This window comes from Chinchilla lanigera, unplaced genomic scaffold (genome assembly GCF_000276665.1).
Source record: "Chinchilla lanigera isolate Chin_1 unplaced genomic scaffold, ChiLan1.0 scaffold00052, whole genome shotgun sequence".
Classification (NCBI taxonomy): domain Eukaryota; kingdom Metazoa; phylum Chordata; class Mammalia; order Rodentia; family Chinchillidae; genus Chinchilla; species Chinchilla lanigera.
In genome coordinates this window covers 9643664-9715752 of record NW_004955453.1, presented here as the reverse complement: position 1 = coordinate 9715752, position 72089 = coordinate 9643664, and the positions used below count along the sequence as shown (strand labels likewise).

Here is a 72089-nt window from a genome sequence, read left to right as displayed (position 1 = left end):
CTGTGTTGGGGGAATGGAGAAAAGAAGGAAGGGAAAGGCAAAAGGAAAAAATATACATATAAAAGATAGTTACAATTGTTACACTATTACTTTCTCTTAGTTCACCGAAGAGATAGCTTTATGCTAATATTGTTTGGACAATTAAATGCTGATATCTTGTACTCTGAGTAACTAATTTAAAGATAACAATATGTGGGCTGGGGATTTAGCTCAGCGGCACAGCGCTTGCCTGGCAAGCGCAAGGTTGTGAGTTTGATTCCCAGTTCTGGGAAAAAAAAAAAAACAAACAATACATAATGTATTAATCATTGTTACCCCCCATAATGTTGTTTTGAAATTTTGTTTTTTGTTCTGTTTTGTCTTTTTTCTTAAAAATAAAAAAGTATATGCTTTCCACACTGGAAATAGTGGCATCCACCTGTGATCTCAGCAATCGTGAGGCTGATGCAGGAGGATTACATGCCTGTAAGGCCAGCCAGGGCTACATAATAATGAGTTCAAAGCCAGCCTGCTAGTGAGACCCTGTCTCACATAATAGTGACTTCCTAACCACCAACAACTTATAATTTCCACTACAAATAATACAGAGAGATTTCTTGATAAATTTGTGATAAGGGTATCCCATTGCTTAGAGTTCAGTCTCGGAAGTCATATTTAAAGAAGCATAATTCAAGACCTCATAGCAATTAAAAGGGAGGTACTAGTTTTTGGCAGGAACTCCAAACAGAACATCAAAGAGGATCAAAGCCGTAACTCGCCCGAAACATCTTCAAAAGCCCTTTCTTCTACTTCTCAAGTCTGCACAGGAAATCCTCACAAGTCAAATCTTCAGACTCTTTTCTTAGAGTCAGCTCAAGAACCCTTTCCCCAGGCCCTAGAATTTTTTATGTGGATCAACCTGGCTTTTTCCCAGGTAGCCTGAATTTTGCCTCTGTAGCCACTAGGGGACGTGGTGGGCCCCAGAGAGGAAGGGCCCAGCCTATGAAGGAATTTCTGTAGCAAATAAGGTCAGAGGAGGGATGTAAATACTGAGTCCTGGTAGGTTCTACCCCATCAATTAAAGACCCACTTCACTTCAAAACAGCGTTCTCTTGCTGCTTTTCAGATTAATTCAGAGTTTGAGTAGTCGCTATTTCTGACCTCACCAGCACAAGTTGTTGATTGGGTCAACACAAGTTTATTACAGAACAACCCAGAAAGCCCACTTCTGAAACTTATTTAGAAAATCTCAAAATGCCAGTAGCACCCACACATGGAGCAAAGTTTCTAAGGCGGAAAGGTAGAGCTGGTAAAATTGCCATACTGTCACCACATCATAAGAAAGTTAGTGCTTTGAACTTCCAAAATCGTGTTCTCATTGAAGCTAGAAAGAGATCTATGCTGCTAATTTAAAGCTATTAATAGTTTTCACTGCTAAACAGTACCAAGGATTATGACTCATAATAAAGATATCATTTCTCTGACATTAATAGCATTCTCAAAGTTGTAAAAAATAAAAAAAGAAAGCAAAGCATGCTTTTTGTTAAAAGGAGATGGAATACTTTGCATGGAATTTGGTATTTTCCTAACTTTCAGAAGCACTTCACAGCGCACTTTGTTTGATTTCACATAGTCATGTTAATTTTAAGTAATTTTTTTTAAAAAAATCACAGCTTCCCACTACACAACACCCAACACCACCAGGTGGGAAGACAGAGTGGGCCTCCTTGTCCCATCTCTGTGCTGCCCTTGCAGGTTAAAACTTGGTGTGTTATTAACAATGATAAACTGTTTCTAATAAAATGGTCACTACTGCCTCCAAGTGGTGGCAGAGTTTCAGTGTCTAAATTTCATTATTTTCAAGTCCTCTAAGCCAAATGGGAGAGAATTTGGAGACTGACGAAGTATATATCGTTTCAGGTTGAAGTACTGAATGTGAGCCTGTAATTGAAGAACGTGAAATGTGTATGGGGTGTTTGGTAAAACGTACAACAAACTCCTGAACGTACACAGTGATGGCTTTGTCCGTAACATCTGTGTTCCTCAGGCACGAGGAGGCCCCCAGTATCTCAGGTATTCCACCCAGGAAATGTCCTTGGCCACCGTATTCTGAGAGTGCTAGAAACACCAGGTCACCATGCACACGCCATTTGTCATTCATGAAACTCCCTGAGGAAAGAGAATCATTGTTTTATATCAGTCCTTCCCCACTGGAATTTGTCCTTCAAGTAATTCTGTTAGCAGAGTAGAAGCACAAATTAGTTGGTCAAAAATAAAGACTGGGAGAGTGGATTTGAGGGCCGATCCAAGCAAGAGAAGGTGTTAAGTCACTGCTCGCACAGCTGCGCACACCGAGAGAAGCCAGCAGAGTAGAGAGTTCACCTGGGTCAAACCCAGCAGCACAGTTACTATAGTATTGGGTTGTTTTTACATGAAATGATGATTTAAAGGTGCCTGCGAGTTAAGAGGTATATAAAAAGAATTCAGAGTCAAATGAAAGTTAAGAGTGAATCCATCAAGTAGTAGGAATGTAGGAGCAATAGTACCAAGTGTGAGTTCACAATTAAATAATGTACAGTTTAAAGACGGTGAAAAGGCCACCCATTCAACAGCCATTGGCAGGGCTCTATTTGTCCCTCTAGGTGTTGAGAAAAATATCCTCTGTCACATAATTTCAGAAGTAGAAGCAGTCTATGCACCTTGGGTACTTTAAGAACTGGTAGTGTTTAAGAGGATCTGCTCTCTGCTAAATGACAGCCCTGGTTTTCTTTTTTTTTCAGCCTATCAACAAACCCACCTGGCTTTCTCTCTCCTGATGGTGCCTGCAGAATCCACAGCTAAAACGCCAAACAAGGGCATCATCGCCTCAGTCAAGGTAGGTGTGCACGCTCTTTTTGAATCCGGGGATTTTGAGCTTTGGGTCTCTGCTTTACTTTCCCGATTTCCCTGGTTCTTCTCCTGAAATCTAAACCTTGCCAGCACTTCCTCTACCTCCTGTTTCTGCTTCTGCTTCTCCCTCTCCTCCTCTCTCCCTTCCTCCCTGCTCCTCTTCCTCCTCCTTCTCCTTCCTCTCTCTCCCTCTCCCCCCCCCACCAAGTATGCAGTTCCTACATATTTCTAGGGCTTCCCTGGGAGCTAAAGTTCCCAGCTTCCCAAAGAACTTCCAATTTAGGTGGGAGAAGAAGAACCAAAAGCATTGACAAGCACCAAGCGAACCCACACAGGGGGTGCTTTGGGGGTTCCGTCCTGCAATCCTAAGCCAGGGCGGTCAGATGGTCCTGAGACAGCCGAGGGAGGGCTGTCGTGTCTGCACTCCTGCCAGGGCTGCAGAACGGCAAACACTGGAGGGAAGGGTCAGAGGTGAGGCGGTGTTGGGGTTACGCCCTCTCCGAGGCTCAGCCGTTAGTGTTGTTTTCAGAGCTGGAAGCCCAGGATTGTTGTGATCATGTGAAAGAGGGCATGATTCTACAGAGCCCACTCCTGACACCGCCCCCAAGATCAGCAATTATACTTAACACAGCAGCGCCGCTCTGGGGGAGGAATACACGGCCACCCTGGGACGTGGATATCACCTCCTAGTGAACGCTAATGACTTTTTACCGAGAGTTTCGCTGGACCAGCTGAAGGAGTCCTATCACTCAGTCCTGTTCCTGCACGGGCTCCATAAGCCCTACCAGAGCAGGAAGTGGTCGTTTTAACACTCATCCTGGAATACCATCTCCAGCCTTATCACTGCTTAAAATACAGCTTCAGTTATCCGTTCAGATGCCCTCACTTGGTCTGGCTGCAATTCTTTTTAGAATGCCTGGCATCGCCTGTGTTTTAGGATCCTGACAAGTTTATCGACGTTATTGCTGCGAAACTTTGAATAAGGGCGACACTTCTTCTTATTAGCCAGTCACCACAAAAAGATCAAGTTTTGCCCTCCTGCAAACACCTACTGTTTCCATGCTCAGCAAGAAATATTTCCTTCAAAAGTGAAGGGCGCTAGAGATGAAACGCTCAGACAGAGATGAGATCAGGAATAATAAAGGAGAGGAAGAAACATAAACACAGCAACCTCTCAAAAAGTGTCCCCTCCCCCGCAGGCTGCCTTCAAGAGGCACTTTGTCATTACAGAGACACTACAGTGGTGCATCAGAAAGAAATGAATAAAAAACTGTATAGGGTATGAATGGCATTTAAAATCTACAATTTTCCTGTTTGCGGAGGGGGGGGGGAAGCTACTTTCTAAAACATTGAAAAAATTATGTTAGTCTAGAATCACTATGAAGTTTCTTCCCATCCAGCGGTTGGACAAGTTTCTTTGAAATAATGTTTACAAAATGCACAGCTCAATTCTGTAATAATCTTCTTATCCTTCACCCCCCACAAAATGTGCCAAGTCAAAAATAGGAGGTAGCCTGAGAAACCCAGAAAACATCTTAATATTTACCTGAGAAATATCATCTCAAGCAGTTTGGAATCTCTAGCACCTCTTCCAACAGTTGCTCTACGGTTTTTGGTGAATTTGGCCCCAAAGCTATAAGGTCTAGTTCACCTGAGACCAATATGTATGGGCTGGAGACACCAGCTTTTCTAAGAGTTTGAGTTTTTTTGCCCGATTTAAATTAACATAGATTTTAATTTCACTTAGTAAAAATTCTTGCAGACACATATAGAGCAACAAAACAAAACAAAAAAAAAAGAGCTTATCAAAAGCGAACAATGGAAACGAATTTGTAATTAGATCAGGTACATTATATAATCAGCTCTCCGAATGAAAACATTTCCATTTCTCACCACAAGGAGGCGGTAGGAGCCTACTCATGTCAGACAGACGCACACAACACCCTGAATTTGAATACTCATTAAAAAGGTGCAAATGTGTGTAGCAGTAGAGTGGCACCTTTTCTCTGGGCCGGCCAAGATTTTTTTTCAATGAAACTGAATTAATTGGATGAGTGTTTTCTGAATGCTACTCTCCAAAAAGCCCACAGATTCTCCAATTTGATGTACATTCTAGGATGATTGTAACACGTGATTTAGGCTTCTCGAACACGACAGACCCTTGATTTGGGTAGATCCAATAAGACACAATTTGAAGGCTTTCTCAGATGGGAATTGCCCGGTACTGGCTTCTAACCTTGTGATGAATGACCACAAATGGGAACTGTTGTTGGAGAACGGAGATGCCCGGATATCAGCCTTGTCCCCGCCCTGTGTGCTGAAGAGACGACTCCAGGTGACTTGGTTCACACAAGACCTCTCCCTCACGTCTCCTCCACATGTCCCACAGTCTGAGCCTCAGAACGGGTGTTCTCTCCAACCTGCAAGTGGCTGTGACATTTAGAGGCTGGTTTTGGGACTGCCAGCGCCGTTCCCTCTGGGTGGGGTGTGTACCTGTGTCCCTTGGCATTTATCAACGCTCTCTCTCTAAGCTTGCTTTTTTGGTCCCAACATGTGTGCTGGCTGTGCCAGTGTCTTTTAAATGTTCATCTTATATAAGGTGATAAATTTGAATTTATAAGAATACATGCCGGCATGGCTGCATAGAGGATGTATGTTTCTCTGAATGAAATCTTGTCCGTAGGTCTTTTTCATTCATTTGTAACCTACTCTTTCCACCCAGAAGAGAACGCAGCCCGCTGCACCTCCTTTTCACCAAGCTCACTCTGCACCATCACCGTGTTCTGTCACCTGCTCCAGGCCACGAGCATCCAGCATCACCAACCGGGCTGTCTAGGTTGGTAATCTTAATTTAAAAATTAATACCTTCAACCAAATTACCTAATCTAGCCAGAGCAGCACCAAATCAGAGCCCTTGGGATTCAGTGTCTTAGGTATTTTTCTCTCACTGCTGGGACAAAATACCCGACTCCCAAAGTGAAAGGGGGAAAGGTTTATTCAGCTCACAGTTTGTAGAGGTTTCAGTCCATATTCGGTTGGCTCCAAGGCAGGGTGGTGTGGCGGACGAGTGTTGCAGAGGAAAAACGGTTCATGGCAGGCAAAAGTAGCAAAGCAACAAGGGGCAACCACAGCTCTTTCTATCCCTTGTATCTTATCCAGGCTACTTAGGGAGGGTAGCACTCACGCTCCTAATCCTAGTGCCCTTGAGCCTAGCACTGCATCACACACTCTAGATCCAGCCTCTGTTGAAAAAGCCCCACCTGAGGCTTTGGGGCGGGGCGTCTAGTCACAAGCCATGGCACTGAGATAGTGCCTGTCTGCATGCCCCGGGCAGTAGTTCTCCCAGGTGTATTAACTATTTCTTTCACTGGGGTGCTTGCTGACCCTGGAAAGTCTCACCTGCCAGGGTAACCAGGTCCTGGAGATACAAGGACTCAGGTCTGAGTGTGTCTTTCATCTGCCGGTCACTCACTCATCCAGAGCTCAGCTCAGCCACCTCCTCCCCGCCTGGCTCCACAGCTCCTTTTCAGAGAGAACTGAGGCAGTATTTACACTTGGAAAACTCAGTCACACACGTGAGCAACTTCTGTTGCCCACCGATCTCGGGACAGCCTTGTGGTTGCGTGTTTGCTGGCATATAGTTTAGTTAGCAATGAAAATTAGCGTACGTCGAGGTTTCCTGTCCTTCTGTCATAAAATCTGATAACCTCCGTATGTTGCTGCTTTCTTTCACTTAACTATGATTTTTATGATGAACGAAAAGAATACATTCACCTCGTTTTCTACCTGACTGACGTTGCCCCTTCTGATGTTCTGACTTGATCAACACTGGCACGAGCGCTCCCTATTACACGTTCCATCTTCTGGGCCTCCCTTCTGTGCTGGCTGGGGTGTCTGGAAACCCATTCCGCGTGCACTCATTTACCGACCAGGAATCTGGAGGAAGCGACGCTAGGGAAGGAAGAGCAACTCAACATCGAGCGTCTTCGAAGCCTACAGTGTGCATCACGATTTGTGAGCCAGCCACTGACTCCTCCGGCTTCTTTAAGCAAATACAGCTTTAATTCATGGAAAGCTCCTGCATGTTGCCAGCTGGATGGGATGAAGACAGATAATGCATTTTTAAAGTGAAGTTTTCATTGCTGCTGAATCTCTTGACCAATGCATTCACCCAAATTTCCTGCCAAGTGCATTGGGCAGAGTGGATGAAAAGCAAACTTGCCTAGTAACACATTGACATTCACTTTCAGAAGCCCTGATTGCACCTATTCCCAATTTGTCATTGTAGCTTAGAGATTCAGTTGAAATCCATTTTCTTCTGCCAAGTTCACCAAATCTTCCAATGAGCATTTATCAAGCAGTCCGATGTTTTTGAGTCATCAACACCCCAAATGGCCAGAAAAGTTCCACAATCTCCAGTTCTAACAGGAGCATAAATTATATATATTTGAATAAAAGCATCCAGTGGGGATAGTTTTGAAAGTGCTGTCCATTAACCAAAGTAAAGCATGCACTAGCTTGTCTATGTAAAAGCCCATCTTCTTTGACAAATCGCCAGCGCATTTAATGGGTACCCTTTAGCCACCCAACAGTTAGTGGGTTCTGTAACACCAGAGGAACCTCAAGCAACCATCCTTTGGTTCAGAAGGTCAAACTCATTTTACTCCCTGATGAAGACATCTTTTGAAGGCAAGCATGGCACAATACGCAGTCCAAAACTGAGTAATTTGGCAGAGGCAATTTCTTGCAATTTTTCCATCCTCATTTCTGTGAGCTTCACAACACTCCTTTCACTTGTGTTTGAAAAGAAAGACATTGCAGCACCCATTTGTAATCTTGTCATCGCACTGTCACTGAAAGCACCCGGCAGATACACCCAAATGACCTTCACCACGGCTCTAGGTGTTTGTCCTAACTCGAGGTAGCTATCGTGTCCAGTCGAAGCCACACGAATTCTTTCCCCAGAATTTGGCTCGCTCTCTCTCCCCCACCCCACAACGTAAATTGCTGTTTACAGGATTTTGGTTTCCAGGAGTCCAAAATGGAGGATTTTTCACCTTTCAGGAGAATGATTTGGGAGATTTTAAATTTCAGAGGTTTTCGTCTTTCAAGATTTCAACATTTAGAATTGATATTCAAGATGGTCATTTGGAGTTGTGCTCTGGACCAAAAAGTCCCAGTGCCTCTGATAAACTGAGCACTCACCATGGTCATTTTTAAAATTGTCTATGAGTATGTATTGGCGATGCATAGTGATTACAACCATCGTGGCGTATGGGTACACAACTGCATCTCAGTCCTTTGTCCTTCCCCTTCTCCTCTCGTTTCTCCGCCTCCCCCACCCACAGACCCATGCTACAATTCTGTCTCTTGTTTCCTATGATTACTGTAATCATCATCAACATCATCACCAGCAACAGCAGCAGCAGCAGCAGCAGCATCTTCTTCCTACCAAAAAACTGCACATCTCACACAGAGTGACCTAGATGCAGTCATCTTCTCATCTGAGTTCCAGGTCTATGGGCTTGGGCTTGGGCTTGGCCCCGTAATTTCCAAGTCCCATATCTAAGATGCTCAGAATCCTACACTGTCCCCATGGCAACACCTCTGTTGAGCATCAGGGACATTGATTCAGCTCCTGTCATGCTAAACAGAGCCCTGCTGCATGGCCCTTGGTGGTGAAGAGGGAGAGCTTGGACCAGTTCCTTCTCCCATTCAGCTCCCGTGATTTGATTCCACCCTGGCGGGCAAGCTCACTCCTTCCTTCTGCCTCAGCAGCCCCTCATCTGAATAATAAAATCACCTCCCAGAGGCCTGCACTCCTTTCTTCCTTCAAAGTCTCCTGGGACAGGCCCGAGACCCAGTCATTTCCAATTCACAAATTGTTCACTTGTAGCAAGTGACCTTGCCAGATGGTCGTATGCCTGTGACCAGGGTTTCGCCTTGGCTGTGGTTCACCACTAAGGTCTGGCACTGTGTCATTTACTGTGGTCCCTTCCTGGGCCCTCCCTCTCCTTTTCAGACTACTTGGAGCAAGAGAACTGGTTATAACCTCGTGTGCCAGCTGAGAGCACCAGTTTATTTCACTTTACAACTTCCTGTTTCCATCCAGCTCCATAGGCTTCCTGCAGAAGAAACCCCAGGAAACTTCACCAAAGGTGCAGGAGCTGCCTTCTTCACGTCTTTGGTCCCACAGAGGACAGAGATGTGCCTGCCTGCCGCATCACCGAGCAGGGCCCTGCATGTTCGGGTTGAGTGGTGGCATTCACTCCAATACCGCTTGCATCACCACTGAGTCGCTTTGTGCACTTAATCAAAGCTGCTCACAATGCAGCTATATGTGTACCTCCTTCCAAAATAATGAGACAAAGAACAAAAGAGAAAACCTCCTTTAGGGTGCCAGCTTCCATAGCCTTGTCAGACGAATCCTTTTTTGTGCACAAATTGCACACATTCACAGTCAGACGAGGCCCTCAGTGACACTGGACTCACCTGGACTTTCCTGAGTGCAAGAGCGGGCAGGGCTAGTGAGTAGCATCTACTGTAGAGTTGCTCACTAGTTACGTGTCTTTGGATTCTGACCCTGATGTGGTTTTCATTCCTGTGGTAGGTCTTCCTTTTTTCAGGGCAACATTTACAAAAAATTTATGCTTTTGTGCTCTTGCAGTGGGACAGCGTTTCTGTGGTGTCAGCAGTGCCTGTTAGAGCTTGCTGGTGTAGAGTGCAGCGAGCAAAGTAACTGAAACCTGGTCCTCTGGTGTATGCGGACGACTTTCTTTGAACATGGCAGAACTTGTGTCTGGGGAGAAAGCTGCACAAATTGCTTTAAATCCCTGAGATCACAAATCAAGCAAATCTTCCCAAATGTCTACCGTCATGACTCTTGGAAGCAGGGACTCCCAGATGCCTTCTTAGTTGGAAATCCCCTGTGCTCAGCCGTGCAAAGGCGTGGGGCCTTGGTGTTTTCTTGTAATTGTCTCTGTGGCTGGAAAGTCTTGACAGAAATTGCTCCGCTAGTTCTCCCGTGCAGCAGGTCTTTCTGGTTGATGAGGTCACTATTCAGGTGACAGAACCTACTAGATATGGTTCTTTTTTATACTAGATGGAAGGCCATCAAAAATTTCAGTCTCCTCCTGTTCAATGCAGGGGAAGCAGTTTGTATCCACCTGAATTCTCGCTTCCATGCCTTAACTGGTCAAGGCCAATGCAAGAAAAAGCACTGGGAAAGGCGACTATTTTGACAAAGGAGAATTAGACTGAAAAAATCTTACAGACTCTAACCACATGTGAGTCAATGATTGATAACTTAACTTGTAATTTGATATGAAAAAATATGGGGAGGAGGGGGGAAGAGCCAATACCACTTACATCTGGAGAGGCAATGAAGATAAAAATCAAACTTATGCAATGTGGGGGCAGTATTTATACTGCCTGTATCTATTATTAATTCCTAAGGTAGCATCAAGTGCAATATTTGGGGCATTAATTATAAAGCAGAAATGATTCCCTAGAAGTAGGAAAACCAGCCCTCAGAGAGTACTTATTGAAACCAGAAACATAACTACACACACACACACACACACACACACACACACACACACAGGGCCAACATGATCCAGAGAGCAGCAGAACATTTACGGGTGAAGTGCTAAGGGAAGGCAGTCCAAGGAGACCAAGTCTTTCATTCTTTCAGTTAACAGCCACCAGGCATCTACTCAGGTTCCCATATTGCTCTGGACTTGTGGACACAGTTGTAGAGGTGACACACAGGCCCAGCAAGGGAGGCGGGAGAGAGCTGAGCTCCACTAAAGGGGACTGAGAGACAAGGCAAAATTATAATAAAAGAAACCAGAGAAGGTCTTATCATTAAAAAGGCTCTTCTCCCCCACAAGAAGTTATGTTTCTTTTCCGAGTCTCACACCTGGGAACCTGAGCTCATTTGGAAAAGGAGCCTTTTCAGGTGTAATTAACCTGAGGACCTGGCAGTGAGCTCATCCTGGATCACACTTTGTATAGGCTCTAGGTCCAATGACAAATGTCCTTGTGAAAAACAGAGGGAAGATACAAAGAAGAGGAAAAGGTAAGGTAAAGAGGAGGTGAGGAACTCAAGAAGCCTGCAGGAACTGGAAGAGGCCAGGGAGGATTCTTTCCTTGGCCTTCTCTGGCACGGTGGCCCTATGCATACCTTCGCCCTGGCCATCTCGCCTCCAGAACCATGCAAGAAGAGCTTTCTGTTGTCTTAAGCCATGAAATCTGTGATCACCTGTTACAACCACCTAAGAAATTAATACAGGCTCTGAGAAAATGGAATAGACCAATGGAAGCCATGAGCTAGAAGATCTCACATTGGCAAAGGCTCATTGTGCACAAGAGAGGGATGACCAGGAGCCCCCAAACAAGGTTCCCCACAGGGAGCACACTGAGGGCCATCTTCCCTGATTGCCACTATGGTTTGGATCAGGAGCCCAGTTTTGTTGTCTGCTGGTGTTTCTTTTATTCCAATTAACAGTAACTCCTTTTCCTGTGGGAAGCCCTTCCTGGTTGTTTTGTGCTCCCTTCTAGTCCCCAAGTCTCATTCATACAAACGGACACAGAGCCATTGCCTCACCAAAGATATAACCCTATCACTGAAAGCCGTTGGTCCAAGGATGGGCATCTGACTCATGCAAGGCCAGTGGGAGTCTTCTCTTAAGATTTATTTCAGGAATCCTGAGAAATGACTCCTTCCCATTGGAGGGGTGAATTCATGGGATATAATCCCCAGATGTGGGCCCTGGACATGATATTTTTAGCTTCATGATCCAATAACTTTCTTTCCTCTTCCTGTATAAATAAGTTCTCAGTCTCTTACTTCTAAATAAAAGAGCTCTAGCCAATTAGAGGCTCTGTGCTGGTTATCCAGGGCAGATCTCATGTAGTGTAGACACTGTAAGATTTTTGTTGTCCACCCTGAACAAAAGTTGATGGGCGGATCTTCTCTGCAGGGATCCTGCCTCCTTTCATTGGGTTCCACGGGGGCTGTGACAGGTACAGGAGAAAGAAAACCCAAAAGGAAAAGAGTAACAGAATCGAAGCCAAGAGAACTTCAAAAAGATAGCAAATCCCCTAATGAATAGTTGCTAACATTTCTGTTTATTCCTTCGAAAATTCAGTTTCTCAACATGGCACCCCAATTTAGTACTCGGCCTTAACCCATATCAGTGACATCCACATCCACCTCAGCTGTTTGATACAAGAACAGAACTGATTCTGGGTAACTCAAGCTAAGAACCGATACACTGAAAGGCTAGAGTACTGAGCTCAGGGAGCACAAGAGACCAAGAGGAAGATGGGTGGGCAGATTCACAGCCCATCTCAGGCCACAAGCCCTACTGAATCTAAGGCCCCCGTCCTCGCACAGCCAAAGGCTGGACGTGCTCTTCCCTGGAGCCAGTGTTGTTCTGCCCTGAGGAAGGACTCCCGTCCCTGCCCATGAGGATTAAACTTCCCACTGAGAACCCTGTGTCAGGAGCCCAGGTCAGGAGACAGGGAAGGGGTTTTTGTCTTTCACACAGGGTCTCCCTCCCAACCAGAGCCCGTGGGGAAGAGTCCGAAACATAAGTCAATTTGCAACCATTTACTTGTCTGGTCTTGGGTTGAAGCTGAGGGAGTAAAGTCGGCAACTTCCTCTCATCATCTCGTGATGTAGATTGTGTCACAGTGGTGTGCACTAGTGACAGATGTGTGGTAGGGCTAAAAAAAAAAAAAAAAAAAAAAAAAAAAGCAAAGCAAAACAAAACAAAACAAAAAGCCCATGTTAACTACAAGAAAAACCTCCTGCTGAAAGTTAGTGCCACTTAACTTGCTTGCACAACCATTGCACAAATCAAGAGAACAATCTCAAAAATGAGACCAGAGTCCTGGGAGGGAGAGCTGAGAAGCAGCAGCTCAAATCCACAGCAGTCTGTGCTGCAGGAATTCAGATCGCCCTTGTGATGAAAGCACCAGTGTCCTTTCTCCTCCCGAGTCTGCTGGCTCTTGACTGAAGAGAGAACCCGATCCTCTGAAGCCCTCACAACTCCACACTGCTCACCTGAGCTGCACCCAGGCGTGCGCAGTCAGCCTGACTGCCTGAGGCCCCGCAGCCTGGACCGAGCACTGGGGTGGGCACCGAGGATGTGCTCTGTGGCATCTGGAAGCTGCCCAAGCCACAGAGGGCATTTCAGATGCAGCACAGCAGGGTGAGCAGTGGCAGGAATAAGCATGGCTTGTGTGCACTACAGAGGACAAGATGAGCAGGAGCTGCTGTGAGCTGTAAAAGGTCTGCAGGCAACAGCCAAACAAGGGAAAGGACTCAAGTGAGAACTGAGGGAAAAGCAGATGAAAAGAGCAGCTCTCTGAAAGAGACCCAGGAGTGAAAACAAAGACAGGAGCCTAATAGTTATGTCTGTCACAGTCTGAATGACGGTGTCCCCACTCCCACACACATGTTGAAGCCAAATCCCCCATGTGATGGTCCTTGGGGGTCAATTAGGTCATGGGGATGAGGACCTCATGGTAGCTTAGTGTCCTTATGACAAGAGAAACCAGAGAGCGAGCACTCTATCTCTCCTTCTGTCTCTCCCACGCTACTCCCCTCACCTTCTTTCCTCACTTTGTGAGGACAAAGCAAGGTGCTCACCTTCAAGCCAGGGAGAACATCTTCTTCTTCTTTATCATCATTATCTTCATCATCATCAGAACACGATGCCAGAACCCTTACATATTAGTCAGCTTTTCATCACTGGGACCAAATATCTGATATATGAAACTTAAAGGAAGGTGCTGGGTATGATGGTGCATGCTTATAATCCCAGCACTCAAGAAGATCACTCCAAGTTCTAGGACAGTCTGGGCTACATACTGAGTTTGAGACCACTGTGAACTTCATAGCGAGACCCTGTGTCAAAGAACAACAAAAACTTAGAGGAGGAAGGGGTCATTGTTTTACACACAGTTCAGAGGGTTCAGTCCATGATCCTTGGGCTCCCAAGCAAAAACATCATGGTGGAAGGGTTTGGTGAAGCAAAGCTGCTCTGCTCATGGTGACCAGGAAGTAGAGCACAGAGGAATAGTGTCAACAACATATGGATATTGTTATGGTTGATACATTGTGCCAACTGGGGGAGTCTAGAGGTTTGGCTAAGTGACTCAGCAGTTCTGCCTCCTGGGGTGAAAAGGACACACCCTTACCCTTCTGAGATGTTGTTTATTGTGTTAATTTGAGAAGTTTAGAAGGTTAACTATGCAACTCAGAAAAAGGGGTCCAGGGTGCTTACTTGTATTCATCCTGAGCCTGTGCAAGAGGCAGGCATGCAGAGGGTGTGGGTGTGGAGGACCACCCCCACCTCCCCAGAGCAGGTAGACTGCATAATAAAAGGAATTGAGGCAGGACTGGGTGGGGCTTCTTCAGAGGAGCTCCAGTCTTCGCCTTCAGCTTGGTCGTCTCCTGGCTTCTGGTACAGACTGTTGGGCTTCCGTCTGGACTCTTCAGCCTTCTGGTGTTGGCTCTCCGGCCTTCATCGTAGATTCTTCAGCATTCTGTCACAGATCCATCAGCCTTTTGATACGGACTTGCACGGACACTGCAGCGAGCTCCAGGCCCGGGGGTGGGCTCTTCAATCCCCAGTGTGCAGACACCCTCTGCATGCTTCCTCTCCAACTCTGTGGCTGACCATTGTAAGCCAAACTTGTAATTCCTTGTACATTTGTTATCTTGTATTATATCTGTTCCTCTAGTCAACCCTGACTGATACAGATTTATATATGGTACCCTCCAAAATCATGCCCCTGACTGGGCTCCATCTCCTAACCATGCACTCAACCAGGGATATCAAGTGGAGTAATCCACCAGTGAGTGTCATGCTTCCATGAGCCAATCACTGCTTCATTGTCTCTTAATCCAGTCTAGTTAACAAGTAAGATTAACTGGCACAAGTCCACCTCTTGTCAACTTGACTCCTAACCGTATCTCTTTAAACCAGATGTAACCTCCAAATAAACACAATAACAAGATAATAATTCTGCCTAACATCTGCAACCAAACATGCAACGATTGCTTCCCCAGTTTCAAAATCCTATCGTCATTTAAAAATCCCAGTCCAAAGTCTCTTCTAAGACTAATGACATCTTCACTATGAACTCATGTAAAATTCAAAAAGCGAACTATATATTCTCCATATACAATGATAATAGTACAGGGTAAACATTCCCATTCTAAAAGAAAGGAACAGAAGGGTAGAAAAGAACAGGACCAAAGCAAGACCAAACCCCAGAAGAACAAACATTAATTTCTATAGCTCCATGTTTGGTATTTGGAGCGGAAGTGGTGAGATGTGAGTTCCAGAGGGTTGGGCAGCCCGTCCTGTGGTAGGACCCCTCCCGAAGTTTCAGGCAGGAACTTTTTACAGTGTAGCGGTATCAGCCTGCTATGTAAGCATGTGCAGTTTGGATGTAACTCTGTAACATAAATCAGACCCAACCAAACCATAAAATGTTAGCATATCCCCATATAAGGGAGACAAAGTCGGAGCTCAGCCTTTGGATATGAACCCTCTGAGTCAGTGCTGACACAAAAAAAGCTGTTTCCTGAGAAAAAGTGCTTGGTGTCCTGTGTCTCTACAGGAAAATCCTGAGCCGTCCTACAGCCCCGCTGGCTGTATAGAGCCCACACACAGTCTCTCCCAGGCTGACCCCACTCACTGCCTGCTGCTTTCCTCTGCAGATGTGCTGCACTCTTGGCACTTCTGATTTCTTGCACCACAGCACAACGGTCTTCATTCTCACAGTTGCATAAACTGCCCTCTCAGGGACCCCTTTCCTGGCTTCCCAGTCTTCCTTGGAAGTCTGGGTGGAAGCCTCCCTGTCTCTACAACTCTTGCATTCTGTGTGCCAGTAAAACCTGCATCACTTGGATGATGCCGAGGTCTGCAGCCAGCTCAGGTAGTATCCAGGCCCTCTCAAGTCAGGGCCACCATGACCTTGGAGTGCCCGGACAACTGAGAATGGTGAAATGAAACAAGCAACTAATTCTCTAGGTAGCCCTTCTCAGCAGGACCCCTGGGGCTCTCTCCTCAGCCAAAGGCTCATAGTTTTGCACATGAAGCTTGCAATGGGTGGATTCTTACTGATTTCTTAGAGGCCCTCAAGGCAACTTTCTTCGTATCCTTGTACCAAGTACTTGGTTTCTTTTTAATGGAAAGCAGCAATCAGAAGCCTTGATGTGTCTTCAATAACCCAGGCGTTCTCTGGAAAAATAAGATTTTTTAGATGATGTATTTCAAAATAAAATTTAAACCCACTGTTTAGTAACATAAACCCTAATTTTGTGCCAAGAGAGTCATAAATGCCTTTTCTTTTCCTGTGATGTGCCACAGGGATTTTAAAGCTTGCTAACTGTGTGAATTCCTCAAGAAACTTCTCAAACCTCAGGGAAAGGCATAGTGGGAGTGGAGGGAGAGGGCCAGGGGGAGCAGTCACATTTTCTTCCAAGGGAGGTGGATTGAGTCAACTCAGAACAGCATCCTGAAGAAAAATTGGACACTAAGGAGATTGTTCTCTGAGAGCATCTCCTCCTTCTCATTCTCTCAGAGTTCAGTCGGGGGTGATTCCCTCCTTCTATAAGATGCAGCTGATGCCTCCCTTTGAGGCAAGGCAGCAAAGCAGGCTTTAAAACAGAGTGAGGCCCAAAAAGGATCAAAGTCACACACAGAAGGAAGGAAGGAAGTCAGAGGAAGAAAGGTAGCAAGGAAAAAGGAATGGAAAGAGAGAAGAAGGACTAAGGAGGAAAGGGAAGGGAAATACAACACACGGGTGACTGGAGAAAGACAGACAGCTCTGTTATCTCTGGCATTTCTATTTGTGGCACAGAAAGGCGATTTCAGTCATGGAAATGGGGAGGTGAGTCTGTGGCTTCTCCATTCTCTTCCTGTGTTTCTTTTCCCTATTGCCCAGAGGGATGAAAGGGAAGGGGATTTCCCACCCGTGCCTCTTCCGTGCATAATGACACTGGTACCACTCAGTGGGTTGTTGTAGGGGTGACAGAAATACCTAGACCTTCAAAAAGTCCCACTCCAAGCAGAGGGCAGAGGGGTCAGCTGGGGGGTGGCCAGCCTACCACTGCCTGTGTACAATGAGGTGGAATCATCTCCTTGTATTTTCTCCCCACCACCTCTGAATCTCACATCCTTTGCTCTACTTCCACTAAGGGACAAATATGTTTGTGAGTTTCCAGATGTTACTATTTCTGTTCAAGCTTAGCCGTGTTTAAACACTGCTTGCCAAAAAGTGTGAAATACTATGAATAAGGTTAAAAGTTGCCAAACAACTTCAGTGCAACTAATTTTTAATACACCTATAAAGAAAAGTAAAATATATTCTGATCATCAGGAAACTCAGGTTTAATAAGTGATCATGTTATTGTAGGGAGTACAGCATAATTATAGGCATAGCTGACTAATTTAATAAATTGTATCACATTAGTCCATAATTTATTCTGTTGCAGAAAGATCCACTGAACTCTAGGATACGTGTGATTACTTACTGTACTAAATCTTTTTGTTAGATGTAGAAATATAGAACAAATGGCACATAGGGAAAATCTTAGGTGGAGTTTTTATTGTTTCATTGATTTTACTAAAACTTGCTGCATAAAAAATGGAGTTCTCATGACATTTTAAAACTGAGTCTGGACAACCACTTGTATTAATGATGCAATATAATATAAATTAAAATACAATAATAATATCTGCTGCTCAATAATACCTGAATGCTTTCATATACATCATCTTGATTCTCTGAACAACCTTTGTTACAGTAGATAAAACAAAAGAAGATCACAGAGACTGACATGTTCAAGGTCACATAAATAGGACATTTAAAATTCAGGCCTCCCCCACCTGTCAAGTGGCATTTCCATGCCATCACGTTGTAAATTAGACTCACACTGAGAGTAGGTTACCATAGGTGACATCTTAAGAGTATATTATTTTACAAATCAATTTTGTAAGGTATTCATTTGAATTTCTAAATATTCTGTATGATTCCATGTATTTATATTCTCACCCACATATTATGTTAAAGGAATTTAGAAAATGTCAAAAACAGTGAGCAGGAAATTTTAAAGCTTCTCCCTGCTGTGCTTTTCAAGGTTGCAGAGTAACTAAGTGAAATAAAACTTTTTTTAAAAAACTCTTGTTATGGAAACCTCTATTGAAGTAAAGATTTTCAGTCTGTTTTTCTAAGCTCAAATATGAATCTGGGAGAAAGACATAAAGTGGAAATGAGAATATACTGATGTTCTAAGGACACAAAGAAATCTCTTTTTTGTCCATTTGTAGCTTTCTTCACTTCTACTCATTTTCTGGGCAGACCACACAAACCCAACCTACCATGCTTCCACAAGACCTGTTTTTAGGGCTCAGTTTAACTTTCTCCCCTCTGGGGGTAGTAAGCATCCAGGTCTTTGGAAGATCCAGCTAGGCGCTTGTGGCATAGTCAGTGGGAGAGCACTTGCCTAGAATGGTTTTCTCACCAACATTATAAAAAGCAAAACTCCAGTTAAATCAGCATTTATATCCTACATAATATCTATCCTGCTGTCCTGGAAAATGAAGGTCCTAGGGTCAAATAACTTTATAAGTTAACTAAAATACACAATCTCAAAAACAATTTTAAACTTACAGATACACCTAATGAAAAAAAAAAATCAGCATGTGCACAACTGAGAATTTATCTCTTGCTATTATAATTGCAATTCCTAATTTGCCTAGTCTTCAGCTGCAGGTTGGAAAGGCTTCTCATATTCTCAGTGGCAAATGCAGGCATTCACTGAGAGAAGTCCTTAGAGGAATAACTTGGGGCTTCAACACCTTTTTAAGAGTTGAGAGAGTTGATTTATCATTGTTATAAACCATAAACATCTCTTGTGCCGACAGTCACGGAGTGTATGTGTACCACATGCATGATGTTTTTTTCAGATGTAGGTGTTGAATAATTGTTTACTGAGTGACTGTATGAACGGATGAATGATGACTGCTTCAGAGGACACTGGGGATTCAGATATGGCCCAAAGAGCCAAAGTGCTGCTCTGGTGACCCTAGTGATCCAATCTTCCCACTGTGTTCAGTGGGATCTCAAATTCCCAATCATCCATTGCCTTCTTTGGCCTAGAGGAAGAGCCACTGGCCTCTTCCGTGTAGAGAGAACAAGACACCAAGGAACAGGAATCCCTTGGATTCTGCCCTTCATTCTTAACCCAGTTTTCTAGCTCCCAGCGTTCCCTCTCATTAAACGGGAATAAAATAAATTGTTTACCATTTGCAAAACACTGCATTTTTACTCATTCCAGCTGCAAACTTTAAAGGCAAAATCACAAGAGGGTATGGGGTGAACAGGGCCTACTTATAAAAGAGGTCACATAAAAATTTAAAAGTACTTACGACTAAATAGTTCATGCTATTAAGGAGATGAGCTATGCAAACCCAGTGAAAATTAAAACTAAATTGCATACACTAATCAGCAATGGGTAGCACATCCCATTCATTTGCATGCAATGCAATTATCCTGATAGGTGCTGAACTCCACACATCCCGCTGGGTTAGTGCATCTCCAGGGAAGGAGGTGTTGGGCTTTCTCTCTGTGCTTGGTTGTGTTCCTTTGGGTGGGGACAGCAAACGAATAATCACTGCAGCACCTGGACACTTTGAACATTTGAAAGGAAAACAATGCAGACCTGTGCAAAACAGCATTCAGATTTCTCAGAGGGATAGGACCCTTCGCGGTCAATGCCCCACTTCTAGAACATTCTATTTGATCTTGTGCTTTCAAAAACATTTGTTTTGTGCTTATATAAAGAATTCTTCTTCTTCTTTTTCTTCACCCTGGAGTGGCAGATGAAGGAGACATCTGGAGGTCATCTTCCTCGTACCAAATTCACTTTGACCAGCGAGTGACAAAGGGTGACCTTGTTCTTTTGGGACCCTTTTATTTTTTATGGCAGTCACCTCAAAGAAAGAGCCTGACACACTAGACGGTTGGCTGACACGCAAATCCTTTGGAAATCTGCTCCAAAAAGATGGTCTGGGTTCTGAGTTGATAACGGTGAACCCCGTGTCCACATTCATCTCAGCCTCAAGCATCTGAAAACTGTTTTCCTGGAGGATTTTCATTCTGGCCCCGAGTCCAAGTGGGAGAGAAGGGAGACGGTGCTGGGTGCTCGCGGCTGAGCTGCTGGCCTGGGCGGTCCAGCCAGGGCTTCTCCTCGGGACCCCAATGGAGCTGGCCTCCGGTGTCCCGCTGGGCTGAGGCAGCTCCAAAGAGCGCACCTTGAACTTCCTGGCTCGGCTTCTCCGGCTCCGGGGCTCCAGCGTTCTCTGTGCGGAGACTGAGGTCAGCCTGGGGCCCGGATGGGGCGAGTCAGCTTCCATGGTGCCGCTCAGAACAGAGAGCTCGCTGTTCCTGGAGCCAAGGCCTGGATTGGACTGGACCTGGGGAACACAAGAGGACAAAGGAGACGGTTTCCACAAAGTGCAAGAGCAAGATGTCCTCCTCACCTCTGCTGTGCTGTGCCCTGGACGGTCACTCAGCAAAACTGGCTGGATCGAACCTATCTCTGTCCCCGTCAAGGTTAACTTTTCCTTTCTCTTTTCCTTTGTTTTCTTTTTTCCTTTCTTAGTGGTTCTAGGGGTTGAACCACCGCCTACTCCCCTCTCCCCGCTTCTGGACAGAGTCTGACTAAGTCACTGAGTTGTCTAGGCTGGGCTCAAACTTGCAGTCCTTCTGCTTCAGCCTCTCAGAGTACTGGGACTGCAGGCGAGCACCTGGCTGGCTCCCTTACTTAGTTCACGCTGAGACAAGGGCAAGACTTTAAGGACAAATGGCCACTTTGCAAGACTGCATTTCTGACAGGTTAAATTGTTCACACAGTGCAAGGACTCTCCCAACATGTCGTTCAGGGAGCTCACTGGGCGCTGTAAATAATGCGTCACCAACCATGCAGGAGGAAGACAGCCACCAGGACACATGGTCTCAGTCAAGATAAGGACTGAACTGGGAGTGCAGTGTCTCGGTTGGTGGTCCTTCGTTTTGAGTATGCTAATAATGATATATCTCTTGGGCTAGTGCAAGACAGTGTGGACACTCCAGACAGGGCAATCATTTGGCTCTTTTTTAAAACAAATACTCCTGATATTCTTGGGGTACTGCTTATGTAGGGTATGGGTTAGAACTGTGTGGGAAACAAAGCAGGGCTGACTACGTGGAAGCTCTGGTGTTTTAATCCCTGAAAATCCCACTCTGGTTCCAATCTTACAGCCCCGGCTCAGCAAGCCCCCCGCTCCCTTGGGCAGCTGCCCTCTCTCCCCAGAGTGCAGTTCCTCTCAAAGCCGTCAGCCTCGGACTCTCGAGAACCTTGCATACAGCCCCTCACCCAGCACTCTCCCAGGGGGATTTCAGGAAAAGACAATTTCTCCATCTCATTAATGGTCCTTAGAAACTGGTATTCTGCATCCATCCCTGCCTGGCCCAGACCTCAATCAGATCCCAAGAAGAATGAACCCTAAATGCCTGCTGCTAGTGAAAGGAGCCACGCTGAAAAGGCTACATACTGTCTGCATCTAGCTCTCCGGCATCCCGTAAACGACGACTATGGAGGCAGTAGAAGGATCAGGAATTGACAGGGTTGGTGGAGGGCGAGATGCATGGGCAGAGCACAGGCCTTGGAGGGCAGTGAAAGTAGTCTGTGTGATACGGTAATGGCACAGGTGTCACCACACATTTGTCAAACACGCAGAACGTGCAACACCGAGTGAACCCTAATGTAAACCCTGGGCTGTGGGTGATAACGTCCTGTCGTGTAGGCTCCTTCCTTGTGACAGATGGGCCACTCTGGGGGAGACGCTGATAGCTGAGGAGTCAGTGTGTCTGCGGGGTTGGGGTGCAGAGGGACACGGGAACTCTACTCTCTGCTTAATTTTACTAAAAAGCTTCCACTTAAAGGGGAGAAACAAAGAATGTTACATATTTATCTCTCGAGGCAAGATGTCAGAAATCACCACGGTGAGAAGGAAGGTCTAAAGTGACTCCTGTCTGCACACAGAGAATATTTGCTGTGGAGATGACGTAGATGTGTGTTCGCTTCCAGTTTTCTCTCTGATGGAAATGGAGAGGCGGTCATTAACAAACTGCGAAAACAAAAACTGGACACTTCCGTTGCTTCCTTTGGATGTTGACAAATACTCCCTGTGCAGGGCCATATAGTAAATAGCTGAGGTTTCCTGGCAATATGGACCATCTCCCAGGCACTGGGTTCCACCACAAAGCAGCCGTAGGCAAGACATAAATAAACGGTGTGGCTGTGTTTCAATAAAACTCTATTTACGAATGCTGACACTGGAATCTCATCATTTTCACTTGTCATAATCTTTTTTCCAACCATTTGAAAATGGAAAGCTGTTTTTAGCTCCTGTGCCATAACTGGCTGGTCCTTGCTCTCTCTCGATCCATGATTCCCCTTCTCTCAACTCTCAGAATAAGAAATCCTTTATCCCAAACAGTATCTTAGCTGGAAGCTTAAGACGTGAAGCAGTTGCATTAGAGCTGGGCTGAAGCTTCCCCTGCCCCGGGGGCCTCCCTGGTTCTCCTCCTACCCTCCCACTGTGGCTGCCAAACCCTTAGCCGGGGCCTACATACCTCAGAAGAGTTCAAAAACTACTCTTCCAGCATCTCTACATCCTGCCCCTGGACCCCTCGGGTCCCTAGAGAGCTGCACACACCTGAGTCCCCCTCATCATATGCTTCCACAGATGGAGCCACCTGAGCACCGAGCCCCGCTGTGAGGCAGCAAGCCCCGGCCAGCTCACAAACTCAATCTGCAGGGGACCCTGGAGAAAGGATGCCTGCTGCACCTCAAGATGTGTCCACGGGCAAAGCAGCGGGAGAAATGTGCGTCCCCAAGCCTTGCTGCACAGTGGAATTAAGGGGTCAGTGCCCAGGTTGTGCCAGAGACATTCTGCACCCAGGCCAGGGTGCAGCCTGGGCATCGGGAAGGTTCACACCTCCCGAGGTGGTTCTAATGCATAGCAAAGTTTGGGATCCACCGGAGTGGACCCAGAAAGTTGTGTCTTACGGAGGTCACTCGTGGCCGTGTGAGTTGGCTGCTCATCACGTAGCGCTGACCTCTGCTCTCATTTCTGGAAATTCTTTTGCTACTTTCATCTTGCGCTCTCTCCCCACATCTGCCTTTGCTCTGGGTTTCTCCCTCCTTTTCTTTCCGTCCTTCCTCACGCCTTCCTTCCTCCTACCTTCCCTTCCTGTCTTGCCTGTTCATCTGTTAGTTTTTAGCGAAGAATAGCTTATTACATGTTGGCTGAGGGTTCTTTATCTAAAATGCTCAGGGCCAGAAGTACTTCACACTTTTTAATATTTCATAATATTTGCACACACATGAGACATCTTGAGCTGAGGCCAAAGTCTAACACAAAATGCGTTTATGTTCTATGTACAGGTAGCCTGAAGAGAATCTTACACATTTGTAATGTATCTGCATTTAACATGAGGTCAAGAGTGGAGTTTTCCACTTGTGGTGTCGTGGTGGTACCCGAAGATTCCAGATTTGGGAGCGTTTCAGATTTTTGGATTATAGATGCTCAACCTGTGTTACCAGATGTGACCCTAACATATGGTGAATGTTTCCATTTTTTAAAAATGTATATAATGAAAGACATCACCATTAATCCCCTCCCCAAATTACCTCCTCCCCAGCCTGGAATGCACTTATCCCATCATTCTGGCTACTTTCTGAAGCAGTTCCGAAGTTCTCTTTTGTGCCTTTAGTTGCACTGTCGTGTCTGCCTCCATGTCCTGAATTGATTCAAGACATTTGCCTTTCATTTCACTGTCACTTTGACTTTGGGGAAGAGCCAGAAGTCACACAGTACCGGATCTGGCGAATAAGGCAGATGAGGACATGTGGTCATGTTTTTATAAGCCTGCTTTCCACTGCATGGCACTTGGCAGTAACACTCACCATAGTTGTTATCACCCCTTATAAAGAAACTTATAAAAAGGACTTCCAGAACTGCTTCAGAAAGTGGTAAGAACAGAGGGAAAAGTGTATTCAAAGGTAGGGGAGTATTTTGAAGGGGATTAATGGCAACGGGTCTTTTTTTTTCAGTTGTAGAATGTTTTATTTAAAACTGTTCAAACTTTCACATACGGCAATGTGTCTTTCACCATAAGAAAATTTTTTAATTTAAGCATTCGCTATATAAGTTAATTGTACCTTGTAAGTGATAATTGCTCACTATAAAAAAAATTTAGTTGTTCAAATGTATAAGATAAACAATAAAGGCTCCCACTACACACACATCAACCTCATGTCACCCCAAAGTCTTACTCTTTAGTGATCATCTTGTTTATCTTTTCAAAGGTAGAGAGAGAAAAAAATACTGCCTACCATCTACAAGCTAGGATCATTTTTCCCTTGGAAAACAAACTCCTTCAGTCCTGCACAGGGCTCTGTGGCCATCTCTTCCTCCTGGAGAATCACCAGACACCTTTTTATTTCACCCAATGAAATCCTTTCCTTGCAGGCCAGGAGATGAGCACCATTTACAAGTAATTCTGGGCTGATACGAGACCACCTAGTCTGGAGAAAGAAATCCTTCAGTTTAACTCTGCAGCTTCTATTTCATATTCTGAAAACTTTTATCTGAAAGAGAAGACAAGCTCTGCCTGGCCACCTACATCAGCCTGAGCCCGGAAGGAACTGACCCTGAGCCGCACCTGTGCTGAGATATCTCCGGACAGACATGAAGAGCCCCCTGCAGCCTCTGAGCCAGCGGGCGGCCCTGAGCCAGCACAGTGTACCCTCCACCCAACTTCCATCCCTCCGTCCCACTAGGTCATGCCTCCCTTAAAATGCCCCGCCTCTGTCAAGTATGGTGGCAGGCTCCTATTGTCTCAGCTAAGTGGAAGGCTGAGGCAGGAGGATCACAAATATACAAAGTCAGCCTAGATGCCTTAGCGAGCACTCAGGCTACCAGCTCCCGGCTTTAGTTCTCCATCCCATGTGCTGTTCCGCACTGACACCATCCCTGCCTTCCCCTCCCTCTCCAGTCTCCTCCGGCCATGTGAACCCGATACTACAGCTTCAGCCATTGCCATGCCAATATCTCCAACTCACCACACTACTCCCTTTCTGTCAGAAATCCCTACAGAATCTCCCAGCTCTGGGTGGAGTGAGTGTGGGAGTCACTTACCCACGTGCTGTCAACCGGTACTCGGGATGCCATGGAATAAATAGCACACGAGCTCAGGAGTCAGTACCTCCACTGAAGGCATGGCGTCCAGCTCTACCCAGGCTGCTTCCCAATCTTGCGTTCTCCATCTGCACTCTCTGTTTCCCCAGCAAACCCTCTGCACTGTCCCGAAACCTTTAGCAGCATAAGGTTTCCCTCCCTCTTGCCCGGTGGTCTCACTCTCTGGCTCACGGAGGAAGTAAAAGCCACCATTCGACAGCAACGCTCTCAGTTTCCCACCCCGAACCCACCTGCAACTAACCGTGCACCCTCCTCTGCACAGGGACAGTGACGCGGCTCTACCTGTGCTACGAATTCCGCCACCTCCTGCCTTCTCCCTGACCACAACCTGTCAGATATTCATTTTCTCCCACTTTACTGACTTGTCCTGAATGTTTGACGTCTCCCTCTCTTCCTACCTCACCCTCCCTTTCTCTTCCAACCTCCCTCCTCTTCTCTTTTTCCACAGCAATTAAACTCCCTCAAATCTCCTTCCTCTCTGGCTTTCTTCCTCCTCCGAGCTAAGCTCCCCTATGTCCTCTACCCATGGTACTGATCTCCCTCCTACCACTCCATGAAGTCATTCTTACCAACACCACCTGTACTCAGCCTCTTGGAATTCATTTTTCTTGAATTTCTTGGTAGAATTTTACTCTGAATTCTTTGTCCTTGTAGTCTTCTCCTGGAGTTTCTAAGCCATCACACACTTTTGTATTTTTTCCTTCCTTTCCTTCCACCTTCTGAATGTCCAGTAATGGTGCCCCTTTCTCCTCCGGCTCTTTAATGGCATACTTCTCCAGAGCTGACTTGGGCCCTGGTCTCACTCTACACACCTCCCAGGGCAATCTCGGACATCTGTGCTTTCAATCTTCATCATAGTGATAAAGGCTCCTGAAGTGTAACTACAGCATGGATCTATGCATTGAACTTCACTCCTTCCTATGCAACTACTTGCCAGGTACCAGCCCCTCAGTGTCACCATACCCCAAATCATCTAGACCAGCAAGCTCATCTCCTTCCCACCAAAGCTGTCCTGCTTTCTCTTTTCTCTTAGAAGATGGCATATTGTAGGCCCCTTGTTACCCAGGTGAAAGCATCATCTGTGTATCCCATGCATGGCTGGTCACCCACACCTGTGGACTCAGCCTCCTAAAGGTCTTTCAGTTCTTCCTCTCCATTCACATGACTGTTGACCATGGCCTAGAAGAGGCCTCTTCTTGTCTGAATTAGCCTCTCTTGTCTGAATTACTGCAACAGCCATCTAAGTCCCTACAGACCTGTCTCCTACTACTGGCCATTCCCCACCCGCCATCACAGGATTTGATGACGTCACTGCCTCGCTTCAGTGGCCTCCTACTCTTCTCAGGATAAAAATCTCAGCCCTCTGTTTGCCCCACCTTGCCCCTAACAGTGTGTCCTTCCTAATCCAGTCTGATAATGCACCACTTTCTCCCCTTCCACCTCCATAGGGTGAAATTAAACTTCCTTCAATTCATGAACCATGACTCGCTCTTTCCCCATACCGGTGTGTGTGTACACATCGTTTCTCCTGTCTCGGACAGCCTCCTCTACTCATTTCTCCTAAGAACTCTGCTCATTGTCAACTCCAAGTCTCTGCATTGTTTCTTCTTGGAAGTCCTGTATTCTCAGTTTTATCAAAGTTGCATTAGGTGCCCCTGAAGTGTTACCCTGCTGCTGATAGCAGCTGTGAGAGTTTAGGTTGTTATGTAACATTTTCAGGTCTCGGTTTCCTTGTCTGTAAAAGGAGATAAGTGCCACCATCATAAGATCGTTGTGATTGTTATTAAAGAATAACAGCGCTTGGGGTGTGGTAATGCTACACGTGGATTGGCTCTGATCATCACTGTCACTCTTATTATTGTTTCTCATGCCAGCTACTTTCCATGTCTTAATGCTTTCCATACTGTTTTCTTCTTGGTTATTTATGCTTCTGTAACTTTTCCTAGACTTTGCCATCTGGAACAGCAGGAATTACATACATCTTCTCACTATACCTGTACTTTTTCACATTGCCTAATATGCTATCAGCAAGAATTAAACATCTGTTAAAGAAATAAGTAGAATTTAACAATTAACAAAATATGAATGTTTGCAATACAAAAAATAGGCCCCTGGTTATTATTTAGGTAGATAGACGTAGAGTCTCATTAAGAAGATTTGGGGCTGGAGAATGTGACTTAGTGATATAATGCATGTCAATCACGCACAGGCCCTGGGTTCAATCCTCAGCACCAAAAAGGAAAAATAATTCAAGTGAGTTTTGTTATTATGGCTGGACATTTCTTCATCAGCAAAGGGAACGCTGATTTTTTAAAAGAGAAGTCTAAGACCCTTAGACCATCTAGCAAAAATGGAGGGAAATAAAGCTCCTCCCACAAAGAAAAAAATGTTGAAATGCATTTACACTCTGATCATTTGGAGCGTGTCTTTCTACAAAGTATTTATAAAATGTTACAAATTGAATGCTTGTTTTTTTTTTTCAATTCAGAGAACACTAGCAACTATCATGGTGAAGCTTATTTGTCACTCATTTATAACTCTCAACTCTTGAAAAACAAGAGCTGCATTACAGAGAAAATGACTAAGCTGCAGAGGGATGAGCTCACTTCAGGAAGGGAAAACAATACAGTATTGCTTCTTACTCAAAGTTATTTCTAGAAGACAGCCAGGAGGATTTCCCCAACAGTGGGGAAAATGACAGCAGGGGAACAAATGATAGAGAAAATAAGAAACCCCAGAACAACGCCAGGCTTCTTTAAGAATTAAAACCAGTCTTTTTCTAATTAACTGATATTTTGAAAAGTCCTTTCCATGGATCAGCCCACACCATTGATGTCAACCCGCCATTCTACAGCAGCCAGAGCTCTGAGCGATCCCTTCTTCGGGGCTGCAGACCCCAGGAACCGCGAGAGCAGAGAAACACAAGGACACCTGTGGGTCTGCAAGAGTGTGGCATGCTGGGGGTGGGAATGGAGACCAGAAAGGACATAGAAAGGAAGTAAGAGGCAATAACAGAGTTCATGGACAGCTGGGAAACTCAGGAGAAAAACGAGTTGGCAAGAAATACCAAAGCAGATGATAAATTACTTATTTCTGGCGAAGCTCTAGCTTTTAGTTTTAATGGTTCAGAAAGAACATGAAGGTGAACATAGGCAAATATCTGTTGATGAAACAGAAAGAACCACGTGCTGGCTTAAACCAAACTGATTTCTAGCACACATTTATCTTCTATAAATACACAAACTTATTTCCTATAAACAAGTAGTCAATCAATTGACAGGTACATCAAAAGCAGCTCTGTGCACAGTAATCTACTAGAAATAAACATTTATTTCAGCTGGACGTGGTGGCACACGCCTGTAATCCCAGCACTTGGGAGGCTGAAGCAGGAGGATTGTTGTGAGTTCGAGACCAGCCTGGGCTGCAAAGTGAGCTCAAGGCCAGCCTGAACTGCATAGCCAGACCCTGTCTCAAAAAAAAAAAAAAAATTACTTCATAAAATATTGAAAAAAAAAAGAGATGAACAAGGTCCCACATTACAAGAAAGGGAAAATATGTAATCAGTTATGTGTTACAAAGATGTAGGTGTCAAATGTTGTAGATAGGAACTGGAGTTAATAGGCCTTTCAGCTTCACAGGAGGTTTCCACAAGGAGTACACATTGATCAGAGCTTTAAAGATGAACGATGAGAGGGAAATTCAAAAGATCCTTGGATAAGGTGCTGTCCCAGCAATACGTGGGTGCAGATGTACATACAGTGGAATATTATTGAGCCATAAGAAGCGATAGAATTCTGATAAATGTTATGACATGCATAACCTTGAAAGAATTATGCTAGGGGTCTTGGTTACTTTTCTGTTTTTGCTGAGTCAAATATCCAAAGCTCAAAATGAAGGGAGGAAATGCTTATTTAGCTCACAGTTTGTGGAGGTTTCAGTCTGTAATCAGCTGGCTTCAAGGCAGGGTGGTATGGCACAGGGGCAGCACTTCAAGGAGGCAGAAGACAGCAAAAGCAGCAAGAGCAAAAAAGTGGGCAAAAAGTGGGCACAGGGGGAGCAAGCCTCTTTTCCTCCTTATATTGCATGCAGGCTCTCCACCCTAGCCTGGGTCCCTTACATCCATATGGTATCCAAGCCCTCCTCCTGAACACTTTTGAGATGTTTACAAAGTGAGGACCCTGACCCCCTGCTGAATCTCTAAGTTAAGCTTCTAAATTTCTCAAGTTGACACAATGTATCAACCATTAGACTAGGTGAAATAAGCCAGGCACAAAAAAGAGGAATAGTGCATGCTTATGCTTACATGATATACCTAGAATAGACAAGTGCCTACAGATGGAAAGTAGAATGGTAATTACCAGGGGCTGAAAACAGGGCAGAATGGCGAGTTTCCTTTTAAAAAAGATTCTGTTTGGGGTGACGAAGAATTGTGAAAATGGGTAAGGGTGATGTTGCATTCCATTTGACATGAACTTACCGCCACTGAAAGGGACACTTAAAATGGTAAATTCAGTGTGCTATGTAGTCCACCAAAATTTTTATAAAAGAAAGATGGCTCCCTGAAATGTTTAAAGGTGAAAATGCTAAAGGTTTTATAGGTAACTTACCACAATAAAAAGAATTCATTTTTTAAAAAGAAAAGAAACATAGCTGAAGAGAGCCTACAGTTCTGGAAAGAATGGGCGGTAGGAAGGTGGGGACGGCCAAAGAGTAAGTAGCAGAGGGAGGGATTTGGTGAGAAGCCTGACTCTAAAAGGCCTCAGAGCCCAAATGAGGGGGGTTTTGGTTTGAGTGCTTGCTTTTTTGTTACTAAGCCGAGAAGGAGGATAAATCAGGCAGTCAATTAAGAATGTATTTTGACAGTGGCGTGCAGGATAGCACAGGATTCTTGGAATCAAGGCAAAGAGTTAAGACGCCACACTCATGATGCACATCTGAAGCAGGTGGGCTGCAAGAAAGAAAGAGGGAAGGGGAAAGGGAAATTGAAACAGTTGGTGACTGATTAGGTGTGGAAGTTCTGGGGAAAGGAGGCTTTAAATATAACCCATGCTCCAAAATCTGGGCAATCTGACTTTCAGAATTAGAATTAAAAAACCAGCCTCAGTATTAAAGAGGATTATGTCACATGCTCTTAAAAGTAATATTAAAAAGGTCTTAGCCCATCTGCCTTATGCAGTGACATTGATGCTTGATTTTATTGAATCAGATAAATCTCTTGAGGTTTTTCAAGATTTAAGTTTCACACTTAAGAGATGAGGCTTTGCCCCCAATGAAACTAAGCACAGGATACTTACAAAAGCTCTAAACTGCAGAAACCTTAGATCAGTCCTGCCCAATACAAGAGCCACTAAGTTTAAATCATTGTTTCTTAAATTTTTTATTTTTTTAGTGCATGTTTGCAGTTCATGCAGTTTGCAGCCCCCTTGGGACATGGTTATGTGTACAGACCACAGCTTCTTTTTTTAAAATCCTTTTCCCTTCCTTCCTCCTCTCCCCTCCGATTCCCCTGCCCCACTTTTCATTCCGGCTGGTACTACTGATCCTAGCTCCTGTTACGGCATGTAATGTTTACATGAATTGAGGTGTTAGGCTCCTGTACCTGGCATGCCTTTATTCTACTTATTTCCATTTTGCTCCTCCTAATCTCTCTCATTCTTTCCCTTAGACCCTTCCCTACTGCAAGAGAATCATGTCCTACACCCCTTCTACCCAGCCCTTATTATTCTATTTGTGTGTGCTTTGCTTCACTCAAATGAGAGGTTCCATATGCTATTTAAGCTTGCATGCCTGGTTTATTTCACTCAACATTTTATTTTCCAGGTGCATCCATTTTCCTACAAATGTGTCAAATCTGTCATTCTTTATAGCAGAGCAGTATTTCATTAGATAGATAGATAGATGATACCACACTTTCTTTATCCAATCATCTGTTGATGAGTATAGGATTTGGCTATTACAAACTGTGTTGTTATAAACATTGCCATGCATGTATCACTGTAGTATGATGTCTTAAGCTCTTTGGGGAAGATACCTAGCAGGAGGAGACCTGGGTCTTATGAAATTTCTAATTTCAGTCCTTTGAGAAGTCTCCATACTGATTTCCATAATGGTTGTACTAGTTCACATTCCGCCAACACTGTAGAAGGGTTCTTTTTTCACCACAGACTCACCAGCATTTGTTATTGTTTGATTTCTTAATGATTGGCATTCTTTCTGGTCTAAGGTGGAATCTGAGCATTGTTTTAATTTGCATTTCTCTAATAGCCAGATATGTTGAGCATTTTTTTTCATATGTTTGTTGACCATTTGTATTGCTTCTCTGTGAAATATCTGTTCATTTCTTTTGCCCATTTTTTGAGTGGGTTTTTAATTTTAAGTAGTTTAATTTTTTGAGTTCTTTATATAGTCTAGATATTAGTCCTCTGTCTGAAGAGTAGCTGGCAAAATTTTTTCCCAGTCTGTAGACTGTCTCTTCATCCAGCTGATTGATTCTTTTGCTGTACGGAAGCTTTTTAGGCTGATATAATTCCATTTGTTGACTCTTGCTAGTGTTTCTTGTGCAACGGAGGTTCTGTTTAGAAAATCCTTTCCTACACCTAGGTGTTTTGCCAATTTTCTCTTGCAGTAGGTTTAGTGTTTAGATCTTTGACGCATGTTATTTTAATTTAGTCTGTGGTGGGAGATAAGGGTCTAGTTTTACCCTTTTGCAAACAGATAACCAGTGTTCCCATCATCAGTGGTTGAACAGGCTGGCCTTTCTCCAGCACATGCTTTTGACTCCTTTGTCCAAGATCAAACAGCTGTATGTGTCATGGGAAGTTTCCTCATGCTCAGTTCTTTTCCATTGATCCGTGTATCTGCTTTTGTTCCAGTACCATGTTGTTTTTATTACTATAGCTTGAAGTCACATACTGCTATGCCTCTTGCTTTGCTTTTGTTGCCCAAAATTGCTTTTGCTATTCTGGGTCTCTTCTGGCTCTATATAAGTTTTAGGATTGCTTTTTCTAGCTCCTTAAAGTTAATGCTGTTGGTATTTTGAACGGGACTGCACTGAATCTGTGTAACAGTTTTGGGAGTGTGACCACTTTGACAGTATTGACTCTGGCTACCCACAAGCAGGGGACATCAGTCCATTTTCTGACGTCCCCTCCAATCTCCTCTGAGTACTGTAGTTTTCTTTGTAGAGGCTTTCACTTCTTTGATTAGATTAATTCGTAAGTATTTCATTTTTCTAGAAGCTACTATGAATGGTATTATTTACATGATTTCCTTCATTCCATTCCTTGTTTGTTTACACAAATGTGTACACAAAGTTTTGTATGTTGATCTTGCACCCTCTTATATTGCTGAAGTTTGTTATTAATTCTAAGAGGGTTTTGGGCGGAGTTCTTTAGGTCTTCAATGTAGAGTATCATTCATCTGCAAACAATGGTAATTTGAGTTCTTCCTTTCCTCTACGTATCCCTTTTCTTTCTCTCACCTATTTACTATTGGCTAATATTTCATGTACTGTGTTGAATCGAAGAGGTAATAGAGGACATCTTTGTCTTGTTCCTGATTTTAGGGGGAGATTTAAATTATTAAACTAAATAAAATTAGTGGTTTTGTTCTTCAGCCTTACTAGCTGTATTTGTAGTGCTCAATAGCCATCTGTGGCCACCAGCTGCCATACTGAACAGGGCAGATACAGAATATTTCCACCAAAGTTTTAGAAGACAGGATTAAGTGTAGGAACAGGTCTTGATTGGAGAGCAGAGAGAGGAGTGTATGTGTAAAAGAGAATCTTTCTTCTACCTGATTTCCTCCCCCTTTGCTGCATCTTGGGGAGTTGTGTGGATTCTGCTCATGCTGACCACAGCACATCCATGGAGGTGACCCATGGGCTGCAGGAAGGGTGCCTAGATGTGAGTTCAGCTCAGATGTGAGTTCAACTCATGTGGAAGAATAAGGTCATAGAATCCCCAAAGCAGATGTCTGACAAGCACCATCTGTTGTAGAGACTGGAAACCCCAGACTGTACCAGTGCTGGGCTCATGTGTTAATGTGATTGATCTGTCCCACCCGGGTCCCAGGAACAGAAGACCGTTCCTAATGGTGGCCGGTGAGCTGATCTGTGGTGGGTGTGAACTCTCCCATTTCAGTCAACCTGGGAAGTGGTCTTCTTGGTCAAAGACCTGGAAAGTGGCCTTAGAGAAGATGAGAGGGAACCATCCTCCTTGCACTCTGAGTTTCACTTGGAGTGTGCCTATCAGTGCATGTGGAGAAGACCTGGAAGAGACCCATAAAGGTCCGAGCCACAGAGTTCTGCAGAAAGATCTTGTTAAAAATTACAGCCTGGCATCAATGATATTGTATGAATTTTTCCATAAGCCAAGAGTGGGTGCGCAGGTGGCAGAAGTTTCCAGTGAAGGATACAGGACCTGCGGCAGGTGCTGACCCCTCAAGGGGCAATAGAAACACAATCAGTGCCTACCAGCCTGCTGAGAAGACCAGCATGGAAGAACCAAGGGACCTGCCACCATCAGAGAAGCTGAGTCCTGCGACACCATCATCTCCTTGTCTGTGGTGTTGGGAGGTGGAACCTGGTTGAGGCAGGAAGAGGTAGGTCACTGGGGACATGACCCGGAAGGATATATCTCCCTTCCTGGCTCTTCCCTTCACTCTCTTCTTCTGGGCTGCCATGAGGTGAACAGCTTCTCTCTGCCAGGCCCGTCCACTGTGCCCTTCTTGCCTTGGAGCCATCCCACTACGAACTAAAAATGTGAATTTTGATCAACCTCTCCTCCTGGAAGTTGCAGGCATTGGGTGTTATGGGTGGGTGACAAGGAAGGTTCTAAAACCAGTACAGTATGTCCAAATTCACTGTCACCTCCACCTTCTTCACCTTTTATGTCTAAAAGGTACCAAATCCTGTCATTTTCCATCACGGAAGTGCAGCTCATGTTCAACTCCATATCTGCATTGTGAATTTCCTGTTTCATTCAGAACTTGGTGACATTTGAAGCTCCTTATGCCCCACCTGATCTGTCCTATCTGACGAGTACAGTGACTGCTCTAAATTACATAGTCTAGCTATGACCCATCGGTCCCATCTCTGAAATCCATAATAAATAGCTTTCTTTAAATCCTGCTTTGGGTCATCTGTGCTCCATCTAGGTTTTTTTCTGGAAAAAAATTAACAAATTCTTTTTATTGTGGTAAAATAAACCTGAGAAAACTTTACTATTTTCACCTTTGAAAAACTTCAGGAGGCCAGCTTTCTTTTTTAAAATTTTACAAAATACATAGAATATTTAATTTACCATTTTAACCATTTTTTAGGGATTACTTTTTTTTTTTTTTTTTCTGGTACCGGGGATGAACTCACAACCTTGCACTTGCTGGGCAGGTGCCATGCCACTGAGCTAAATCCCCAGCCCCCATTTTTTAATTGTACGTTTCAGTGGCATTAAGTCCATCTGCAAAGTCATCACCATTATCCATTGTCAGAATTTCTCATCATCCCAAACAGAACTTCTGTGCTCATTAAAGCAAACTCACCAGCCCTCCTCATTTCCAGCCTTTGGTAACTACTGTTCTATTTTCTGTCTCTAGGACTTGCCTGTTCTAGTTACTTCGTGTAAGTATAATCATGCGATATTTGTCTCTTCGAGCGTGGCTTTTTTCACTTAGCGTAATGTTTTTAAGGTGATGCATGTTCTAGCATTTATCAGAATTGCATCACTTCTTACGAGTGAGTGGATTCCATTGTACGTATGAGTGCATCCATAGATCTCTGCAGCTGTGTCTTATTCAAGGACATCTTGAATTCCCTCCTCAATTATCCACCTTCAAGGCTCTGATCAAATTGCACTCATGGAAACCTCCTCAAAGGAAGAGAAAGGGGCCTGGGTCCCACCATCCTCTTCAGGGGCTCACCCCGGTGACTTGAGGACCTCCCACTAGGCTCCACCCATTAAAGGCTCTACCGCCTCCCATAGTGCCAAGCTGGGGGCCAAGCTTGAACACATGGCCTTTGAGGGACACTTAAGATCCCACTTACCATGCAAAGGCATGGCTGCCTCATCCCCACACGGTCATGACTGCTGGATTATGGATTTTGCGTAGCTTCCAGGGATGTTTTACCTTTGCAATTTACTGTTTCCCACTGAACATCAAGCAGAATAAATCATCAATGACCTGGAATTTTGTGTCTGCCAGAAGCCTGATGCCAACGCCATGGAATCTATGCTTGTACTGTCCAAACCAGAGGGGCCCGAGAGATGGATGACAGCAGGTAAGCCAAGGAAGAGGGACCCCAAGTACAGCCAGTTGGGTGGAAATCCATGAAAAGTACAAAGAATGCGTCTTTGGACAACAGGACCCAGCTGTAAAACACAGCGAACCAGCAGCAGCCGAGTGGAGATGCTGCCTGTGTTTGCTCTGACAAAATAACTTGTTAAAATGAGTAGGTTTAAGTTGCAGGATGTTAAGGGAAGGCATGTCCATCCTGTCTCTCCTCAGCAGACTGACACTGTCACTCCCACCAGCTGCAGAGACACTGCTGAGAGACTGTGCATGTATGCCATGCCCTAATTCCACTCTCCAACACATGCCTTCGAGATTCTAAGAAGCATCAGATAGTCCACGGTGACAAGTGATTGTGTAGCCCGCATACTCGTGGCACCCAGAGGACACTTGCCCTGCTTTTTCATGGTCTGCAGTTTCTCTCTTCCACTGCGCCTCCAGCATAGCCCTCAGCTGATTCCCACAGGGCAGGTTATACACGTCGGCACCATTCGTAGGACCCACCAGGGACCACGCATGACACTAACATTAGAATAGAGGCTGTTTTACAAGGCACTCATACTAGCCACTGTGGAGGCTGAAGGCCAGCTTGGACAATTTATTGAGATACTACCTTAAAATAAGACATAAAAAAGGGCTGGAGATGTAACTGAGTGGTAGAAGATTTGATTAGCAAGCTTGAGGCCTTGGGTTCCATCTACAGAACTGCAAATAAATTTATGAACAGATAAATAAGTAAATGAATAAATAAACAAAAGAATGTACTTATGTACTCACCTACCATGTGTCAGACTCTGGGGTAGGTACAAGCTTTCTGGCATGAGCTAGAAAGGACCCCTGCCCTCGTGGTGCTCACATGCTATGACAAACTATATTCCCGATGATCTGGTCTGTCCAGCTACACACTCCATCTGCCTTACCTTTCCCTTCACTCCTGCTACATGGACACTCAGGCAGGTGCCCCCACTGTCTCCCTTGTCAGGAGCACCTTCCTCCCTCTGCAGCTGATGAATTCCTGCTGTGCCATCAGCTCATGCAGGACAGGCGTCCCTGCTCAGGAACACCTTTCCATGGCCCGCTGGGGTCTAGCGCCTCACACTCAGACCCCTGAGCCTACGTGCTTCCATCATCCTGGTGCCAGGGAAGGAATATCTCCAGAGAGGTTAATCTGTGGTTAACGTGTGGTTATGATGTTCCACCAAAGAGATCTTCTTATTTTTTTGATGGACATCAGTCGTTTGGGGCTGTTGGCATCCATCTGCTCAACTCTGCTTTTCACTGTGTCCCTCACCCTTCCCGAGGGTTGCACAGGTCAGTCCGGCTCCACACAGAAGCCAAACAGAGGGTAGACCCTTCTCCCCAGAATTACACTAATCCACTCAGTCCCTTTCTCCTGAGCGCAATCACTGATGTGGCTGAGACAATTGGATCCGAGCCAATCCAACTGTGTTGGAGTCTAGAGATGCTGTGGGCCATGACTGGGCGAGGTGCTCAGAGCCCACGCGAAGGATGTGGTCCTCAGAGACGCTGGTGGCCAGCTGCCCATCACAGAGGGAAGCTGGTCTGATGACGGAGCTGAGACAAAGGTGGGAGAGGTCAGAGCATGCTGCACTTTCTTGCTGTCTTACTTATTTTCTCATGGCTGAGACACAATATACAACAACTACATCTTAAAGAAGGAGAGGTTTATTTTGGCTCATGGTTTGTAGAGGTTTCAGACCATAGTCAGCTGGCTCCAAAGCAGAGTGGCATGGCAGAGGGGCATCGAAGAGGAGAAGTGCTCATGGCCAGGTAGCCAGGAATCAGAGAGAGATGAAGGGAGGAAGAAGGGAAACAGACCCTTCCAGACCACGCTCCAGTGATGTCCGGTGACCAGGCTTCACCACCCAAACCACATTTAGCTGTAAACTCATCCGCTGATGGATCTCACATACCCATGGTCCAATCACCTCTCAAAGCCCCACCTATGAGCGCATGAGGACATCCAGATACAAACCACAACACTCACAAAAGCCAAAGCCACAGCCACCCATCCCCTTTCCCTTACCCCTACCCCAAGAAAGTTTGGGCTGGGCTTTTTGTCCCAAAAAATGCTCTCCCATCTGAGACTGAAATAACTGTAGTTCACTCCCACTGTTCCGTCTTTGTACACTTTCCTCAGCACTTTTGTGAAGAGCAGAATTTTCCAGAAGGCAGCCTCTGGTTTTGTTTATAACAGTTTAGAGTCATGGATATGGTGAGACCACGGGGTGGAGACCAAGGCCAGTGTCTTGGAGGGAGGTGCAGAACGCAGGAAGTTTAAAAAGCTTGCCAGGGGACCAGAAAAGAGCCGGTGTCACCCAGGGAACTATGAAAATGTGCGCCCATCTAAAAGGAGACCAGATTCCTACAACAGTCCCAAGAGAAAGGAGGCATGTTGAGATCCCTCATGTGCTTTTGCTTTATCCAAACAACTCTTGCACTCTCCCCAGATCTGATTCAACTTTCCAAAGTAACAACAGTAATCGTATAAGCTGTGGCTCCGAAGAAGAAAACATCAATTAGCCTTTAAAACAGCAGTGAGTCAGAACGTGACCTCTGCTGCATGCACACATTTATGCTTGTGTTTGCTAGGGAGGGCGATTTCAAATTCTGCTCATTAACTAGACTGAAAGAGAAACTGCAGATGCTCTGGGAAGTAAGGAGTTGTATAATAGGCAATTTAAAGAAAGAGTGCCTATCCACCTTTGCTCCCAGGAAGGTAAATTATTTAGAAATCATTTACTATGGAATCAGTATGACCCATGTTTCATTAATTTAGAAGTCAAAGCATTCACAACAAGATTTACTAAAGGGAAAGATGACTCGTATCATAGCCTTTTATTACTTTATCCAGCAAGCCTTAAAGGGGTTCCTACCTATTTCTCAAGGGCAGAAGCCACACAACACTGTACTCTGCAGAAATCCCTCTGCACATACACACCTCTGTGGAACACTGCTACAAGGGTTAGCTAACCACACAGACTGTGCAGATGATAGACGCTTCCCAGCTATATTTTGGGCCACTAAATGGACCCTCTTATACCTCAATTTTCTCATCTGAAAAATGGGAAAAATGGTGACTTTGTAGATTATTATAGGGATTAAATAAAATTATCCATTGGGAAAATTTTTAATTTAAGGCATAGTATGAACAATCATAGTTAAAACTAGGTTCTGGGTACTATCTTCATGATGAACTTTATGACTGTTAGATCATTTTGTATAGATATCAAGTGAAAAATGCTTACATAGCCTTGCTTGAGCTCATGAAGAACGCAAGCCATAGTCCTGCAAATTTACCATCGCAAACGCAATCACAAATTGAGCTCTTTTAGGTCAGGTGGAAAGGCTCATTGTGGTCCTACCCTTAAGAGTGGGCGAAGTTTGTGCACAGTCAGCCTGCACGGTCAGGGCAATTTAGGGAAGGGGCATCCTCTACTAGCCCTGACTCGCCCCTGAGACTTAAAATAACCCAGTTCCATGTGGCTGAACAAGATCGTAACGGTAAAGGAGAAATACCTGCAGCAGAATCTTGTTGCCGTCGTAGTCCTGGGTCTGCCACCGGGTGCTGCTGATGGGGACACACGGGTTGGGTAGAAGAGCCACCAGCTGGCCGATCTCCTGAACCTTGAACTGCAGCACACAAGACTCCTTGGGGTCCACTGCCATCCCCGGGGGCAGCTGCTTCAGGGAGAGCTGCAGGGAGAAGCTCTCAGTGGCACAGAGCACAAAGAAACAGAAGTTGCTCTTCTGCAAAGTGGCTTCCCGCTGCAGGATCATCTCGTAGAGCCTGATGGCATCCTCGTAGTTATCAAAGCTGCAGTAGAGCGTCAGCCTGAGGAGCTCGGCGCCACAGTGCACCTGCCTCACGCCCCAGACGGGCATCCGGCTGTCCAGGCTGTAGAACTCCTGGCTGGCGAGGAGGTAAGGACACAGCCTCCCCTGGGGGTCCTGGGGAGGGTAGCACTGCCAGGGCGGCTGCTGCAGGGACTCCAGGGCGCGGAGCAGCCGCTCCTCTCCTAGGCTTTCATTCAGGAAGAGCAGGACAGACATCCCCGGGAACCGGGAACGCCGAGGGTGGAACTTTTCATAATATTTCACGGGTCTGACCCGCTCGGACACCAGGAAGAGGCGCAACTCAGGGCGGATGCACTCCAGGAGCTGGTCCAGAGCCTGCTGCAGGAGCGAGCCGTGGCCGCAGTCGGCGAGGAGGTGGACGGTCATGGGCAGAGGCTCCCGCGTCTCCTCCATGGGGGACCGAGGGAAGACGAAGAGCAGGGCCCACTGCCGGAGTCTGCGGGATGAATGAGGGGTGGCGAGGCCACCTTGGGGTCCCGCGGGGCGCCTGCTGTCCCCCCAGAAGACCGTTGGCTACAGTAGCTGCTTCAGAACAGAGCCTTAGCGGGGTCACTGCGCTCCTGGCTGCCGATGACCGAGGAGCGACTGTCGCCCAAGCCAGCGCTCTGCAGACAGTGGTGGCTCCGAGTCGCCCAGTCTACGCAGAATGTCACCGCTTGTTTGGCTTTTTCAGGCATTCCCCAGGGTTCCTGTTTGACCTCAAAACCTACAATCCTGAGAACCACGAGAGTGGGTGGTTCCTCCCGACACTGGGGAAGGGAAATGGCCAGGAAGAAAGGAGCAGCCTGCTCGGCCGATAGTGATCGCTCCGGGCTCTGATTTCCTACTTACATCTCCCGGTGTTTACAGTTGGCTGCCGGGCCACCAGAACACAATGACTGCCGTCACACAATCCCCCAAACCTCTCCCCTGGGCAGCTTTTTTCCACTTCTTTTTGTCTTTTTTTTTTTTTTTTTTCCTTGTAGCTTATTTTGATTTTCAATATTTTACGCTAGGACATGAAGAGAAGATGTTTTAAACCAAATAATTTAGACTTTACTAAAAATGATTGGCTCTACCAGAGAGTCTGAATGTACTAACAAGGCACTGGCCATGGAAAATGGTGAGAAAAGAAGATACACTGTGTGCACGTATCAGCTCTCTGGGATGAGTGCTATCATTATGTACAGTACTGCAGACATGTACCGATAAAAATTTAAAGAAATAAATAGGTGTTGAGAAATTAAGTCACCCTTGATTCCTACGAACGCTTTAGAAAGAATATACTTCCCAGGGTCAATAATTTCTTTTACCTTTGAGGCTGTCCTGTGTGCAGCCATGAAGCACCCTAAAACTTTTCATGAACTGATTTATCACCCAACAAAACGAAGAAGGGAATATTAGTCCTCAATTACCAATGAAGAAACTGAGTCACAGAAAAGCTAAATAGCAGCCCAGAAGTGTCTAGGGGGTGATCTGAACCCAGGAACTGAGACACCCACAGACTGCGCTGCCTGTCCGAGACCTGGAAATCCAGCCTAGATTTTCTCCCCAGTGATGAGGAAAGGGTTCTGGCTGACACGTTTTTTGCCACAGCCTGTGCGTCTGACTCTCACATTGAATGATCCTCGCGAGAAGAATGTTTGCCACGCAAGATGACACGCAGAGGGCCAGCGAGATGGAGTAAGAAGAATTCACCAAAGCGAGGAGGACATGAAGAAAGATAAGAGTTCATTCAGGACAGAGTATACTGTGGGGGGGGGGCAGCGGGCAATTCCAAGAGAGGAATCAGGGTGAGAAACCGGGGTTTGTAAGAGCTGGAGGACGTGGGAAGCAAGGGTGAGATGTGAGGAAGATCTCTTTCCCACTCATCTGGCTTCTGCAAATGTACGGGCACCTGCACTGGGGCTGAAATTATATTCTAAAGTTGCAGTCTGCCAAGACCATTTCCTCCAGCTTCACAGAAAGCTTTAATTTCCAATAAAGAGAACGGCACACATTAGCTTTCAGGGAAGACCCATCAGGGCTCATTAGGAGAGCTGAATGGGCCTGAAATCAAAGGTTTGTTTTCATCGTGTGTCATCTGGGTGAGTGTTATGATGTTATCTTTTTTTCATTAGTGAATGTTTGTAGTACATAATGTTCACTTTCCTCATGTGGATGTTTATAGTAGCACAATTCATAACAGTTTAGCTAAAGCCTGAAAGCAGGCTATGTGTTCATCAACGGACGAGTGGATACAGTAAATATGGTATTTATACACAATGGAGTACTATGCTGCCAAAAAGAAGGATAAACTTCAGTGATTTATAGGGAAATGGATGCACTTTAAGACCATAATGTTAAGTTTTATTATCTTTCCAGTTGTCTTATCTTACAACTGCTCAGTACAGAGCTGGACAAGAGAAATTCTGCTGCTAATAGGCAGTCATTGCAGTGCTGCTGAACTTTAAACATAATCCCATAAGGTGTTCCAAATGTCTGTTTGAAAAATCATTTTCTATCTTGATAGGTGTGCTTCTAAGAAAATGTGGACAGGCACATTTTCCTAAATATATTTCTTCTAAAAAGAGGCAATTATTAATGCTACAGTGCGACACAGTGTGTCTTAACTTTTTAAAAATTAAATAATCTAGGTGAAAACTGTAAATAACTTTAATCTGATTTATGTAGAAGCCTTTAGTTGGACCAAATGAAAGGCCAAAAATTACTATAAAAGGAATCATTCTTATTCAAATTTACTTTCTAAATCTACCTACAACTCTAATCATTTGAGTGTCATATTTTATATGCTTTCTTCATTGAAAAATATATGCAGTTTATTACAGATGGATTGCTTTTTAATTACCATATACAACTCAATAATTAAATCCATTTTGCCCCAATTTTCAAAAAAAAATAGAGTATTTTTAAGGCACTATAGCTCAATTTTTTTCCAACTCTTAATTCATGCCACACACTGGTATTGGAGGGCAATAACTTTCTCATCTCTCACTAGAAACCCACCTCACCGCCCTTGTGCTTTCATTTACAGCGCCGACTATCCAGGATCACTGTAAGCAAAAGCATCATTTTTGAAATTCCAGAAATCATAAAAATAACCCTGAAGATTTGAGGGGTAAAAATTATACCCATGAGACAAAAATGATAACTCACAACATTTTGCTCAAGGCAAGCACGCAGGAAAAGGTTTTGCTTTTCTTGATGCTTTTCATCTGTCATCCAGTGCTGAAAACATCCTTTTTTTCCCCCCCTCTTGGAGTTATCATTTCTGTCAGAATTTTAAATATTTCTTTGATGTGTTCACAGCTAGGATATCGAGGGCGGTAGGCAGGCCGACGGGGACCAGCAGTGTTCTGACTGGCTGTCTGCGGTCGCCTCCCCAGGAAGGATGGGAAGTACAGACCACACAGCCTCTGCCCCTGCTTGCTGTCACCCGCTGTACCCGCTGCAAACGCCATCTTCACATCTGTGCTCCACAAGGAGCTTTATTTGTGCTCGAAGCTTCTGCCGAAGGCACAGACAGAAATTCCCAGGGAAAAAAAAAGCTCTGACTCTTGGAAGCTGGACCACCGAAGCGCGTTCTCCACCTCCTGTCCCTAAATGGGGCCACGGTGCCCAGGTTTGATCCACCCTGAGTTCCTGCACAGCAGCCAGCTGGGGGCTCATTACAGCAAAGTGGGGTTGCCAGAGGCAGGTGGGGCCGGGAATGTAGGACATCAGCTAGTTGTGAGGATTTCTTGGAACCCACAGAAGTTCTCAAGGATTTGTCCCTTCTACAAGTCTCACAGACACAGTGGGAGGCATTAAAACCCTAGGATCCCCACCCCACCCCCAAGAGAATTTACAGAATATGTTTGTGTATCCCACACCCAAGTGCTGAGCACTGTGCCAGGAGCAGAGAACCGTCGCTGTGCTTCACTCCGGAGGAGCTCCCGAAATGATGGCAGCAGAGCCATGACTCAGGGCACTGTGAGATGCCATGGAGACCCCAGGAGGAGCCACTGGGGATGGCATGGGGAGCCCCGCGGGAGGAGAGATGCCCCTGTCCTCCTGACACATGGGAAGCAGTGAGTTGGGCGGGTGAGGAGGCTGGGCTGAAGAACAGGAGGCTGACGGGAAGAGGACGGGGACCAATGAGGAGGTGCGAGCAGCTCCAGATGGCTGGGCGTGACCGCGGGGCAGGTGAGAGAGGCCAGAAGGCAGCCAGAGGCCTGGTCAAGAGAGGCCTTACGTGTCCCAGGAGGAAGTCTGACGTGTGTGTGTGTGTGTGTGTGTGTGTGTGTGTGTGTGTGTTTTACGAGCAGTTGAACAGCTCGGGGCATTCACACTGAGCTACACCTCTAGCCTATTTCTTTTTGTCAATTTTGAGACAGAGTCTCATTAAGTTGCACAGGCTTGGCTTGAACTTCAGTCCTCCTGCCTCAGCCTCCCAGAGTGCTGGAATGGCAGGCCTGTACCGCTAGGCTAGTTTTGGCTTTTATTCAACACAACCACAGAAAAGGCAGCTGGGAAAAGGAAGCAGTGCTTTGCGGAATCGTGGACAGGAGCAGCGTGTGGAAACCCCCAGACCGGCTCATCAGAGGGCGGGGCTCAGGGAGACGGCAGCGGCGGGCAGCCCACACGGTGCTCTTCCAGGGGTCTGGGTGGGGCTGTCACCCCCAGGTACACAGAGCAGGAGGAACGGGGCAGTGGGGCGTGCGGGTGGGGAGCACAGCGAGGACACGTGGAGAAGACATCTGCCTGCGACACCAGACTGCAGGTGACCTGTAGCAGGTTCCAAACAGCGCAGCGAAGGCGGCGGCAGTGGCGCAGCCAGCGGGTGTGTACTGGGGAGCCATGGGAATGGCCATGACCACCCGGAAAGGGAACACAGGGTGCACCCGGGACAGGGGAGAGCCCAGGACCCCGGGGGGATGCAGTGTAAGGGACGAGTGACGCCAAGAGGAAAGCAGAGGGGGAAGACGTCACCCCACCCGCTGGAGGGACAAGATCTCAGGACGTGGCTCCGGCTGGGGGCTGTCACTTAGTGTGACTCTATCTTCTCCATCATGCAGGCTCCGAGAGGGAAGCTGCCAGGAGCAGACCCCAGAGCCCCGTGACCTCGGCTTTCCTGGTTCCCCAAACATCACTCTGGTGCGGTGTTGGACTCTCCACAGCTGCACAGGGCTGCGCGTCCAGAGCCCGGGGCTGCGCCTGCGGAGCAGGGCGGGAAGGACCGCCCGGTGCTTGCTGGGTAGCTCCCCACCACTCCAGCTCCGGAGCTGGGCCTGCCAAGGGCCGCACACTGCCGTGGGTGGAGGGCTCCCTGCTGCTCCCAAAGGGTGGGAGCTCCAGGGAGGCTGAGCAGCTTCCCAGCACTACCAGCTTGTTGTTGACAGAGCTTGGACTTCTGGGTTTTCGACAGAGCTTCTCTGCCCTTCCTAAGGGAACAACAGGCAGCAGCTGTAGCTACTCAGCGGGGCCCTCAAAGGTCAGGTCGCACAGAAAGGAAAAAGGAGAGGATGGGGTTATTCACCGCCCTTAGCACATTGCTCACGCCCCATGCTTTGGGTCCCACTGGCTAATTGTGCTTTTCTACTTAGCCACCCCCCGGCTCTGCACACACACACACACACACACACAAACACACTTGGGTCACAGCTCTTGGTTCTCCGGAGATTTGGCAGGAATCGTAGCAGGACTGCACATCCAGGCTGGTCTGGGGCAGAGGCGGGGAGGGAGGAAGTGGCCACACTGAGCTGCTTCTCCGAACCGCTGTGATTCTTAGCTGAGTGCCTCTCTCCCGTTCCCCGAGGACACCTCCTGCTTACCCCAAACAATGCTATCACGCTCTTATTAAATCGCCATCTGTTTCCCCTTTGCCAGGACAATGCAGCCCAGGAGCAGCGTGTGAGCTGATCCTCACTGGGGATTTCACAGGGACGCACAAAGGGGGGATGTTTCCTCCTGGCTTTGGTGCGGTCTCTGCGAGCCTCCTTTCCCACGCTCTGGCCTTGGGCCCTTCCCCCTCCCCCGGCTGCGGGCATCCAGGGGGCCTCGGGATTCCTCATGTGGTTTCATCATCCATTGAAGAGAAGACGTCACCGTGGTAATGACTGACCTTACTCTCCGACTGGAGCACGTCTCACAGAGGTGCAAAGACCACAGAGGGCCTTCCAGCTCTCAGCTCAACTCAAGAGTTTACATTTCAAGTTATTTTACCCTCCAGGAAAAAAATCCAGTAAATTACTGTACATTATATTCACGGGTTGCCGTGAAATAAAGTAGTGCACATCTCATGGGTTGCTATGAAATAAATGTGTCTATTATTTTCATGGGATACTAAGCAGGGATAAAGTCAGCAATGAAAGAACTTTCAAGGACTGGATTTAGCAATACCTAATACGACTGGAGAGATACATGTCCTGGCCCTGCCAGGGTAAGTCTGGAGAAACCCTCCCCATGAGCACAGCAGAAGACAGGCCCAAGAGTATTTATAAATGTGGAAAAGGGGGGGCGGAGGTGGGGCTACCAGTCACACCATCTTCTCACAGTAACGCCCTCTGTGTGAAGGGAAATGAAGGAATCTCACAAGCAAAATGTGGAGTGTAAATAGCAAGTTGTGGGAAATACATCCTGAATTCTACCACTGATAGTAAAATGTGGAAAAATGCGGAGACTGTCCAGTGGGTACAGACATAAACCTCAAGGGTCAGAGGATGAGGCAATGCATGCAAATGAGACAGACCAGATTCAAGGAGATGGTCACTTCAGCTGCATTAGGAACGCAATCCACATATTGAAAAATCCTTATTAAGCTGGACAGAAAGTTCATGTTCACTCATTTTATTCTCTTTTAGACCTTTCCAAAGTATCTCACCATCATTTTTATGAGTGAGATCTACTTGATGCAGAGCTAGAAAAATAGCTCCACTTCAGTGTTCACTAAAACAAAACAAAACAAAAAATATGGAGCGTTATGGTTCACTTTCTATGAAACTATCCATGTGCGTGTTTCTGTCTCCTTCTCGTCCCTGGGACAAAATACCTGACAGCGTGTAACTTAAAGGGGAGGTTGATTTTGGCTCATGGTTCCAGCCCTTGGGCAGCTGACTCCGAGGCAGAAACATGGTGGCAGAGGGGCCTGGAAGAGGGAAATGTGCTCAACCCACAGTTGGCAGCCAGAAAGCAGAGAGAAAGCAGAGAGAGAAAGAAGAAGTAGAGAGAGGGACACAGCCTTCCAGGGAATGCAGCTCATTGTCTGCCTCTTCAAACCAAGTCCCTAACACTAGAGAGCCCTTCCCGGTCTTCTTCTCGGCCCAGGAAGTTTATATTTATAATCCCATGAAAAGTTATTGGAATCCTAGCATGTTAATTCCAATCTGCACTTCCAGTGCAACCCATGGTAAGAAGAAAGACACTAAGGCATATCTGTAATTATGGGGAGCCAAGGGGTCCTAAGTCCAGCTATGATGATGGCCATCCAGAACAAAGGCCTTCACCCAGGGCCGAACCCAGGTTTTATTAGTTTGTGAGGAAGGGAGTGGCTCGAGGATGAGTGACTGTGAGAATGGTGGGAAGTATGTGAGTGCTTCAGGCTGGGCTAGGTAGGAGGCCTGAAATCACCTCTGCAATATGCAGAGAGAAGGATATGCAGAAAGAGTAACCTGCATGACACAACTGAGTTAGTAGGTAACATTTTAAGGTCAGTGCTTCAGCTCTGATGTGTAATCTTTTATGCCCTTGGAAGTCACAGCCTCTTATCTCAAGGCTCAATTCCAGCTAAAAGCATGGAGCACCACTCTCTATCCCACCCTGGCTCATATATGGTTTTTTGGAGCTACAAGGGTAGGGAAAACACTGCCCTGTCACCTTGCTTAGAAGACTACACATCAGCACCGATGTGCATTGCTTAAAGCCAATTGAGGGGCTACGGAAAGTCCCAGCCAGCTCTGCGCACATCAGTACATGGAAATAGGGCCTGGTTCAGCTAAAAGGGAGACAATTGCTCCTGCTTCAAGAAGAGCTGCCCAGGGGTCCTCCACACCTGACAACACAGCTGGGAACTCAGCAGTGGATTAATCCACTGTACTCACCACTGGTGAGTGTCGTGTATGAAAAGTGTGTGTTTGGGAGTTCTCATGCAGACTTTTGGGGACGTTTTAGATCTAAACAGTTACCAGGCGTAGGCGTTTACATGTATGATTGTCAAACCTATCGAGAAGAAATTTGGGAGGCATTTATTAATTAATAGTGATGCCTCCAAGAGGTGAGAACATAGGTATAAAAGCACTTTCTTGTCTTCATGTATGCATGAATCATTATATTTATTATAAACACTGTGCATCATTTTTAACATTAAGTAATACACGATACATGAACTAATTCAAATAATCCATAATCTGCAGATTTCTCTGACATTGAACAAATGTTTATTAAGTATGTAACATAGAGTACAGGGACAGCATTCAGCTGGAGGTTGCCATGATAGGAAAAACCCCAATATTTCCTGGTCCTTGAAAGCATTTATTGTGGTGGAGAGGCAGATATTAATCAAATAATCACACTATAAAATGTAGAATGTCACCTCTGCTAAGTGCAGGGCAAGTGGTGCATAGGATGTGACTTCTCAGAGGTCAGACAGGCCATCTGGGCACAAGGAAGTTCTTTGAAGGGGAGCAGGGGTTTACTTGGAGAAATGGGAAGGACAGTCTAGGACAAGGAATGTGCAAAAGCCCTGTGGCGAGTGGGCGGGAGCATGGTGAAATAAAGAATCAGCTTATGCTTCTGGTGGTAACATAGGCTAAGATACAAAACTCTACAAGAAGAGTGAATTTGGTTGCAGTATGATAGTAAGGAGTTTTGGTTTTGATAGTGGTGACTGAACCCAGGGTCTTCATAATCAGCTACCGTTGTACCTTGTTACAAACTTAATATTTTTTAATCTTTTTTTTTTTGGTACCAGGAATCAAACGCACGACCTCACATTTGCCAGGCAGGTGCTGTGCCAGTGAGCTATATCCCCCTCCCCAAACTTAATTTGTTTTGCAATTTTGGAGAAGATGGCTGTGTTGTGTTTGTGGGGGAAAGACAGTTGTGGCTGTGTTTGTCAGCCTATGTGGAATTTACAAACGGAAGCAAAAATTTGCTCATCACTTTGATTTGTGAATCAAATCGTTTGCAAACCGAAGCGTCTGTGAATCGAGGTGTTGCTGCATAACTACAACCCGATTTTCTTTTTTATTTTGAGACAGTGTCTACAGTCAAAGACACATCTCACCATTAATCCCCCTCAAAATACTTCCTCTCACTCCACACACACTTATTCCATCGTTCTTAGCCGTACGTCTTTTATTGTAATAAGCTCTTTTAAACATTCACCATGTTTTTCAATCATCCCTTTATACGGAGAATTTTTAACTCAAAACCTACATGACTTCTAGCTTTTGATAGAAAACTGTTAGTTATTGTCAACAGTGTGAGCTGTAAGTGCCCCTCATCAGTAAGTGACAGCAATCTCCGCTCATGAAAGTTTGAGGAATGACCCCTCCAGAAACAAACAAAGCCATAAACCCGAAAATCCTGCCCGGGTTTGCAGAAGGGATCATAAACACCACTATAAATACTCACCTTGCTTTTAGACAAGTACTTTTCCAACCTAAGGATTTACTCTCACAAGCTGACACACCCATAAATGGGTAAGGATGACGCCAACCAACTTGGAACCATAAACGATTTTTAAACATTTTACTAACATGTAATGTACACCTTTAAAAATAATCCAGAAATGAGCATAAAGTCTAATACCACACCTCAAATGCTGCCGAAGGTAATGCTCCAACAAAACGTCTGGCTTTAATTACCATGTAGATTGCAAATAGACACGGATAGGCGCAGGGCAGGAAACCCCGCTTCCTATGCCAGCCTTTAAATCATTAACGCCTGCTCAGCATAAAGCTCACAGTCAGCCAGACCGAAACCAACATGCCTGGGCTGGTGGGGAGGCTGGGCCCTGCACAGACCGGAGCTCAGCGCTGCCTCGTCAGCTGTTCTCCACTCCTAATGGGCCTCAAATCCCACGTTATATTTATATCCCAGCTGCTTCAAAAGGCCACTGCTACACCGACCAGACAGCAAAAATAGAGAGAAGAGAGGGGTAATAACCGTACACATGAATAACCAATTCATTTTGAAAATACAAAGCAGGAATTTGGGTCTATTCAGCTCCATAAAAGAACTTCTATAAAACACGAGTTCAAGCTGTGGTTCCTATGGCTGCCTGGTACGAGTGTCTCGAGTGGCTGAATCTTTCTCCAAACGTGAATTATTCTGGAAAGCTTTCTAACTTGGCAGTTGTCATGAGCCTACGGAATAACACATGAGAATGCGGTAACAGTGTGTGAGTTACGCACAGTGCAAATACAAACAATAACGGTGCTCCTGTACATGACTTTGAAAGTGGACTTTCAACACAGGCAGGAAAATTGACCTAAATGGGAGGAGCCCTGGGTTGGAATCTGCACTGTGTCCTATGCAAGGTCAAGCTGCTTTGCTCATTGCCAGATGGGCTGGCCAGCTTCCTTCTCGGCCACTGTCCCCTCAGTGAGATGATGAGCTTGCGTGGCCCTGACACAGGGTCTAAGCTCAATGCATTCTTCTTTTTAATGTCAGCAATGTGTGCGCTGATTTTCAGCTACTCCATTCAGTACTATCAGATTCACTCACTCTATAGTCTCTTAATCCAACCAGCTGGAAGCAGCCTTGTGATGGCACATATTTAAGCATAAACATATTTGGGGTCACTGGTCTTAAGTAGAAAAGCAGGTCATAGCTATGTGTGGGAAAGTGCACAGACTCAGATAGGAAATTACCTGTGAAGTGAAGTAATACTTGAAGATTAAGAAGAGGGTCCTTACTTCTATCTAGAACATATAAAGAGCTGAAAAAAATGAACCCTCCCCATTCAAAGACCCATCCAAAAATGGGCATCTGAAGTGAAGACGCACTTCTCAGATGAAGAAATACAAATAGCAAATTAATATATGAAAAAATGTTCAACGTCATTGGTCATTTGAGAAATGAAAATTAAAACAATGCTGAGATTCCATCTCACCCCAGAAAGAATGGCTATCATCACGAAATCAACCAATAACAAATGCTGGAGAGGCTTTGGGGGAAAAGGAACCCTTTTCCACTATTGGTAGGATTGTAGACTGATACAACCACTGTAGAAATCAGTGTGGAGATTCTTCAAAAAACTAGGATTAGAGGTCCCAGTCAACCCAGTTATTCCTCATCTGGGTATTTTCCCAGAAGAATTAAAAACATCATACCCCAACAATATATGTGCACCCATGTTTATAGCAGCACAATTTGTAATAGCTAAATTTTGGAAACCACCCAAATTTCCATCAACTGAGGAATAGATAAAAAAGTTGTGGCCTTTTAATACAATGGAGTATTACTCAGCTATAAAGAAGGATAAACTCGAGACTTTTATAGGTAAATGGATGCAACTAGAGACTGTACTCATAAATGAAACAAATCAGACCCACATGTGTAAACATTGCATTGTCTCCCTAGTGTAAGAAACTGAAAGAGTGAATAAGATCCAAAATGTACAATAGACAATGTGAAAGGGAAAGGAACTGCTCAAAAGGAAAGAACAACTGGAAGCAAGGAAGGGGGGGGGGAATATATATACATACATACACACACAAGATAGCTAAGATAAATATACTACTAATTTCCATTAGTTCATTAAAAAGAATGGCTTGGGTTTACATTGTTTGATTGATTTTTCATGCCTATATCTTGTAATCTGAGCAACTTCTTTGAAGATAACAATATCCAATATATTAACCATTGTTAATCTCATTCTGTTATTACCTTGTTTTGAAACTCTGTATCACTTTCATTGCTTTTTTTCTCTTTAAAATTAAAAAAAAAAAAAAAAAACAACAGGCTCCTTATGACTCAGGGTTCCCTAACATTACAGAGCCTTGCTATAAACACAAAGGCAAGAGCCTGCCAGGAGGGGTCAGCAGTGGAAAGAGCGGAAGACTGGAGTTGTTATTAACGTGATGAAAGTCATGCAGCCCCACAGCTGGACGGGACATTACATGTCTAGTCCAATCTTGTGACACTTCACGTTGAGAATATAAGGTTTATGTGTCTCTCACCATACTACACTTTTTATTTACACACCTTATTTATTATCAGCCCTTGTGCTTCATGTTGAGGTCATACTTTTCAGTGGTAATTCCCTTTCGCTGTGAGTTAAGAACAATTCCCCATATCTTCATACATGTGAGCTGTAAGATTTAAGGTCACTAGTACTGTGCTGTCACTCTGTCATGGGGGCTTTCACTTTTCCATGGGAAAAGAATAGAAAAAAATGTGTAAACACTGTATTGTCTCACTAGTGAAAGAACCCAAAAGAGTAAATAAAATCTAAAAGGTACAATAGATATCGTGAAAGGGAAAGAAACTGCTCAAAAGGAAAGGGCAACTGGGATGAGAGAAAAGAGAAAAGAAAGAAACAAGGAAAAAATATCTATATATGTGTACACAAGATAGCTAGGATAATTGTACTATTAATTTCTGTTGCTTTACTGAAAGGAACAGTTAATGTTTAATTGTTTGATCAATCTTACATGCCTATATTTGTTTATCTGAGTAACCAAATTGAAGATAACAATATGTAATACAACAACCATTGTTAATTTCCTCTCACCTTGTCTGAAATTCTGTATTGCTTTTACCGTATATGTTTTGTTTTGTTTATGTCTGCGTGTTGGTTAATATGTTTTTGCTCTTTGATCTTTAAAATAAAAAAAAAGAATAGAGAAAAAGACCAGACACATCCAAGTGGAAGGGAAATTGTGTAAACATCTTTGTACGTAGGGTGATCTCCTCACCAGGGAGACCCTGTATACAGCCTGTGGGGGTGGCAGCTTCCTAAAGATACAGACTTCACCCACAGGTCAAATGCCCTAACTGTCTGAAGATGGAACTGGAAGCCATGAGAGGCAGAAGGAAATCACAGTGTGTGCCCAGAGGAACTGGCACCAAATCAGTCAAAGACAGCCAGATTCTGCCACTCACCTACCACATGTAGAGTCCGCTCCAGTTCAAGGTGAAGGTTTTTATTTTATTACCTTTGCTTCTGAGCTCTGGTTTGGGTCAATCCCAGATCAAAATTATTAGTCATGGAACACAGACGCCAACTTTCATTAAGGTGGCAAGACCATTCTGCCCATGTTTCTGCCTTTCTGGTTACTGCTTGATAAACGAACTGTTGCAGAACAGCCAGCTAGAGTTCATGCAGTCGCTGATGTAGGGACACAAGGAGGAGATCATTCTAGACTGAAAGAGACCTAAGGGATGGAACAACCAACTGCAGTGTCTGAATGTTAACTGATTCCTTGATCAAATAAACCAACTGCAAATGACATTTAGGGACAACTGGGGAAATTTGAAAGAAAGATGAGTATTAACAACTACTAAGGGATTACTGTTGATTTTATTAAGGTGACAATTGTTTTGTGGTTAGAAAGGGAAATACCTTATTTTTGTAATGATGCATAATCAGTACTTAAAGGAGACATGTCATGCTTGATGTAACTTTAAGGAAAATAGCATGTTAAATAAATAAGTTAATTAGTTTCTACGGTAGCAGAAAATGCACCCCCCCCCCCAGCCAGTATAGCTCAGTTACTGTCCGTTGCCCAAGTAACAGTTCCTGTTACAGTTCCTGTTACTTCTGTTTCTGGTCACTGTGATGCATAGCTGGTGACTATGAGGCACCTTGTAAAAACCAATCAAAGATGGCCAAGTACTCTACCTCTACACCTCCCCTTTGCCACCCATAAAATCCTTCCTCCCTGAGTCTTCGAGACCTGACATTTTTATAAGGATTGATTCCTTGTCAGTGCCCATCCGGTGTAAATAAATCTGCCTCCAAATCCTAGGTGACATTTTTGGTATTTTTGTGCTGTAGCACTACTATGCTCACTGGCCACCTAAAGCAAACAGTCCCTGAGATTTGATGAGGGGAAAGAATAACCATGCTTTGACATTCTTTGAATTGGTTTATCATGTCCACTTCTTTCTATCACACTAGTACCATGGAAGGCATATTTCTTCAAAGAAATGTAACACCATATATATGTGTATTACTTAGGATCCTTTGAAAGTAAGGAGAATTAACTTTATGGATTCATTTGACAGTATTAGTCTTTTGTATGCATGTGTGTATAGTACCAGCAATTGCACCAAGCTACGTCACCAGTCCTTTTAAAATTTTTAGAGAGGGTCTGACTAAATCACCAAGTTGCTCAGGCTGAGCTCAAACCTGCTGTCCTGCTGCCTCAGCCTCCTAGTGTCCTGGGATTACAAGCCACGCAGCAACCATGCCCAGCTTAGAGTATTCATTCTGAAGCACTTGGTTTTGGCAGTGTGACAGTTTCAGCAATCGCGTAATATGCAATCACAACAAACATGATGAAAAAAAGGGTGGAGGCAAAACACTGCAGGTAAGATCTTCCAATAAGTCAAAAAATATATATTTTAAATGTGGTAAAGCCTTGATGAGAAATCCTTCTTCGGCCCCTGCCCTCCACTCTTTGCAGCTCTAGATTCTACTCTGGTGGGTTGGAAGAGGAAGGGATGGTCAGGAGCAGTTTGGAAAAGACAGGTGTCTTCCTATCTGATCTCATATGTGCGCTGAAAATGGGGTGGGAGCCACACCCACAACAAGCCTTGGACTACTGGATACAAGCGCTGTTTCCAACCCACACAGCCCAGGCTTCCTGAGTGCTCGGGGACCTCACCCTTCTCCCTCCAGTGGGCACAGATGTGCCCTTCTGGTGCTCACCTGAAGCATTACTTTTGACAGCTGACACCTGCCATTTGCAAAGTCAAGACAATTTCCACTTCTCTGTTAACTAAGGGGAAGCCATACGGCAGGCTGGTCATGTGAACAGCTCATTGCCAGAAGGTGGGGGTTAAATTTGGGCTAGACCATCCTCTCCCACTAACCTAGTTCCTCTAATGGCCAGCAGCCTCAAGGTGGAGCTCACTGGTGGCCAGGAGCATGAAAGGAATGTTTTCCTGGTTCTCAGTGGGCCCTACTTCATCAGCACCACCCTCTCACCAAAAGAGCTCACCTTGCTTCTTGCTCCTAGCTCTGACAGCTCTGTTGTCTTTATCTCTTTTTATAGAACGATAGCCAGAAAACTGCTTTAAAAGGTTCCTATAAATAGCCTAATCTTAGTATCAACAAACATGCTCTTAAAACCAAACTCTTCAGAAATAATAGCCCAGTTGCCTAGTAATTAGTTAACACCCAAACATGCCTTCAAAGGGAAGCATGACACAGCCCTGGGATTCGGTGGTTCAGATCTCTGTTAGCTCTTGAACAACAGGAAATACAGTGTCAGAGGCATTTAACCCGACTGGAACTGCTGCTTTGAAGATAGGCAGGTTTATGCCAAGTTTTGGTGCTCTGAAATTATTAGGTCTCATCACCAGTCACCACAGGTCTAAGAAGAGACTCCAAACCTGTGGGAATCTGTTGGATTCTCCAACGTACAGAACATGTAATTCTGCATCAGTGCTCCCTATCTGTACACACACACACACACACACACACACACACACACGGTTTGCCTGTTTTTAATTCACTGTATTTCACCACAGTCAAACTTGTGAATAATTCCTTGCTGTGTTCTGTCAACAAGATTTTGAAATTAAATATTGAAGACAAGGACAGAAAAGCCAAAAATACACATTGGACTCTGAAGAGTCGTCTCCTACCTCATTAAAAATAAAAATGACTACTTTCCAGAAAACTTTGTCAGCCTATTGGAATTTCATTGGTTCATTCTTCTTATGTTTAAAACAATTTTTTTTTTCTTTAAATGTCAATGCTAGCTTCCAACGATATTTACCCAGTGGCCTGAATCTGACAGGAAGCACAGCTGTGACTGTGGAATTCACAAAGCTTGAAATCCTGTTTTCAGGCTCAACACACTAGATTTTCTAGGGCCTCTGACACTGATTCCTTTCATCTCTTTTAATCATGCCCTGAATTCTCCAGGCACCGTGGGACCAGCTGAAATACAGGTATCTATTCAACAACTGTATCTTTTCACTTATCTGAGGCAACGCTCTTGGAATTTAATCTAAACACCTCCTGTGGTTTTCTCTCCAATTTACAGCTCAAGATACCAGAACTGAATGCTAACAGCTCTCCCTAGAATAATGAAGAAATAAGAACGTGCAAGAGACTTGGGCAACACTGCTTTTGGGTATACAAGCTTCGAGGTCATTTCTGATACAAGACCACTGCAAACTGAGGCTATTCTTATACCTTAATAATAGACCTCTAGGACTAATCGAAGATGTGCCTGATTCATACCGATTCCAGTCTAGAGTAAAGTGGGATGCCAAAGCAGCTCTGAAACACAGTTGTAGACACGGAAATGAAGTGTTTCTGGAGAACAATTGGGTCATATGTTATTAAGAGCTTTAAAAATGTTGATGTCTTTTGACTCCACAATTCTTCTCGTAGGAAATTATTCTAGGAAAATGCTAGAAATGCTGACAGGCTGAGCTGTAGCTCAGTGGTAGACCTCTTGTTGACTGTGTGGAAGGCCCTGGGTTCCATCCCCACTGCTGCAAAAACCAACAAACCAAAAATGGAGGAATATTTGTGTGCTGACATATTTATCACATTGCAAATCCATAAAAATAGGAAGAAGTCACCTGAATTTCTTAAAGGATAGTAGTAAATCATAATGCCACCACACCATCGGAAAATAGTAAAATGAATTAGGGCAGCTATCAATGAAAATACCGCTTTTAAATAACACCTACTGATGTAAAACTGTTTATTTACTATTACATTTCAAAAATGAGGATATTTTTATATAAAATGTTTCTAATTTTACTAAAGAAATATTCATAGAAAGAATAGTATGAGAATACAAATATAAATCACTAGATAAGAGGGTATATATGTATGCTATTTCTTTTCATCTTTTTTTGTATTTTCCAAATTCTCTAAAATGTGCATTTAAAAATTTATATGGGAATAAAACAATGTGTTTTTTAATGAAATGTCCTAAATGCCAATACCTCACTCTCCTCTTTTATCTTTCATCAAAATATCAAAATGAGCCCACATAAATTCAAAGGTTATTGCTGGAGATACAAACTATTTAGAATGTGTGATTATTTCTGCAGCTGATTTTACAGCAGACTGAAGAGTTTCAAAGTAGATAAAACATAAAATGGAATTGTACACATTCATGATATACATTCGTATTTTCACCATGGAATCTTCACTGTGTGCCTACACCCCCACCTTTTACCAAAGCAGATATCCTTTGTTACTTCAAATTTTATCAAGTCCTTGAATAAGACTTGCTTAGGTCTACTTTTACCACTGACATCTCCATTTTCTGGGGCTCCAAAACATGTCTATGTGTTCATTCTTTTATCAATAAATATGTATTGAATATTGATTCTAAGCCATGCACAATAGAGACAAAGAATACATTAGTAAATAAAGCAGATATGATCTGTTCATTTTGTTCACTCTCATTAGTATATAAGTACCAATAAATACTAAGTAAACATTTATTGCAAATCACAAAATGTTTGTTAGGGAAAAGAGCCAAGTGAGGGCCCAATATGCATTAGGTGTCTAAAAGACTTCTCTGAAAGATAAGGAAAAACCATCCATGAAAATAGCGTATGAGGCAGACAGGACAGCCCATGCAAATGTCCTGGGGAAGAAAAGCATTTACTGAGTTTCAGGGACTGCCAGAAATCCAGTGTAGCTGAAGAAGAATCCAGAGGGCAGAAGAACACTGGCCAAATTGCAAAGGAGGTGGGCAAGAGGTGGCAGGCAATGATTTGTGCAGGCCTGGAAAGGAGCTGATTTGCTGCAATGGAAAGTCAATAAGGGATCACTTTCCTCTAAGAAGTGTTTTCAAAACTCTTTTAGCAAATTAGACTCCATGAAATTGCAACATTAATACATTGATTTCTGGTAATCCTTCACCCAGGTCCCTGCAATGTAGCATCTCCTAGAAGCCTAGTAGGACATCAAAATCACGAGATTTGCCAGGTCGACTACAAACCTCATTCAGATTAACCAACTTTCATATGCATTTATCCGTTTTCATATGTGTGTAGCTCCATACAATTTTATTCCATGTACACACACTAGTGAAGGATTTTAAATGAGTAATATAATCTAACTTCTGTTTTTCACACCAGCTGCTGAGAGGAGGATCAGACCAGTGAGGGGGCTGCTGCTACAGCACACGAGTGTGAATTGTGGTACAGGCCAGTCTGGAGGCAGCAGAGATGGCAAAAAGTAGAAGGGATTATTTGGGAGGTAAAGAGGTGGAGCTATAACGTTTAGAATAAACTAGGTATAGGGGTGAGGAACAGGGAGACATTAAAACATGTCAGTTTCTACCTTAACTGCTGATGCCATTTACTGGAAAGGTCATGCTTGATCAAAGAGAGAGTCGGTGGGAGGCTCCTGGAAACGTGCAAATCTGAGGTGCAGGTGGAGGAACTTTGGATGGAAGTTGCGTACATGAGAACCAATTGCGCAGAGACTTCATTCAAAGCCTCTACAAAGCCCTGAGTAAGATCGGCAAGGGAATGCACGCAAGAAGAGAAAAGGGCCCAGAGCAGAGCTCTGAGCCACTCAGTTCCGTAAACAGCGCATACCCATGCTCCTGTGCCACTCACAGGCCCTTTCATTGGTAGGCGCATCTCAGACATACTCTACACCTGCAGTGGCAGAGATTCTGCACGGTGATCCTGCTGTGCTCCTGACAATGCCTGCCATGGCTGTGTGCGCATTCCAGTGCTCAATAAATTCCCTTCTGCTCAGTAAGCATTGACTAAGCAGAGCCTATTGCACTGGGGAGACAGAGAGGAACACTGTTTAATTAGCACAAGAGTCACACTCAACTTGTCTTACAGTGATGAAGTAAACAGAGTTAGAGGAGACATTTTCTTTCCCCTAATACAGACTTAACTGCACACACCCAAACAAGAAACCAGTTCAGAACATGGGGTTCGTGTGTGCTTTTCAATACAGTTGCCAGCCACCTCTGACAGTATTTGTGAAGTATTACTCGCCAGTAACTACCATGCGCTGAAACAACACTTGCTTATAAAATACTTTTCAGAGTTTTGGGAAGCAATTAAGTACAGCTATCATGGCTGTGCTACAATTTCTAAAGTATAATGGAAGGCCAGATTATGAGTCAGTCGAATATTTCAATTACTATAGAAATAATTTCTAGCATATTGGGTTTCAGATGTCACCCTGGTAAGAAATCAGTTGATAGACCACAAACAAGAGAACTGTATCTCTGTTTCATAGATTTCCCTTTGACACCTCCATTTAACACTGTGGCTTTTGTGCCTGCTCAGGACAAAACTGATGCTCAGCTTGACTTTGAACACAGGAAGAAAGGTGTTCTGAAAGTCTCTTTTGCTGTGAACCTGTAAAACTTTTGGGTCAATGGCCTATGAACTTCTTCACTCTCAAAAAGTTCAGAATTTTTTCTTTTTTCTTGAAAATCCATATCATCACTTATTCATTTGTTTATGCAGTGACTATTATAAGCCATGCATTACTGTAGAGAAAAAAGAGACACAGATTCTTGTTTTCCTGCTACTCTAGTAAGGTACTCAGAAAATAAGCAAAATGCACAGGAAAGAGACATGCAGTTGCCATGAGGCTAAAAATCAAACTAAAAGTATACACTATGCTTTGCGAGACCCAGGATTCAAACTAGTTTGATTAAATCACTGAGCTAAATGTTTAAGCCCCAACTGCAAAATTCACTGGCTAAAGCCCTAAGCTCTGGTATTGCCTGCCGTATTTGGGGGTGGAGCCTCTAAGGAAGTAATTGTAGTCAAATGAGGTCATAAGGGTAGGACCTGGGTCGAATAGGATTAGTGCCCTTTTGAGAAACACCGGAGAGCTTTCTCTGTCTCTTTCTTTCTTTTGGTCCCAGTAAGACAGGAAGAATGTGACCAAAATGGCTAACCAAGAAAATAAGCCTTGCCAGAAATCAACCATGCTGACCTCAGATTACCTTCCTCCAGAACCATGAGAAAATAAATTTCTGTTGTGTGCTAAATTCTGTGTGGTATTTTTTTATGTCATCTAAAAAAACTAATACAACATGTAAGTCAGATCAAGCAAGGACCATTACTGCCTGAAATGATAACTATTCTCCATCACAACTACTCTCTGATGTTTGAGTTTTACGACTTTATTTGATTAATATCAATAGTAACCAGGCATGATTGGGGGAGGGGTGGCATCTATGTTTTTTATATCTGAAACTCTTTTTTAAAAAAAATTCTTGCAATATTAAGGGTGAAAGTCAGTACCTTCACACTGAACATCCTCACCTTTTTTTTTTTTTTTTTTTTGAGACAAGTTCTAAGTTGCTAGGTGCACAGGCCGGACTTGTACTTGTGATCCTCCTGCTTCAGCCTCCCAGAGTGCAATTCTATTTTTAACTGTCTTAATTTACTCTCTGACTCCCCCAAACAGGCTTAGAGTATCCTTACTATAAACATCGTAAACTGAAATCCATGAGGACAATATTTATTCAAAGGGAGAAAACAAAACTGAAAAAAAGAGGAAAACTGTCCCAGACAGAAATACTAACATGATGGTTGGTGTTGAACCTCCTGGTGGCCAGAGCAAAATGTACAGAGACAAAAAGCCAGATGAACCATCTGAGAATCAATTTAAGGGCTTAGGTGCCATGTGTCAGGATCTATGCTGGGCCAGCAACAACAGGGCTGGTGGTCAGTCAGTGAGAACTATTCACCACACACAACATGCTTCCAAAAATGGAGGGTCTATATGATTGTTTCTCGGTTAATTTAGCTTTCTGGCCATTGGAAGATCTGAATATGCACTCCTTCATCTTGATTTTCACAAGTGAATGAATGGCATTATAGCTACCCATAGAAGACCTCAGAAGTACAGTAGTACTTTTTTAAGGAGCTCCTAAGGGCAGGCACCACACAAAACTGCACAGCAATCGCCATTGGTCACCACTGAGAGGTCGACTCCTGTCTAGAAGACAGCTGGTCTCCAGCTTTATGTTCTTGTTTGTAGCTTCTCTGACAACATTCACAACCCTTTTTCCTTTTTCATGGCTAATTCCCTCTTCAATGCTCTTACCTGACCCTCGGCCCCACTTTGTACCTGGTGGACACCTAGGGAGTCTGTTCTTTCTTTCTTAGAAATTCAGCATGAACATTCCTTCCTGTAAAAGCCTCCCCTGACCTCCATACCTCCCCTGCCCCAGTTGTCATCCACGTTACTGACCTTGGCCCACAGTTACAGTATCCTACAAATGTCTGTCTGTCTCCCATGGGGAAGGACCACTCCTCTGTTCATTTTTAGATCTCCACTGCCTGGCACATAGTAGGTTTTTCAAAGCTTGGGGAATACACAAGTGAAAAAACAGATAAAGGAATATGTGAAAGACAAACACAAGAGGAACAGCTGAGACAACTATGGACGCTGATTTCATGTAACAGCTTCACTGCAAGGACTAGAAAGGATTCTACCTCATAACTACAAAATATCCCTAGTTATCGTGCATTTCCTAAGTAGGCACTTAGGTGGAGATATGCATGTGGAACTCTTACTCTGTAGCATATGCTTGATTTGATAAATGGTGTCATTATATTAGGAAGGTTTTATTTCTGAAATAAGTATCATACAACTTTTTAAAGTTAAACTTTATCCAGCCATAAGCAAGTACAGATATCACATGGTCCTGAAATTACTTTTACAGTTACAAATTTTATCTTTCTGAGAGTATTAAAAGTCTACTGTGGAAATGTGCAAAAGATAGTACATTTAACTAAAATGGAAGCTCAAAAAATGTGCCCGCACAGACATACCTACTTATCATAATAATGGCCCAAGAAGAGCTCACACCCCATTGTACAGGGCCTTCCTCTTAGGAAGACCTGGGAGTCCAGCTAACACAGACCCATCCTAAATTAATCACTCATTTCCTTTTGAAAAGCCAGGCAAAACAAGAGTCAAATTCTCTGTGATTATAATAACAAAATAGTTTCCTTTCATTTGGTCAAAAAAAAATTATTAAGGTTTATAGTTAAATTCTCCAGGTATGTAGCATCCTTTATAAAAACAGAATTCCTTCAATTTTATCAGAAAAAAGGAAAGTTTTATTAAAACTGTGTAACTTTGTCAACAAAGTCACTCCCTGAGATTTCCATATTCACCCCAGGTGCTCGGTCCCATCAGAGCTGTGTCAGAAAATAATGTTCATGCAAGTGACATGGAGCCAAAGGATGTTCCCTTATGAATCAAAATTCAAACATGTTTCATATACTCCAGGTACAAAGGCAAGAAATTAAATTCATGCATCTTCTAAGATTTTCCCAGGAGCTAAAATGAATACTTAAACCTAAGTATTCAGTTTATCAGAGAAATCCCAGCTGCGGGAGCCCGCTGCTTACCACACCAATGGCCCAAGCTTTTCTAGAGCATCTCTCAGCTTATGATCTGTGCCCACAAAGAAGAGGAAGATGTAAGTCTCTAAATCTCTTTTTTTGAATAAATCACCAAAGTAATCCAGGTAGAAAAGAAAAGAATAAAGAGGCACTTTCAGATGAATAAGAGATAAGAAAAATTGTCCTCTGGAGCTATGAGTATCACAATTTTGTGTGAGATTGGTCCATAGAGAGAGAAAGTATTCTAAGGGCTTATACTGTGAATCTTTTTTGACATTTTTCTCTGTCCTGTGACCACGCCCGTGCAGAACCACTTTATAGCAGAATAAAGGGTATTAAACTGTCCTTTAGTACTGAAGTATTCTGTCAAAACCATCACAAGCTAATCTTTGAAAAGGAAAATAGTCCATTTCATAATTGTAGGAAGGTTTAAACTCAGATTACCACCCTGGAACAGGAAACATATTGTAGCTAAGTAGGAAAAAAAGTCTAGCAAATACAGATGTCCAATAATAACTGGGCTGTAACTGGAAATTTGAGACAGTCATGGATGGAGGTTCTGACTTTATCAGAGTGAGCCCACATGCTCGCCATAGATGGTTGGTAAAGATGGCGGCCAAGGCTCTTCCTACCAAGAGGGCATCTGTTTCCCCTCTCCATGAGTATGGGTTGTTCTTGGCACCTGCACTGCCCAATAGAAGGCCGAGGAAGTGGCACCATGTGACTCCTACATGCACAAAATTTTTGTTTTGTTTTGCAGTACTGGATATTGAACCCAGTGCCTTAACATTGAGCATATATCCCCAGTCCTTTGTTTTGTTTGTTTTATTTTATTTGCTTTCATTGTTGTTGTTGTTGTTTGTCTTTTTGAGACAAGGTCTCGCTATGCAGGTCAGGCTGGCCTTGACCTCCCTCTGTAGCCCAGGATGGCCTCAAACTTGCAACGATCCTCCTGCCTCAGCCTCCCAAGTGCTGGGCTTACAGGAGTGCAGCACCACACCCGGCTGTTGTTGGTTTTTGAGATGAGGAGGTTTCAGATTGTATCTTCTCCCTTTGTTTGATAATTTTAGCCTATAAAAAAAAAACCAGATACTAGATTAGTAGGAAACATAACAAATTTTACGCCATGCATAAACCAAGGAGCCACAATGTGAGACTCATGGGAGGGCTGGATAGTTGAAGCTTAAAAAATATTCAAAGCTGCAGGAAGAAACATGGGTTTGTGGCTGTGGGGGACGGAAGTAACAAAAATTCTAATGGACTAAAGAGAGAAATGTAAGGTGAGCAAAGTTGCCCTTATTACGCAGACCAAGGTCCCAATCGTCAGGAGACCTTCTGTGGTCATCTCCCCCTGGGCCATGTGTCAGACCTCATTCTTGCCTTCCTGTGAGAACTTTCTCAGGCAGATAAGGGGACCTCAGAGAAAAAGCTTTAGCCTGTGTCCACAGCTTACTAATATAGATAGATGTCTTTTCTCCTTCTCCTCCTCCTTCTCCTTCTCCTTCTCCTTCTCCTTCTCCTTCTCCTTCTCCTTCTCCTTCTCCTTCTCCTTCTTCTTCTTCACAGAAAGGGGTTTTTGAAGCCATTCGTGTTTCCACAGAGATCTGTAGTTTCTTTGAATAACTAACTCAAAACATGCCAAAGAAATGTATTTGGGGTGGGATATTTTGATCTTCCTCCCAGACCTCTCCCTCAGTATACTCCCGTATTTGCCCTTTTAGAAGACAGCTACCAAGTAAAGAAAGTTGGGCTAAACTACTGAAGGATGAGTGACCATGGAGAGAAAGAGAGAGACAGACAGACAGAGACAGAGAAAGACACTGGCTACAAACAGGGGCAGCCAAGCCCCCAGCCAAAAGCCATCCCCAAGACATGGACCTGTGAATGAGGCCATCTTGGGTGCCCCAGTTCCAAGTGAATATCCCCAGCCAACATCCTAGACGACACCTAGCAGCCCAGCAGAGGTCCCTCCTACCACTGATCCCTCCTGGGCACTATTGGGTTTCGAGACCCACAGGCTCTGAATAAATAAAACAGTGACTGTTTTAACCCACCATGCTTCAGGCATAAGAATGGGCGGTTTACCCATAAAACGTGGCCATTTACATCAGGAACAGGAAGAGGGGAAGCACCAACCCCTTCTGCAGAAGCTCCTCCTGCAGGACCCTGCTGAGGGAGCAACCCTGGGCAGTTTTGTTTGTTTGGTGCTGGGGACTGAGCCCAGGGACTCATCCTCAGCCCAGCCCTCACAGTTCTTAAAGTGCAGCCTTCCAGAGTGACCCTCTTGCCACCAGTGGGGCACAGCTCTATCTGTGAGGGTCTTAAGAACACAATAGGCCTGGAAATCAGGCCCTAGGCCTATGCTTTTGACCTATAAATTGCACTTCCTCTCACAAAATGCAGGCAGCACACTCTGGCTTCAGACACATGCAAACAGTTCTCATTTTAACACAGACCCTGCTAGGTTGGAATATGAACCCTACATCACCCATCTTGAAGATACCCCAAGACCCTATAAATATGCCCAGCTGCAGATCATAAGGTGCCTCTGTCAGGCCTGCATTTTATTCAAATGTGTGCTTTTCAGTTTTGCCTAATCAATCCCTTTCATGTCTCTCACCGACACACAGGGCTTGAGAATTCTTTTTCTGCAATGGAAGCCAGCAAACCTTCAACTTCTCCCTCGAGTGGGAGGAGTTAAGGTCCGCATTTCCTCTTCAGACCCTTTCTGGTGACATTCTGACTTCAAGGCAGCTACACTGCAACAGGTTCTTCTAGGGAGCTGTGAATGAATCCCACAGAGGCAGACAGCTGACATGAGAGAGGTCCCAGAAGGGAGATGGCAGCAGAGGACATGGCACCCTGGAAAGAGCTGCAACAGGGGCAGAGACACCACAAGGAAAGTATAAAGGTCACCTGCTCCACCCCTCAATCAGAGTTCTTTCATAGTAGCTGTGAAAACTGCTAGGTTTCTGTGGGAAACAAACAGAGATTTGATGGCCCTATTATCTTCACAATAAAATTCCATTCTTTTCCATTACTGTATGGTAAGTTTTGCGTGTCTGTGTGACTAGGCCACAGGATGCCCAGGTATTTAGCTGAACATTCTTTCTGGGTGTGTCTGGAGGGTGTTTCTGGGACATATGTGCATTTGAGTTGGTAGACTGGGTAAACAGATAGATGGCCTCCCCCGTGTGGGCCCTCGTCATCCAGTCCACAGAGGGCCTGAACACAGCAAAAATGAGCCCTGTTGCTGGACCCAGGCCTGCTTCCTTGCCACTGGAAAGAAACACATTTGCTTAGTAAGCCAGCAGAGCAAAAATGACAGAAGGCCATCTTAACTTAGCACAAGTTTCCTGAATCCAAAGAAGGCAGAGAAATGGTCATGGTGAAGAGGTCAGGGGGGACAAGGAACAGGCAGCTAGGAGGGAGCCACAAGGACCTGGGGACTAATGAAGAAAAGAGGCTTATAAGAAAAGGATCAGGGCTGGGGATTTAGCTCAGCAGCCCAGCGCCTGCCTGGCAAGCACGAGGTCGTCAGTTCAATTCCCGGTACTGGAAAAAACCAAAAAAAAAAGAAAGAAAAGAAAAGGGTCATTTCTGTGGCAGCTCCTAGGCAAAGGGGAAAAGAGGGGTCTTTTTCCCAGGTGAGGAAGAGATTGATTATTGGAAACTCCTAGCCTTCTCTCTGGTGGTCTGGAACAGGATTTGCAAATCTTGGTGGTTGGTAATTTACTGATCATGACTTCTCCTTGAAATCTTGAAAATATCTCAGTTATTCTTAAATTATTATTATTATTAATTACTTAAGCCAAGAAACTGAGAAGTATATACATTCTATTTTTCCAGAGACCCTAACCAATATAGTGATCTTTTTTTCTTTTCCTCTTCCTGCTCCTCCTCCTCCTTCTCCTCCTTCCCATTCTCTTCCTCTTCCTCCTCCTCCAGGTCAGTTTGAAGAGGTAGTGTGAGGTTAGAGATTAGGGCAGGGCAAACTGGTTGAGCAAGTGGGTGTGGCCTGGCAGTCATAGAGACCCAGGACAAAGGCACAGAACACAGAATCCAGAATGACTCTGCAGCACTGTACGCGGACCGGGTAGAAAGCACTATCTTTAGTTCTTCATTGACATCCGGCATTAGACCAAGCAGGCCTTTGATAGGACAGTTTAGATCTGATATCAAGTGAGTTTCTGATAGGACAGTCAGCCCCAAATGTCTTGTTCACATGGGGAAGAAGCAAACTAGGGGCAGGAGATATAAAAGACCCCCACCCGGTGTGTTAACTTCAGGACTGCTATGAACCTTTTCCATGTATTTTGTCCTATTCTTTGCTCAGGACACCGAGAATCTGAAAAGAATTATCAGGACCCAAAGCTGGTCACAGTTGGGCAGATTGATGCTTTAGACATCATTCTCCTCTTAATCTACAGCCAGTTGCTCTAAATAAATTTGCAATCTAAGTAAAACCAGTATGCTTACCCTCAAGATGGGCTCTAGACACTCTTCAGAGGTTACTGCCCCGAATCCCCTCCTACACTACCACAGAAATGATGACCCTGACTTTCTTATGAATCTTGTCATTCTTCTCTTCACTAGCCCTCTGCAGTATATTGAAATTTCAGTCCAGATCCTTGGGGCTGCCTCATAGCTGCCCATTCCTCGTCCCTCCTGACCCTTCAGCATGGCCATTTCTCTGCCTTCTTTGGATTCATGACCTAATTCCTATCCCCACTCCAAGATCTACGCCTCCCGCGGCCACAGCATCAGTAGGACGGGGTGTGGATGGAGAAGTCGCTGTACTTGTGACCACGGCACGCTGCTCTCTGCACTCACGCCCACGCCAAGTCCTCCGTGCCCCCTCCCGGCCATCCTCACACATTCCCCATGCGATGTTCTTGAGATTTACTCCAATGACATTTACCCTATCACTGTTCACTCAGTTTTATGTAAAATTGAAAAATTTTATAAATAACATTAGTGCATCCAGGCAAGTCTCTGCAGGTCTTTGCCTAAGAAGATTTAGTTATAAAGTACCTAAGGGACTCCTTTATAATGTAAATTCAATATTCATCATGTAAATCCCTTGGACAGCCTCCTCAGAGGAACATGAGAGCAATAATAATTTACCATTTAATCCCACCACTTCCCTGTTAGTCCTGGGATGTAAGGATTCCAGGCACAGGAAGAATAGCTTCCATTTCTTCCTGCCTTCCAAAGCACCTAAGCAACTCCTATGTATGCTGGGAAGGCCAGATGCTGACCCAGGGAATAACAGGACAAGTTGGGAAACATCTGAAATTAAAATGGATTTATTTTTTTTAAAGACGGATTTAGAAGGACAAGGATCTGAGCTGGGGGATGTGGTACAGTGGTAGATTCCTTGTCTACTATGCTCAAGGCCCTGGGTTTGAGCCCTGGCACGAAAAAACAAAGAAAGTGCAGTGGTATGACAGGGGATCTTCCACGTAGTCTAGTGAATGTCTCTGTTTTCATTCTATTGTTTTCTTTGCATCCATTGTAAGTTTAATTACAGAATTGCAACCACCACCCTTATACCAAGGTACATAAAATTTCTATTATTCTTTATTTTTATTACTCCATGCTTGCAGTACTTCAAGGTAACATTCATCGTGGGGAGTTGGTAAATGAACATAATACATCTTAATTCTTTCTGTGTTCCTCTCCCTTCCTTTCCCTCTCTCCTCTCTCTATCTGTTGGTTCCTCTCCCATTTGCAAAAGATCTCCCTGTTTCCTATTATCTATCTTTTATTTTGCTGCTTCATTTCTTCATACTTTGGGTTTCTCATACAAGAGATGCCATGAGATATTTAAGATTGTGTGTCTGATTATTCTGACATAGAACAAATCAGAACTAAGAAAATGCCGATGTCTTAGTCTTTGAATTACTGTCTTTCAGATAAAATAGGAAATGTGTGATAAGAGTTAGTGTTACTTATGAATTAGGGGTTTTTCTCTACTCGGAAAAAGTATTTGTTGACTGCTTATTAAAGCTGTAGCATGAGCTACAGCTCAGCGGCACAAGTGCCTGCCTGGCAAGTGCAAAGTCCTGAGTTCAATTCCCAGTACCAAAATAAATAAATAAATAAATAAATAAAACTGTAGCATGAGTTCTACAGAAATATTATTTTGAGTAGTAATTTTAGTAGTGGCAATTATGTCTATGAATTATGCTCCAGGTGTACATAAGCACTTTATATCATTTAATTTTCAAAACAACCCTATTTAGCAGGTGAAAGCAAAAGCTCTGAGATGTCGGTAATTTTCCCTCAGAGCCCCACAGGTTGAAGTCACACAGATCCGAGTTGACTTCTTTTAACCCCACTTCCTTGTTCTCCAAGAAGACACGCTGCAAAAAACGAGAGATACCTCAGTTTACAAAACACACTTTATATGCTTATCATTTAAGACACGCATTCCCCAATTTTGGCTTCAAGCAACTGTCCCTTCCTCCCTGGAGTTGGTCATAACTGGACTGAAGTCGCTCAGGACTTCTTCACTCCTTAGTCCAATGCGATGCTTTAAACTTTTCCCCTGTATTTTTCTTTTTTCTCTGCCCTTGTGTTCCAGCTCACACCTGAGAATTACTGGCTGTTACGCGCTGTGCTTGTCTGAGCGCCTGCTGCCTTGTTTGACATTTCCCAGCTACTCGGCCAGCTCTCGCGAACTGAATCCCTGTCGATTCGCAGCAAGATGAGCAGGATAAGCCACCTCCCACTCCCACCGTTTACTTCCGCCTCGGCTGTTGAGGTTCTTAGGGACAAATTCCCTCTACCTGGATCCTTCTTTATTCAAGGTATTGATTTGGCAAGCAAAGGGCAAGTTCGATATTTGCCTTTATCTTTCCACTGGTTCAGCTTTGCAGAAGTCGCCTGCAGTACTGTGGCCTTTGTAAAGCGAATCGCCTCACCCGGGTTAGAAAGGGGGAGGGATTCGTGGGCGGCGGTGTCCCCGTGGCCCCGCGTCCGGTCCTGGCCTGGCCCTGGCCGCGCGCCAGGTGGCTCGGGCAGAGCTCTGTGCCCCGCCTCCACCCCGCGCCCTTCACCTTTTCCTCCAGCGACAGAGCTGATACCGCCTTTCACCTGGTAGCACAAAGAGAGAGAAGGCAACCATTTTCCAGGATCCTGGCGAAAGCAGTCCTACCCACAGGGGGGAAAATCGGGATGACGCCAGACAGTGAATTTCCACCAGCTGGACCCAGGGGGACGCACAGGGCTGCAAGACGCGCAGGCGCAGTGTGAGAACGGGCTCCGCTCTGGGAGACGGATTTGGGGAAATTCAAAGGAGGACCCGGAGAGAGGGGCGGCGCGCCCCTCCGGAATCCCAGCACTCTGGGAGGCTGAGGCAGGAGCAGCGCAAGCTCGAGACTTAGAGGCTTGGGGTGACCCTGCCTCAAAAATTAGAAAGGGCTGGGGATGTAGTTCAGGGCAAAAGTCCTGTTCAGTTCAGAAAAGGAAAAAAGAGGAACCCAGAGGAAGTAGGCACTAAGCGGTGAGTCACTAACCAGACTAACACTGGCTATGAGGAAAACCCAGAGACCCGGGACCCGGCGTCCGCGCGAGGGAGCGGGCACGGATGCACAACCGGGTCGCAAGGCTGAGGCCAGGCGACCGAAGCTCCGCCCACCGGGGGGGTCCGCCGCGCCCCGGCCACGCCCTCTCGGCCGCGCCCTCCGACCTAGGCCACGCCCACCTGGCCACGCCCCCTCCGCACGCTGCTCAGTCCTTCGTTCGCCTCCTTGAGTCTCCACCACACCGGACTCCTCTCCACGCGAGTGGAAAGGCCTCGGAGAAGCAGGTGCCTTTTGGCATCCGTGATCCCGTCTCTGCAAAGCCACTTTACTGCTGTTCCTGCAGTCCACGGCGACCCTCCTCCCCTCTAAAACCAAAAACAGAAGCCGTCATGGTGGCGCGCGCCTGTAATCCCAGCACTTGGGAGGCTGAGGCAGGAGGATCGCCTTGAGTTCATTCATAGCTTGGGCGACATAGTGAGTTCAAGGCCAGCATGAACTACATAGATCGACCTTGTCTCAAAAAGACTAAGTAAGTAAATAAAGATCAAAAAAGTATAACCTTTTAAGAGTTCTACGTTTCACTCTTAATTTTTCCACCCCTGCCCTTACCCCACCAGTAAAATCTCTGCAGACCCTTAGAGCATTCGAGGACCCGTCCAAAGCTGCCTTCCCCCTCCCCCGTCTTCCCTGTGGGGTCTGTCCAGGGGAGACCACCACGCCAGCCTCCTGCCTGCCTCCCACCCGCCTCCCACCCACAGGACCCCACAGCCTGGGAGCTGCCATTGCGATTAGATGACCCCGAGTCCAATGGGCCCAGACAGAACAGCACTAACTTAAGGAGTTCCGCGCTTGTCTACGAAGATAAACCTTACGGGTCTTCGACAGAGAAAAGCCACCGCAGGGCTCTGCTGGGTTATTAATTTCAGTAGGGTAACATCATGCGGCGACGGAAGCGCTCCAGTTTGTCTTTCAAGTTGCCCATCTATTCTGAAGACGATGCAAGAAGTGGGGGTGGAAAGGAAGACCCGTGGAGTCAGAACTGCGGCGTTTTAGGCTTTGGGGGGACTTGGCACTCCGATGGTACCTCCCTAGCAGTTGAGAAACTCTGGGTAAGGCAGGCAGGGCGACCGGAGCACTTGGCTTTCACTTCTGGGCCCCAGGAAACAAATCGGGTGTTCTGTTACAGATCGAAAGCTTGCAAAATGTGAGGCGAGGATGTTTGTACAGAAGGATGTCTGCTCTCCACGGGGCCACCACCAAGGGCTCCTTCCTCCTCCCGCCCCACTGCCGACGGTAGTGATATTTGCCTGTGACATTCCTTCTCTTCCTACTGTTCTCAGCCTGTCTTGCTACAAAGGTTTATAAAATTATCTGGGCAATTTCCCTTTTCTTTCCCCTCCCCAAACGGTTCAAGATAGGATAGGTATTCTTTGTAAGTTTTGTAAAACTCTCCCTGTCAAATCATCGATCTGGTCTGGTATCTTTTCTGCAGAAATGAGGAAGCACGCTAGGAGAACTTCTTTTATTATGAATTTAAGTTCTGTCATGGCTATTAACTTTATTGGCATTTTTTTTTGAATCAATTTTTGAAAGCTTAGGTTTTTTAAGAAAAATAAATCTTTTATTTAAATTTTAAATTCCTGTGTGGTTTTAAGTCTCCATTAAACTGTAGAGGTAGATTTTTAACTGCTAATATTATTTGTGTATGTGCAGGTCTTTACTGTTGTATTTTTTATTTTCTTATTTTAGCCAAAATATTTGCTTTTGATTTTGGTGAGTCCCAGTTTCCCTCCTATGCACATACGCAATGTGCTCCTTTCTGCTCTAGTGTTTTAAGTTCTTTTCTTTACATTTGTAGTATTTTGGTAGCTTCTTAAGTTGAATGCTTACTCGTTTGTTTTTGTATTTTTTCTTTTTGGTTTTTGGATTTTGTTTCGTTTGTCTCATTTGCTTTGTTTTGTTTTACTTTGCTTTTTGAGATAGGATCTCCCTTTGTAGGCCAGGCTGGCCTTGAACCCTTGGTGATCTAACTGTCTCAGCCTCCTGAGAACTGGGGTTATAGGTGTGTACCGCCATACCTGGCTTCATTTGTTTTCAAAGATCTTTTTGCTGTGTCCACAAACTTTATCATGTAACAAATTTATTCTCTTTCTGGTTTTAAAAGTACTATAATTTCTGCTGTGTTATCTTTTAAAGTTAATCCAAGTTATTCAGGAGTGCATTTTAGAGTTTCCAAATGTGTGTATTATTTATAACTTAGTCCTTTGTGTTTTTGCAATTTTTTATTGTTGAAATCTCATTTAATTTCACTGTAGCAAAACATGGTCTTTATGATACTGTATTGTAGTTGAGATTTTGTGATTTTTTTTTTTTGGTCTTTTTTGAGACAGGGTCTCGCTATGCAGTTCAGGCTGGCCTTGAGCTCACTTTGTAGCCCAGGTTGGTCTCAAATTTGCAATGATCCTCCTGCCTCAGCTTCCCAAATGCTGGGATTATAGGAATGTGCCACCAAGCCTAGCTGAGATTTTGTGATTTTTTTGAGAAAAAAGAAACTCTGAAAATGTCACTAAGTTGTCCAGGCTGGGCTCAAACTTGTGATTCTTCCACCTCTGACACTTAGCATGCTGGGATTACAGACATTCACTACTCTGTCCCCTCTTCATTA

The 72089-nt window shown here is 44.7% G+C and overlaps 1 protein-coding gene and 1 long non-coding RNA gene across 2 annotated transcripts; one reads left to right on the top strand and one right to left on the bottom strand.

Annotated features, from left to right (window-relative positions):
* Nucleotides 1-17486: 17486 nt before the first annotated feature.
* On the bottom strand, nt 17487-40082 carry Fam124b (family with sequence similarity 124B). The gene is made up of 2 exons (XM_005395482.2): nt 39033-40082; nt 17487-20372 (listed from the first exon to the last, which is right to left on the bottom strand). Exons 1-2 carry the CDS (start codon nt 39762-39764, stop codon nt 19731-19733), a joined length of 1374 nt encoding a protein of 457 aa, XP_005395539.1. The 5' UTR covers nt 39765-40082; the 3' UTR covers nt 17487-19730.
* A 3682-nt stretch (nt 40083-43764) lies between these two features.
* LOC106149775 lies at nt 43765-45620 on the top strand. Its single transcript, XR_001236147.1, has 3 exons — nt 43765-44172; nt 44408-44823; nt 45219-45620. It is a non-coding gene; the product is annotated as an uncharacterized LOC106149775 (long non-coding RNA).
* The last annotated feature ends 26469 nt before the right edge of the window (nt 45621-72089 follow it).

What these genes read in the sequence shown, in the direction of transcription:
- Fam124b (XM_005395482.2), bottom strand. Translation starts at nt 39,764, where the DNA reads ATGGAGGAGACGCGGGAGCCTCTGCCCATGACCGTCCACCTCCTCGCC. An exon ending in GCAACAAGATTCTGCTGCAG is followed by an intron (nt 20,373 to 39,032) that starts GTATTTCTCCTT and finishes TGTGTTCCCCAG; the next exon opens with GTCCAGTCCAATCCAGGCCT.